Below are 71,298 nucleotides of genomic sequence, written 5' to 3' on the forward strand. Positions count from 1 at the left end.
AAATAAGAGTTTAATATTTTAATTATGGAGTCGCAAGAAAAATCTTTTATTTCTATACATGTTATTCGTTTATTAATAATAAAAGAAAACAAATCCTTTAAATTAGATATTAACTAAAATAAACGCACCATAATTACTTATTAAGTAACAACCAATAAATTTCACCAAAAAATAGGTAATAACCAATAAATTCTAAACGCAGTAATTAAAGAATGAGATATAAAAAAAAAATATCAAATAAGATATAAGAATCTTAAAATAATTGAATATCTAAATAATTTAATTGTTAGTGTCGATTTTATTGCTTTCATTAATGTGGATTTTTTTTTTTACAGAGAAATATTTCCTAAAGATTATCACATTAATGACTCATAAAATTAAGGAAGATATGAATTTATGATTCTCGAAATCGTGTTGGTAATATCTTTAATTAATATTTTTCAAATTTAAATAATTAATGCCAATGGCATTCATCCGTAAATACATTCCAACTCTAGGATTTATTTGCTAAAAGTCATCCAAAAATGTATATATAGATTTAACCTGCGGTACACCGCGGAGCTATATTTTCTTAAAAAAAATCAAAATGTAATTTGTTTGATAGATTATTTTGATTGTTAATTTTAGGATTTCACCCGTGGTATACTATCTTTTATAAATATCAACCCAAACCCGTCCCATCATATTACCCGTCCTGTGAAATTAAACATCATTTAGTTATTTTTCTTTTTAATAATACTTTTATTTAAAAGCTATATAATTCAAGTCAATTTAAAAAATTTCTTTTAAATGGTTCCCATAAGATATATATACATATATATTAAATTTGTATAGAGTTGAAATAATATTAATATTACAAACTTTTTATATAATTTAAATATTATAAATATTTTTAAAAATATGCAATATATATTTTTTGTTATTGAATAAGAGGATATTATGTGTAAGAAATGTAGAAAATAAGAGTTTAATATTTTTATTATGGAGTCGCAAGAAAAATCTTTTATTTCTATACATGTTATTCGTTTATTAATAATAAAAGAAAACAAATCCTTTAAATTAGATATTAACTAAATAAACGCACCATAATTACTTATTAAGTAACAACCAATAAATTTCACCAAAAAATAGGTAATAACCAATAAATTCTAAACGCAGTAATTAAAGAATGAGATATAAAAAAAAATATCAAATAAGATATAAGAATCTTAAAATAATTGAATATCTAAATAATTTAACTGTTAGTGTCGATTTTAATGCTTTCATTAATGTGGATTTTTTTTTTACAGAGAAATATTTCCTAAAGATTATCACATTAATGACTCAGAAAATTAAGGAAGATATGAATTTATGATTCTCGAAATCGTGTTGGTAATATCTTTAATTAATATTTTTCAAATTTAAATAATTAATGCCAATGGCATTCATCCGTAAATACATTCCAACTCCAGGATTTATTTGCTAAAAGTCATCCAAAAATGTATATATAGATATATAGATAAAGGTTTCCAAAGCCCTCTTCATATAATTCACTCATAAAATCAATACTAGCTACTTACTCATTTCTACTAAACACTCTTAACAATGGCAAACCAAATCTACTTATTCTCCTTGATCTTCTTCTCTGTTTTACTTTACCAGTCCACTACCATCTTATCTTTCCAAAAATCATTAGACCTAGCGAAACCATGCAAGCGTTTCGTCTTCCACCTCCATAATGTTGCCTACGATGGTGATAACATGGATAATGCCACGTCAGCAGCAATTGTGAACCCATTAGGACTAGGAGACTTCAATTTTGGGAAGTTTGTGATCATGGACAACCCTGTGACAATGGACCAGAACTATCTATCGAAACCGGTGGCTCGTGTTCAAGGCTTCTTCTTTTACCACGGTAAGGCAAAATACGATACTTGGCTTTCTTGGTCAGTAGCATTCAATTCAACACAACACAAGGGGACATTGAACATAATGGGTGAAAATCCGTTTATGGAGCCGACCAGAGACCTACAGGTCGTTGGTGGGACTGGTGATTTCGTCATGACTCGTGGGATCGCGATGTTCATGACTGATCTCGTTGAAGGCAATAAGTATTTCCGTATCAAAATGGATATTAAACTCTATGAATGTTACTATTAGAGTTAATCTTGGGTTTGATGTTTCTGAGTTGATATATTTGGGTTTATTGTTTCTTTGTTGGCATTTTATTGCTTTTCCCTGTTCGTAGTTGATGTTGTACCAAGTTCCAATAAATGGTATATTGAAAACGATCTCTTAAAACTTTTTTATATGTGTTTTTTTTTTTTTTTTTTTTTTTTTTGACATATTTGGATCGACATTATCCAATCTATACTAGTCAATCCTTACTACGCGGAGTAATGCGATTTAGTAGAATCGAACACCGGTGGAGAAAGCAGAGGAAAATGGACTTAACCACTTGACTGAAGACACATCCCCGTGTGTTTCGTATATATAAGTTTTAAACATACAATGTATATCTACTAAGAACATCTCCAATGTACTTTTCCTAAAATAGAATAAAGTTTATTTCTAATGCATCACTCTATTTCTTTGTCTAAGATAGAGTTAGTATAAATTAGAATTACTTAAGTATAGAGCAATCGTATCATTTACTCTATTTTAGGGTACTAAGAATAGATATAGTCATATAGAGCGGAGGTTTGAGAGAATGTTACTCTATAATAAATTTGAGCTGGAGATGCCCTAACGATTTATAAGTTTCCGACAATTCAACTATCAAAATAAAAAAATGAGAAATCAAAATCATAACTGTGAAGTTTTAAGGGCTTTCCATTCAAAACTAACTGGCAATAAGTGGAGTGCCTCATGTCCTTTATATACTACTCAAGTCCCTTTCCGTCTTTCCAATGTAAATTAAATGGCTTCGAGTAAATAAAAATAAGACGAATGGTAGTTGAACAACCATCAGTAATCATGAGTCCTAAAATCTTAAATTGATTGATTTTGGCAATATGTCAACAATTAAATGTTGTCCCTCAACTCAAACTCATTTTTATACTAAAATTAAAGAAAGATCAATTATATATGTATTATGTATATCTATAAATAAAGGTTTCGAAAGCCCTCTTCATATCAACAAAATCAACACTACTCATTTCTACTGAACTCTCTAACCATGGCAATAGAGATCATCACTTTATGGATCGGAGATCACGTTTTAAGTATACATTGCGTGTAAACCTACAATAATGAAACTTTTCACCTTTGCAGGCTTTAAAAAGAAAAAGATTACTCATTGTTACTTGAATATATCTAAAAGGAAATGAAAAGTGCTGCATACTTAAAAAGAAGTGCAACAGGCTAAAGGCTGTAAGCAATCTTAAGAGCCAAGTAAGAAATCTGATAATTCCACTATAGATCTCTCATGTGTATGATTGTTCGATCCAATTTTCCATCCAAATATTTGCATTAGGATTTTTTGGTTTATAAAATAAACAAAATATATATCAGTTTTCAATATGTTTTGTACATTAGGATTCACTGATTCAGCTATGTATAACACTACAAAAAAAGTGTACATTGATAGCATATTAGGATAGCACGGATTTTGTAAATGCTATTAAAGATGATATCGAGGAATTCGTAACTATATCGTAGCATTTGAAAAATGCTAAGCCCTATAATAGCAAAGGAAAGACGTAGAATCACTTATGACCGCCAAAACTTTGCAAATATTTCACAAAAACCGCTTAACACTTAGCAAAAAAAAAAAATATTTTTCGCGCTAACGATGAACATATTTCTTGTAGTGTAAATTTTATTTGTGGAATGTTTAGCACATATTGTCTTCAATCTTAATGATAGACTTCTTTACACGGGTCCGATCCCTGTGTACAGTATGGCAGACTGATTTTGTAGTATGTAAGTGATGGCATACTTATTTAATATTACATACTAAAATATATAGAAGATGATACACATACGCAGCAAAATAGCTGGAGAAAAAAAATAAATACGATGAAACAAATTTGGCAGAAAATTCCAGCAACTTGATGAACCAGCTTGATTTTTTGAATAAAATCTAATAATGAACTAGCTACTTGGAGAAACTTACATACATTTGATTTTTAGAAGATTAAATTCTATTAAATTTATGTCTTGCACTTAAAAATATAAAATCGAAAATAATATATTATATAAAAAAGGTTTTTCAAAAAAGAATATAATATAATAGGATTTTCATCTAGTTCATATAAGGGTTTGTTTGGATACTAGTACGTTTTTGAAACATAATTATAAAAGTAGTACAGTTACTATTTATATTTAGTAAGATAGTCAGTTTTTACTGTTTGTGAAATAGAAAACTTGTGAGATAGAAGAGAAAGTGAGGTAGAAGTCATATAAACCCTAAAAAAGCTATTTATTTGTGAAAATTCTAGTCTAGTGGTCAGAGATTTAAACCAAATATGGAGTTCGATTTTCTAAAGAATACAAATATTCTTATAGATTAACGATGTAAAGGTAATCACAAGTTTCAGAATGCGCCAGGCAAAGCCATACGTTATAGTCTTGATATTATAGGGGTAAGAATATCCGTACGCGTCGTTGGTATGATGCATATGTAAGAATCGACAGTAGAAGATCGGAGTGTTGCGAAAAGAGATGCACGTTAGTAGAATTGTTCGTCGAGTCGTTCATAATCGCATGTATATATATATATATATATATATATATATAAGTCCGCTCTGTTCTCTCTCTCTGAAACAGGCGACTCTCTACAAAGAAAACAACCTAGTCGTTATCACGTTTTCCGGCCGGCGCCGGCTTCTCTGGCGTCGGTCGGCTTCATTCTCTTCCTTTCTTTTCCTTACTTTTTCAATAAAAATTGGGCAGATGATTCCCAAATCAAAATGTTTGATGATAGATTCCCAATGTTTCATCGTTTATTTCTCTCTTTGGGAGAGTTTGTTTCCGATCAAAATCCGGCAATGGTGTCGGAACAATGACGGCGTCTTTCCGCTAGGGTTTTGTCCAAGCGACTTCTTGTGGTTCAATTCTGAATTTGTTAGTCTCCAACACCATCGAGACCAAGACCATGACTTTAAGTTCTGCAAATCGCGAAAGGGTTACCAAACCCAGATCTGGGATCCAGGAGGTTGTAAGTACAGATTTGAAAACGATGGAATACGATTTTGGTGTGGTCATATCTACGGAAGTCGTTTTTTTTTTTGTTCTCCCTCGATCGAAGATGTCAACAAATTTCTGCAGTGATGATGTTTTCTTCTCCCCTTCGCTGTTTGTTTCTTGTGATTTTAGGGAGGCGTTGTCGGATTTCAAAACTAGAAATATCAGTTTCAGACTTGATAATGAACCGACGTCGGATTTCCCCAATCTTCAGATGGAAATATGAATTTGATGATTCAGAAAGGACTATGGTTTTATATTGGGTACGGTGGATGATCATAATTCATCGATGGCCACACAATACTCAAGATGACGTATTGAAATCAATTCTATTCTGGATTCAAGAATGTAGAATTTATGCCGAATATCTCACACGCCATATTATTGTCTCGGAATCTAACCAAACCGTTTCTGCGCATCATGATCATGTTGCCATGAAGGTCCGTTACAAAAAGGCAACATTTGCAAAAGGTCAGTTCATAGATTCAAACTTTGTAGTTGTTTTTGTTGCAAATGGAGAAGCCGCTGGTTTTAAAAAGAAGAAGATACAAGAAGAAGAGATACTGTTGAACCTATTCATTGATATTGAAGATGGGACGGGCATGTGTTCCCTCTTGAATTTACCTTCAAGCAATTATGGGTTGCAACCGAATCAATCACTTTGGCAACAACTTTGGGGGAGCAAACAACAGATATATCACGATGAATATAGAGAGTCTTTGTGGGAACCATCAAGTGCGTTGATTTCACTGAGAAGACAAGTTTCAGAATCATTTACAACAACATTTTATTTCATTCTTCTAATAAAAGTAATGCTAATGGTATTTTGGAGTTTCAGCAGCAAGCTAATAGCCAATAAAAAGTGTGTGGAGGAGGGACTTAACAGATTATATATGTTGCCTATAAGACTATCAAAAGATAGCAAGGTTATTTTCACTCCTTCATCGAAATTGTATCAATTTCCTGTATTTGCGTTCAACGGTTGTTTGGAATGTTTTCTGTATTTTGTAAACACTATTTAATATCAATATATTTGTTTTGACGAAAAAAAAAAATCGCATGTATATATTAAATTAATTATCATTTGTAATAGGATTATATCACAATATGATGATACTATAGCTCCTACAAAATAACAATACAAATAAAAGCGATAGTATTGAATTTAAATATTAGATCAATGATATGATGAGTATATACAATTTAACATACGATAATTAACATAGGATAGATACCCTAATTCATATAGTGAGAGCAAAAACTTGATATATTTTTGTATCATTTATATTATTCTCCTAGTTATATTTAGGGTCTGACTGGTGAGAGAGAAAAGAAAAAGAAATTAGAGGAATTCTTCTTTCTACTAATACGTAGAAGAAAAGTTTCTACTCATAAAATAAAAATTCATTTGATAACAAAAAAACTTTTCTTCTAATATAGTAGGACCACGTGATATATTTTTCTTCTATGTACCATACCAGTCACAGCCTTAAAGTATGATAGATAATGTTCTCCTAGTTATATCAATTGTTTTATGGCATGAGCCACTAAAGGGATTCTTTATACCCCAACCATTACACGTGGAATGATATGGAACCCCAACTCAATCCATTCCAGTAATCTCTGACTCTCTGCAAAGTTTGATTTATTGACTGTCAAAAACGAAAAAAAAAATAATCGAAAATCAAACCCACTCTCCAGTACCATCTCAAAACTTTTTAGAAGTACTATTCATTTTTTAAAAGTACCTGCACCAAAAAAAAACAACATGACTCATATCAAATATCTAATTTTAATAATAATAAAACATTTAGTTGTTGAGCCATTATTAATAATTGAATCCTCCACATGATCTTAAAATCTTTATATTCTATTATAACCCACTAATTTTGGCAATATGGCAGGGAAAAAGACGTAGATTATCAACAAAAGATTTTAGTTTAATGTGTCATATACGGTAGTAAAATTTACAGAAATTGCCACAAAACATTTGTCTTTCCAAATGTGCCATAATGATGAACAATACTTTGAACTGAAAATTTTTGGTAGATAAGAAATGTTGTCCACCTTTGAAACAACAGATTGAGAAGATATTTGGTGGACAAAAATTCTTGTCCACCTTTGAAACAACAGGCTTTTGGTGGACAAGAATTCGAAACGACATACAAAAATTTGGGTAGACAAGAAATGTTGTCCACTATTATGACATATTTGGAAAGATTTATGTTTTGTGGCATTTTTGCTAAGTTTTTAAAGCCATATTTATATTCACTCTCAAAATCATTACTACTTACTCATTTCTACTTAACACTAAATCGCTAACTATGGTAAATTAAATCTACAAACAAGTATTCTCCTTGATCTTCTTCTTGTCTATTTTACTTAGCCAATCAAATACGGTCTCATCTTTCCGAAAATCACTCAACCTAGCAAAACCATGCAAGCGTTTCATCCTCCACCTCCATGACATTGCCTACGATGGTGATAACGCGGCTAATGCCACGTCGGCAGCAATTGTGAACCCTTTAGGACTAGGAGAATTCAGTTTTGGAAAGTTTGTGATTATGGACGACCCTGTGACAATGGACCAGAACTATCTTTCGAAACTGGTGGCTCGTGTTCAAGGCTTCTTCTTTACCATGGTAAGGCAAAATACGACGCTTGGAATGCTTGGACAGTGGTATTCAATTCAACACAACACAAAGGTTCATTTACCATAATGAGTGAAAATCCGTTTATGGAGCCGACTAGAGACCTACCGATTGTTGGTGGTATGGTGACTTCCTCATGACTCGTGGTTACGCTACGTTAACGACCGATCACTTTGACGGCAGTAAGTATTTTCGTGTCAAACTGGATATTAAACTCTACGAATGTTACTATAACTAGGACGAAACCCGCGCTTCGCTACGGGTATTGTTTTGAATGTAAGTTTGTTAATTGATATCTACCTTAAGCATCAAATATTAATTGAATTTGCATATCAATATGATTTTTATAACTTTTATTCATAAAACCATTGTATAAGATTAATTCTCATCAATAATGATTTAAACGAAAGTTGAGTTTTTATATCTTTGAATATAATTTCTTTAGTTGCATTTATATAAGTAATTGGTGGATCTTGGTTCAAGAACTAATCTCAAGTCCAGTTTTATAATATCAAATCACAGTAAACGTCATCGATTGTCTTGGGACATTCACTAACCCGAGTTTTCATGTTGTTAGCTTTGAAAACCAAATGGGAAACCAATCACCAAAACACAAAACAGAGAGAAGTGAATCTCATTCATTTTAACCAACTTAAAAAAAATACCAAGTGTTCGGCAAAGAGACAAGCAGTAGTATTGGAGTCATCTCCACCAAGTACCACAAGACCATCGAAGTCCATTTAAAAATAACTTAAAGCTTAATTGCAGAGGTATTTTAAAAGAGTTTTGTGGAATTGATGATGGGTGATTTGGCAAATAGGAGAGAATTTTACAACACAATGTTTTGTGGAAAGCTCAAAGAAAATCAAAAGCCATGGTGAGGAAAAAAATGATTTCTATTGAATAAATTCATCATATCCTTTTTTCATCTCTCAAACCAAATTTAGAGGAAGTGTAATCTATGACTTTAAGAAACTCCTCATAGATGGAACAAAAGAAAAAAATTGGAAGCTTTAAAGTAACACAAACGTTAAAACAAATTGATGATTCTACTCCAAAAACAACTTTAGCACCAAATGCTTTCAACTTCTCAACGATCTTCTCACCTTCTTCTTTAGACAATCAAGCTTTCAAAATCGGAGGAGTCTTCTCCACCAATGCTTTAGCTTCTTTCAAACCCAAATCAGTAAAACTCTTCAACTCCTTCATAATCTTAATCTCAACAGAAGCATAAAAAAACTCCAATTTTATCTCAAACACAATCTTCTTCACTTTAGCTTACTCACACACACCACCACCACTTTGTCCTTAAACTGATCTAGCCACGATTCCACCATCACGCTCCGTTGGTGGACTACAGTGCTATGTTGGATCAAACATCGTTGGATCTGTTTGGAGCTTCCTTTGATCGAAATTCTCTTCTTCATCTTCCTCAGAGATTTTGTTTCCTACAGTTTTAACATCTGTATACAATAAACAAAGGAGAGCGAAAATTCTGAGGAGAGAAGAGGAAGAAAGTGAAGTAGAGGGAAATGAAAAATAGACTTCATCGGAGTTCTCACAGTTTTACGAATTCGATCTCCAGAATCATGAGATCAACAATCAAAACAGGATATCGGTTTCTCGATCCAATTCGGGTTTGGTGAGTAAGATTATGCAGCTTTGGTTTTCTCTTCAATGAACGACAGTAATTTTTTCACCGATTTATTTTCTACGATTTGAGATACTTACCTAAATGGACTTTTAATTATGGGTTCAATAAGATTTCTAATTTTCTATGTAAACAGCTAACCAATATGGGCTGTCAAACTATTTAATTAGGCTTCGGCCATTTATATTTTTGCAACAATTTTTTTAAAAAAAAAGTGATGTGGAACGGAGAAGAAATTTTACTGGCAGATAAATGTTGAGTTGTATTAATTGAAATGTTTTCATTGGACGATGATTTTAATGAGGTGTCAACCTGAGAATAGCTTAAAAAACTGAGGTGTCAGGTCTGGAGAGACTCTTAGTGTTTTTATTGTATTGATTAGAGTTACTAATATATGTCTTGGGTTTGACGTTTCTGAGTTAATATTTATGTGTTTTGATGTTTTAGTTGATATTTTGGGGTTGATGCATGTTTCTTGGCGTTTTATTGCTTTTCTTTGTTCGTAGTTGATGTTGTATACCAAGTTTTAAACCTACATACACATCTACTAAGTAACCTTTATATGTCATGTCGAACTATATATATTAGCAACACTAACGATTATTTTATAATTTCCCGACAGTTCTAAAAAAAAAAAAAAATGAGAAACAAGAATCAGAACCGTACTGAAGTATACATGTTTATTGTTAAAGAAAAAATTGAAAGGAGAACAAGGCGACGGGTCTCACCAATTTTTTTTTTTTTTTTTTTTTGCTTTCTTAGTCGTATTAGTTACTAGGAAACATCCAATGCTATGCATGGGCTTGAAACCTATATATTTAAATATGCAGCACTTATCATATAGAAATATTGATCTCCCACTAATCAATATTACCAAATACAATATACTCGACGGCTACACACATGTTGGAGACATTAGTCGGATGGTAAAAATTCGAATCATCCCTGTTTTTATATATAAAAAAGTATATATATATATATATATATATATACCACTCATGTCAACCTTTCCCAAAAATCTTTTCGCTTTTGCGATTGTGCCTTTTTATTATAATCACCGCATATCATATATATATACCATGAGATACATGTGTTTCGTGACACATCACTGCTTTAGTGAAATTAGTTGTCTAAAGTTTTGTTCTTTGTGCGTTCATCTTACACTCTGAAAAGAAAATATGTGATGTTTGTTGAATTTTTTTCTTGTCGTTTAAAATTTTCTACTTGATTTCCTTTTCCTACTTCCTGCTTTTTCATTACTTGTTTCCTCTATTTTTGTTTGTTGTATCTCACTTGTAATCTTCTTTCATTTGTAACTTTTGTTTGCTCCCTTTATAGTTTTTAAATTTGTTTAATCATTTGGAGATATAATCAAGAAGACCTAACAGAACAAGAAGCCCAACACATAGTGATTACCAGATTTTTAAAGGAAGAAAAATTATATTCTTCACTCCTCTTTTATGACATATATATCACTAGTTTTAATGGATTCTCCAACATCAAAATCATAATATATTTTTGTGTCACTAATTCTCATATTATTCCAGTTTATTTACAGATGTCAATGTCGGAAGATTCAACAAATTGAATAAAGATATTCTCAAATTAGAAGGAAAAAAAGGCCCACATGATGGTAGGCAGGTGGCTTGGCGGGCCCAGGATGGTTGGGTGCAATTCCCTCCTCTCCATGGTTCGACTCCTCCTGCTGTTATCAGCATTATTGTGGGAAGTCTGTCAGTTGGGTTTTTGTCCAATTGGTTTACCTGGTAGTCAGAAATGCAAGCGGCCTGACTACCCCTGACACTTAGTCGGAAGGCATTACAAACTCGGGATAGACAGAGTGGTAGCCCGTAAGAGCCTAACCGTTAACACGATGGACCAGTCCACTATGTAGCACCTCGGTGCGTTCCTACCGGAGCCGACCGGATAGCCGATAGGGTTTATAAAAAAAATATATAAGGAAAAAAAAACCATAAATATCAAAGTAGAGAGAAAAATGTGGTACAAAACAAGAGATCGGCAACCAGTGAAGTGTAAAAAGGTTGGTCGTCGATAACACAAAGGGTTTGAATGGGGGATGGATAATAAACGGATATAAAGTGGGTGGCACGCTTCTCTACATGATCTGTTTTTATTGTTCCATTAGCTGTGAGTGGTGAGCAGATAAAAGGTGGTTGCTACGTGGGCGGAGAAGAAACGTAATTATTCAGCCATCCAACAAATAAAATATATTACATGCGGTTCAACATTAAATTTTTTTAAAAAAATAGATTTTACTGTTGCGGCTCAAAACTATGAGTAAAACAGAAAATCCGTATGGTACAGCAGGAACGCTTCCAATTTGATGTGTTTTGTGTGCCACAGATGTGGTTCTTTTATTATTGATATTTTAATATTGAAAAATTATAACAAAATCACAAATGTTAATTTTGGTAACCCATATAAATATTTTCACACTTAACTGAACAAACTACATTTTTAGAATAACCATAACCGATGAACTAAACCAAACTAAACAAAGAAAAGAGAATAGAACATTGCAATATTTAATTTTGAAATTACAGATTAACCAAATCTTAAGTTATTCTAACAAAAAATTGGAGTAATAATTTAAATTACTTGAATTACGTATATTATATATTTTTACTTGTATTATTTAAGATCTCATCCCTTTTTATTATGATACTTGAATTAATTTAAAGATATTTTTAGTACATTTTGTTTAAATACAAGTTTAAGAATATGTAAACCATTATTGATAATTTATTTTAATATAATTTTGAATATGTATAGTTTATGTAAAATATTTTATTTAAAATTGATGTTTTCATAATATAAATATTTCATCCGCACTTTCTGATCCGCTTTCACCATTCAACACATATTTTGAAGCGTTCGAACCGCTTGATCCGCACTTGTAATGCTATATCTGCTTGATCCGCTTTTGATCTGCTTGATACGCTTGAACCGCTTGATCCGCTCCACCCGATACGCTTTCTCTATTCGGAGCCAATATTAAATAATGAACCGTATGATGGTAATTAAAATTGTTGAATGGAAAGATGAAAACGTGTCATCCGCTCTGCTTTTTGATACGCTCTTTTCCCACTCTTCCATTCACAACCATTATTAGGATTCAGATCAAAATGGGCGAAACGTAAATGACATGCTTTTTTTTGTCTTTTAGTTTAATAAGTGGATGAACCACAAAAACTAGAAAAAAGAGGTGAATCATCCATCCGTAACAGATAACACACTATTCAAGATCAATATTATATTTATTTTAAAATATGAATGTTTGCCTATAAAATAGACTGTGAATCAGCCAGATTCAGCTGGATTCCTCGGTTACCATTTAGACCCTCAGAGTCTAAATGGTAACATTAGTTTTGAGGAATTGTTGAGGAATTTTGGTGAAAAAAAAAATGTTACATCATTTGAAGATTTGAGGAATTGGTGGAATTCTTGAGGAATTTTTTTGTTAGGCTTTTTTTTTTAATTAAAAATTAAAGTATACTTGAAACTATAAATATTGAAATTCAATAGTACAAGTTGTTTGTAAAAAAAAATTCTAAATTAGACAAATATTATAATTTCATTTTTTTAAATCAAAAATGAAAATTAATTTTAAGATTTCATGGTTTTAAAAGATAATGTTTGATTAAATAATCAAATATATTAACTTTTGATTTCACCATAATCACCAAAATATATAATAATTATGTTTGATAACACTTTACATATATTAACTTAAAAATTTCAATAATTTTTGTAACCTTAAAAACTTTTAGAAATTTTAGAGAATTTAATTAATTTAAAAACATAAATCAGATTCGTGTTTAGCTAACTTGATTATATTTCTAATATAGTAATTTTAAATTTCTTCAAAATTTAACCTTATTTTTTACAAGTTACTAGTTTTTCATAATATTTTGTTTTTAACTAATTTTATTGGAAATTTTTTTCCTAATTAAAATTTTTAGAAGTTTATTTGATTAATTAATTTTTCAAAAAAATCAGCCAGATTCAGCAGTTACTATTTGAACTTTAAATTATTCAGCCAGATTCCGCAAGAAATCACAAATAAATTTAGCTAGATTCAGCAATTTAGCCAGATTCAGCTGGATTCCTCGGTTATCATTTAGACCCTCATACACACTAAAAATCCTATCTCCCTTATACTTTTTTTTACACAAAATATGATCTGTTACACAAACAAAAACAAAAGTCATTATTCATTTTTGGATTCAAAAATGTATGCTTCCATTTTAATTATAAAATATGTATATATTAAAAATATTTTATTAACATTTTATACAGATAAATTCATCAAAAATAGAATAATTTTATTGATTAATTTATTTATAATTTCAAAATATTGTATAAAATTATTGAAATTCAAACATATTTATTTATAAGTACAATTTGTGAACTATTAGGATTTTGTTTTGTAATGTAAAATTTCTATGAAATAAATAAAATAATTTTATGTATGTTACATAAGATTTAAAATTAGTTTTGGTTAGTTTTATATAAAGTAGAAATATATTAAAATTTTACTTTTATTGATATAACAAAATAATTATTAATGTTTGATATGTTATTAATAGCTAAATAATATCAAAAATATTTATACACAATACTTTTTTTTCAAAGAAAACAAACTGTTATATGGTGTAATTTATATTATAATTATGCATGAAAGTAATTATAATTTCCCCTATTATATAAACACAAAAATACATGTTATTATTTGTATTTAAGTGTAAATCATAATTATAAAAATTTTAAATTATAGATTATTTAAAATCAAAATATAGATATAATTAAAATTTAATATTAACAACACATAATTGCTTTGGTTTCATACATATTTTAACTACTTAATGACATATTTTTAATATTGTAGATATGACTTCTAATCGCCGACAAAACAAAAATAACACCGGAGAAGCTGATACAAATTTTTCTACAGAAACATCAACGCGGGTAAATATTCTTATTTGTTTTCCAAAATTTTAGCGTAGTTAAAGTTTAGTCTGAAATTATATTTGAAATTTTCTTAAATATGTAGAGCGGAGACAATTTCAAATGGAACCCTATCCGAGAAATAATATTTTTTGAGTTATACGATAAAGCAATTGCCATGAATAATTACCGTTTAAAAGATCCTACGCCCTTTGGTAAAGAGTTTTTGGTTGACAATTTTAACGAGAAGTTCAATCTCAATATAAACTATCGGTTCTTTAAAGAAAATCTTGATCAGTTAAAAAAAAGTACAAAAAGTATGTACAGCTCATGGATAACACAGGCATCACGGTTGATCCTGTCACACATCAGATAACAGCAAGTAATTCATGGTGGAAAGATCAAGAAGTAAGTATTTTATGATATTTCTTATTACATAAATATGAGATTTTGCAGAAGTAATGGGAGAGACAGAGATTACAAACACAAATTCTGAGATTGATCTAGAGGATATGGAAGCTGCAGAAATAGTTGATGGCGATCTTATGCCAAATATCAGGGAAAATATTGCAGATATGTTATGGGAAAATCAAAATACTAGATACTAATCTTTTTTGCTGTTGTATTTGAATTAATTTATTTAAAAAGATTTTTATAGTTATCACAATAAATATGCTTACTATATTTATAAATAAAACCATAATTAAATATTATATAATATGAGCCGCAATATTTGATCCGCTTTTAATTACCATTCAAACATCTATTATAAATCATCAGATCCGCTCGATCCGCACTTGTACCGCCAGATCTGCTTGATCCGCTTTTGTTCTGCTTGATACGCTTGATCCGCTTGATCCGCTCCGCTTAATACGCTTTCTCCATTCGGAGCCAAAGCATGCCTAGACGTTTTTAGAGAAAAGAAAAAAAAACGAAATTAGATTTCTGAATTAAAAATATAATATTTTATACATTTACAACTATATGAAAAACAAATCTAAAATAGTTCAAGTCATATTGCTACAAAAAAAAATAGCTTTTATCATGAGATGTAGCTACTTAGGGCATCTCCAATGATGCTCTATATCTTGCTCTAAACTCTATATTTAGAGCAAAATCACTCCAATGGTGCTCTATATCTTGCTCTAAAAATAGAGATATGAATAGTGTTGCTCTATATTTGGAGCAACACTATTCATATCTCTATTTTTATAGCACAACTTTTTTTATTTACAAAGTACTCCCTCAATTTTAATATAGTATCATATTATACCTAAACAAAATTATATAATTAAATTACATATATACATAATATTATATTAAAAATCATAGTTACTAAATTAATTGAAATTTAAAATATAACAATAACATATATTAAATTAAAAAATAATGCCATCACAAATGATAAACTTAAAATATATAAAAACGATTAAACTTGTCGTTAAAACAAGTTAACACACCATAAACTAGTGATTTAATAATACGGTAGATCGATTCCGGATCCACTAATGATGATGCTTAAATAAAAATATATTAATCATTCGATCTTCTATTTATGTGTTGTAATAAAATTTAATTTTTAATAATATGATTATATTAGATATTTGTTTAAAAATAAACTAAGTGGATAGAATTTGCAAACTTTAAAAGTAAAGGACTATGTGAAGAATTAAAACAAAATATTAAAATAGAATATTTATTTTAGAGCAAAAAATAGAGCTAACTATTGGAGCAAACCTCTACTCTATTTTTTGAACACTCCAAATTTAGAGCAAGAAATAGAGCCAACGATTGGAGATGGTCTTATGATAAAATATTGTATTTATGAGAAGTTTAGTTGGATCAAAGAAAAAAACAAAATACGATATGCGACAAAGATGTCAGATCCAAGAAGCTCCAGAGACTTAATAGATCTAGATTTAGACTTTCATAAATTTTGAAACCTACCAAAATACAGAAATCAAAATAATCAATTGATAAACATAAGATAAACCTAAAAACATTGTCCAAAGAGATAACAGCAAAAGAAAAACCACACAAAAAGTCACAAATAAAACCGAACATAAACCGAAAACAGAAAACATAGAAATAACCAAACAAAAGTCACACAAACGTCGTAAACAAAGCTCAAAAAAAAAAAAAAAAAAAAAAACGGCGTCTACATCACACAAACATCGCGAGGATGCTGCTTAAATGCCGACACCGCTAAAACACAAGTCGACGGAGAGATTTGAGGAAGAAACCCCAATTCAATGTTTTTTAATTTTGTTAATTCACAAGAAAAAGTGACATTTAATTTTTCATTAAGAAAAAAACCTGTTAATTTAATTTAATAAGATTTGGACTTGTTTTTTTAAAAAGAATTACGTAAAATTAGGCCTATTTTATTAATTCTCCACTAGATTTTAACATGCGGTACACCGCGGGATGATTTAATTTTAAAGTTAATATAAAAATATTTTGTAAATTGTATCTCCTTATAACATATTTATTTATATTATAGTTTAGAATTGTTATTAAGTAACGGTATACCACGAGTCCACGAGACAATTATTAATAAACTGAAGATTTAACCCATATTAAAGCGGTATATAAATATTGATTCATATTCGTTCTACCATATAAATCCTTTCCGAAATATAACCCGTTCCGTAATATCTTAACCCGTCCCCTGATTTGTTTTTATTTTAAAATTTAATAATTATTTATTATATATAAAAGTTTACAAATCATATCACCCTCTAAGACCACGGGACATTATACCACGGGACAATTTTTGGTTTTATACAATCTTTTCTAAATGAGACTGATTTAATATGTCTAATATTTGTGGTATTAAAAAAAAGGGAATTAATCCGTATTGAAGCGGCGGATTAATGATATTTTAATCTTTTTATTATTGTTGATTCAAAAACCTGTCCCGCCAAACCCGTCTGACCAAAAAACTCATTTATTTTATTAATTTTCTTATTTGTGATATGATTCTGAATCATTGTCTAAATATTTTAATCGATGTTGAACGTTGAACACACATTTTCGTCAATTGGATAATATATGTCCGTTTTTAAAATTTTGAATCACATTATATGCAGAAAAAATTGATTTTTTATTTTATTTTATGTATTATATGACGATTCAAAACAATTAAAAACAAATCAAACAAAGATGATAGGAGAATCATAATTATAAATCTTAATCAAATCTTCTAATTATCTAAATTATTAAATATGGAATATCCGGTGTATGAGTTGGGTTAAATATAACCCGACCCAACAAATTTTTTGTGAAAGAATTTTAAAAACGGGTCGGGTATCCGATATACCCGAAAATATTTTTATCCACCCGTCACTAAAATGTTGCAAAAATACTAGTATAGATGTTGAAACTTGGAAAATTGGAAACATGTTTTCAAAAATAGGATACTGGATGGCCATGGACATGATGTGATTCGGCCCATAGTCTTATTCTTTCTTAAAATTAAAACAAATTTTGGTCCGTATAAATTCAAACAATGTGTATGTCAAAACAAGACTAGGCCAAATCTGTCATTTTTGCTATATTTTCTCTAAAAGTTAACTTACACATGATTACAGGAATATACGTAAATTCTATATAAAAAAAAAAAGACATTTAAATTTAGAATGATGTCCCACGATTGCATGGTTCGGGGTCGGATTAGACAACATTGTTACATCGTAACATCCCTACTCATTGCAAGGTTTCAAACCAGTGGTAGGTTATTCTTAAAATTTAAAGTGGATCATAATATGATAAGGGAAAATTCCCGAAAAAAACTCCAACTATTTAATATTTTCCATCGATTGGTTTATTGACGTGTCCCACTATTTTTGTTTTTTAAGATTTTTTTCTATGAAATTATTAATTATACTTTCTTGAAAATGGAACAAGTGAAAAATGACTAATTTCTTATTTTTGTAAAAGAACTAATAGTGACATTACTTTATGCTTTTTACATGTTCTCTACAAATCATGTGTGACTTAGTGGACATAGCGTAAGGATTTCGTGGAAATATTCAATTTCTTATAAATGAAATTATAGAATAAAATTAATTTAAAAAAAAAAAAAGGAATGGCCAATTGAAACTAGACAAAGAGGCAGAAAAATTAAAGAGATTGGTCGTGGACTTGGGGTCCCTCGTACGCACTCTTGAGTCTTGACCTTTGATTGGTTTTGCACTCTAGATTAATTATTGTACTATATAATCATTCAGTGAATAAAAAGTGTTTTCATATTATTACCCTTCAATGATTGTAACCGGAGCAGTCGAATGTGGAGGATAATTGGTGGCAATCTAATCAGAGGTACAAGATCTCCCACTTAAAACAAAATGTTACAAGAATTCTTAAACCTTTCATTTGTTATTTATGCAAGAATTCTTAAACCAAAAATAGGCACCAAAGAAAGGGTGCTAACTTTAGTTTATGTCTGTTTTTTTCATTTAGTTTGTAAATCTTCTTAAATCATTGCCCTTTTGTTAGTCAAAATCTGTCATTTAAAACAAAAATATATTGCTGCTAAAAATAAAAACATGGTTGGGATTTTCTTATGTTATTTATGCAAATATTACGTATAATATTATCTGGAGATGATCACTATTTAATATCCAATTTCTCCTAATGCGGTAATTCACTTAGTTGTATACCAAGAAATAGGTTATATCATAAGTTTGAAGCTAGATAGCAAGAACTATTTATCCGTTTTGATTCATGATCAATATAATTTGTGATCGTCTGCTTCAAAACTAAGATAAAAAAAAATTAATACTGTGATATCCGTAGTTTAGTTGGTGTACTAGTTATTTATAAAGAAAATAAAAAAATTCAATACTAAGAAACTCTAATATCTGGTTTATTAGAGAATTTTCAATATAATATCTAGTTTAGTTGGTGTACTAATTGCCAATAGGGATGGAACTAATTAACATGCTTTAAATGTTAGTTTGATAATTTTTTTTATTACATTTTTAAATCGACAAGGCCCGATCCATAACCAATTCCTATTACGCGGAGTAACACATAGACTCAACCACTTGATCCTAGTCTCATAATTTTGGATTTAAAAACTTCATATGATTTAGTGTTTTTACCATAGGAAATAGACAATGATATATTAATAAATATATCAACTAAGATCCGTAATTAGAGTCAAAGATTCTCTTAAGAATATATATAATTTCGATGTTTTGGATATGAGCAGTGATAAGAAAATGTTAGTGTGTTAACCCTTAATCAGCTATAATGTTACCTAGGGGAATACCAAAAATGAAGTTAGGGGATTTCCCCTCTCGACCAGACGAAGGAGATAGGAATGGAATTCTGCCTTGACTTGGTTGGCCTTTCACCCCTAGCCACAAGTCAGACCTTTCTCTTCGTCTCAGGTCGATAGATCTTCTCATTTCGCTCATGTATCTTACAAAAGGAAAAAAGATCTCTGAGAGCTGTTCTTGATCCCGAAAATCTTGTACTCAGAGTCACGGATAAGATCTTTGGGTCGGTATTTCTTCCTTAAGATCAAAGACCCTTAAAATAAGATACTTTAGTTATTTAAGTAGATTTCTCATTTCTTTTGGTATTAAATTAATTATTAATACCAAAAGCACTCGATTATCATTACTTTTTTGATTTTCTTGAATCCACGTTAATCCAATGGCATTGCAGTAAATATATTTGGTGTCAGTTTCTTACTTTCTTTATCTTCCAATATTAAAATAATCAAGGAAAAAAACAATGCAATATATAAAGACAAGTAGAAAGACAAAGACTCTCTCTCCCCATTTTTAGCCATGGAAGTTTAATCAAGATCTCCCTAAAGATAAATCAAACTCAAAAGCTCTATAAGGTTGATGATTCCAACATTGGGGAGCTTGAGCTGAGCTTCCATGGAAGCTTCTAGCTAGGTGGGCCAAAGGGTTTCACCAAATAGCTTAGAAATACAAAAATGTTCACTCCCTGCACTTAATTAACCGGTCATGATTGTGATGTTTCTTTAAAACGTGATTCTTTAAACCGTTCCGGCTAAAGTGGTGGGGTTGAACCGGCAAGTCATCGAACGGCGGATGGGCTCGATCCTCTTCGAACCTACCAAGGTCTTATATCGGCTCCTTCTCTACTATCTAGGGTTTTGTTTTTTTTCTTTATTAATTTTCCATTGATGTTAATGTTGTTGTTTTGTCAATTCGGTACGTTGTGTTGATTTATGGAATTTAAGGAGTTACGATTTTTGAATTTGTTTAAACGTATTCATATTTAATTCATGAATGTGATGTCATACATATAAATTTAGAAACAAAAAGCATTTAAAATTATTTAAAATTTTATATAGTAAAAATTGATCTAAAGAGTTTAATTAGTTACTTATTTACTTGATTTGTTACATGAGAAACATAGAACGTTTAAAAAAAGAAAAAAGTTAAGTAAGAAATATAGGCTGCAAATGGTTGACACAAAATACCAAGTTCAACTAATTTTTTACCATTTAAGATGAAAAAGTTGAGAAAAAGATTCAGCCCATTCAACTTAAAAACCTCAAAAATTGAACAAATTCTATAGCAAAAATGTTTCTCATTCAATTACAATTTTGTAGATGAATGGATTGAATGAGTTTCAACCCAATATTTTTCAACTTAATATATTCAACCCATTCAATTTTAAACAACCATTTGTAGTCAGTATAAAAGGAAACAAGAAAAGAGAGAGGATAATTTAGGCTATTCCAATCATATAGCTTATAAAATTAGCTAAAACATTTCTGTTTCACCATTTGGTTGAAAATTCAAATTGATATTTAATTAGTTACCTATGTAGCTGATGTGAAATGAGAAACATAGATCGTGGAAAAAAAAAATTATAAGCTAAAAATCTAAATTGTGTCAGCAGTGGGGTTTGAACCCACGCCCTCGTAAGAGGACCAGAACTTAAGTCTGGCGCCTTAGACCACTCGGCCATACTGACTTTTTGATTATATTACCCATTACAAATATATATCTACTAAAATATACAAAATCCACATATATAGTTCTTTAAAACGAGAAAAAATAAATTCTATATTGTCAGAAGTGGGGTTGAACCCACGCCCTCTTACGAGGACCAGAACTTGAGTCTGGCGCCTTAGACCACTCGGCCATCCTGACTTGTATATTTACATGACATATTATGAATATCTATCATCAACAAAACTAAGTCGATACAAGAAAACATGTCAAATCTTTGATCATCGAACTGTACAAACCCAAGGAAATCATCAATACATTAAAAGTTTAGAGCAAGAGAACGACTTCAATCAGTGTCCTAAAGCCACAAACATCTCCAAAACAAAGAAGCAAAGTTGGTAAGTAAAATTCGAGTTGAGATATAAACACATAACTTTTAGATTACCAATTCACAACACAACACAAAAACCCACGTGTTTAAAAACCAGAGCATTGTGGACATTTTGCACTCCAAAGAAAACCCACAAAAAAAAAAAAAAAACTAATCCTTCTTTTTGTCCTTCAAAGGTCCCCTTGGGATTTTGCTCAATACCTTTGCGTCAAACACAGCGTATTGCTTCTTCAACTCAGCCATTGCTTTCTCACCGTATGCGTCTACTTTGTCTTCGTATTTGTCGTAGAAAAGAGGAACAGTGAAGAGTAGAACCAGAGCTGGACCAAATCAAGAACCATATATCCATTCATCAGCATTTTCAGAATAAGAGAGAATAAAGAAGTAAAACACTATTAGCAACAGTAAGTGTTACCTATGTATGCCAATGTCAAGAAACTACAGCAGCCGCCCAAGATTGATAAAACCCACAATCCGGCAATAGCCTAATTCAATCAAACAGTACAATTATTATCAAACTTATAAGATGAGTCATTGAGTCCTGGACACTGGACAATTTAAACTTACAGAGAGGAATTTCTTGAGATCCCTTCCAGATGCAATCTCACGAAGAGAAGAGAATCCACAGTTGATTTCGATTCTAAGACCCGAAACAAGCTGAAGAAGAGGTTCTTCAGGGATATGTACTTCAGGAATCTTTGGTGGAGACCTGAAAAGAGAATGGAATTAGCTTGACAATCTTGACCTGTTTCATAGGATTAATCAACAACTTACTTGTGAATGAACATAGTGGCATTAGACCATAGAAACAACACAGCAAGCGCAACGATCATAACGTGACATAGCAGAGTAAGAAGATGATACTCCATCAATTCAAATAGCACCCATGCTACTGTAGCACCACCAAATACACCACCTGACATCTTCTTGTTCTTCCACATAAATATATCCGCCGCTGCAATTAACAAGAAGATCACCAAATTAGGGTTTACAAATCAAAACTACAAGTATCTCACAAGATCATGATACACAGTTCCATCAGAGTAAACATCATTAAATCAACCATCATGTTCACCAAATCCCTAAAACAAAGTATCAAACTATAACTATCGACAAAATTCAAATAGATCAAGCCAACGCAAACAAATTCGTACAAGAGAAACTAAGGAAAACGAAAGGAGATCGGAGTAAACATACGTTTTCCGCCGCCGAGAACCTTATGCACAGGTCTCTCTCTACCAAACAAACGATAAACCTTCGATTTCAAAGACTTCGGAGACGGAGAAGATTTCTTCTCGTTCTCATCATCATCTGATGAAGACGACGACGAAGAATCACCTTTGTGATGAATCTTCTCCGATATCTTCTCCATCAACGATTCCCTCTCTATAACTTCCACCGATGGATCCAAATTAGGTGAAGATTCTTCATGCTTATGTTCATCCGCCATTGTTACCAATCTTTAGCTTTTCCGATTCAAGAGAAAGAAGACTGTTCTAGGCTTCTAGCGTTTTCGTTACACCTCTGAAAAGAAAGATCTCGAAGGAACCTAAAATAGGAGAAGGAAATTTATAATTAATCTGAGCCGTTGAATTTATCTGTTTGATCTGAGCCGTTGGTTGCTTCGGATCCAAACCTGCTGCTTCCTTAACTAGAGCGACGCTTAGGGAAAAGATAAATGACATGGGGACATATAAAACGTGTTTTCATAGGACCGAGATTTTAACGCCGTTATAGTTAACGGCTTTTTATGCTACGTGTATTTAACGGCTCTGTTATTAAAATGGCTATTAATTTTTCTGGTTAGTGTTTAGGTTTAGGTGTCACGCGGCTGGACTACGAAATGGTCGAACTGGTAATTATGTGACACGTGGTGAAATAAGAGCGGTTTGTTTTAGTGACTTGCACTTTGGGTTTGTATCAAAAGACAATGATAATTAAATTATTATATCTTGAGATTAAATCAAAATATTATAGTAGGAACCGTCTTAATTTGTTTATTAAAGAAGTTTTTAAAAAAGAATGTTCTAGAAAAAGCATTTAATTTGACAGCGAGGTGTACAATTTGACCGCGTTAGTTCGAGTTGTAATATGGGCCCAATGAGCTATACAATGATGAAGCCCAGTTACTTACTTTCTCATGTACAAGAAAGCAAGAAAAAAAAACATTGGTAGAATTTTTACTAGGCCTGGGAGTTCGGTGAAATCGGGTTATTCGGGTCGGGTTATTCGGTTTTGGAGAAATTCGGTTTTTAAAAAATCTTTCCGAATTGAACCGAAATTAATTTCGGTTCGGATCAATCGGTACTCGGGTTATTCGGGTCGGTTATAGGGTTTAAAATTAATTCCGAAATTAAACCGATAGTTTTCTATTTCGGTTAATTTGAACCGAATTACAAAAAAAAGGGATATTGGGCTGAAAACAAAGCCCAACTCATTACATAATCAAAATGCATTAACAAATTTACAAACCCAATTAATATATTTACAAGGCCCAACCCATTAAAAATTAGGGTTTTCACGAGGCAGCCACATCGACGGCAAGGGCGAGGCAACGACGGCGAGGGCGAGGCAGCGACGGCGAGGCAGCCACGATGACGATGATGTCAGATCTTTACGTCTGATAAAGCTTGTTATTTGCCAACTGCAAGAAAATCTTCTACCAACAAGATCTATTAGATATCATCATCATAACCACATAAAAGTAAAAAAAAATTGAAAATCCAACTAAGAGTGCTCAGATCTAAAGAGTAACCAATGAATCCAGCCGTGAGTTTGGTGATGAAAACGAGTTTAGCGAGTAAACAACAAAGAATCAGAAGAGAAAAAAGAGAAAAAGAGCTTATCGCAAAAAAAATTGTGGTTACGGGTGAAGAAAGAAGAAGAGCTAACAACAATTGATGAAGAAAAAGAAACGTGGTGCTGATAATGGCTTAGGTTGGAGAAGAAGATGAACTCGGCTTTAGTTTTGATAGAGGCAGAGGCGCAGAGGCGCAGAAGAAAATGAAACCAAATTAGGGTAAATGACTCAATATCCTTATATATGGCTGCAGATTCTCGGTTCTAGGTAAACCGATCGGTTCCGATTACCGAACCGACCCGAACCGAAATCCGATTACCCAAATTAATTTCGCCGGTCGGTTAAAAAGAAGCTGTTCGGTTTATGCCGATAACCGAAAATGTCGGTTTGATCGGGTCGGTTTGATCGGTTTGATCCGAACTCCCAGGCCTAATTTTTACCTTCTTCTTTGAAGACAAATTTGTAAGGGTAGAGAAGCAAAAAGAGTTTGACCAAAAAAAAAAAAAAAAAAAAAAGAGAAGCAAAAAGATATTCCATGGAGTGTGAGAAGCTTTTGAGAACGAATTTGCCTTTGTGTAGTAAGTTATAATTATTTAAATTTGTGGAATAAAATAGCTCAAAGATATGCCCAATAAGTGCAAATTATTTAAATTTGACAACAAAAAAAGAGAAATGATTCTCTTTTTTACTCCTTTTCACTGTTTTTTTTTTTCTTTCTTCACAAGCTTATTTACTGTGATTTTTGATATTTAACAGTCCTAGTCTAGATGAAATGGTTAAAAGTTGGTATTATGATACACAAAACGAAAAAGAAAACACAACAAGAAGGATATATATGAACATGAACATTGATTCATTCATTCAAAAACCATAATCGTGGGGGATTACTATTTTTTTACCGTTAGAACTGTTCTTTGTGGAACTCGAACCTGGAAATTCCCGTCTGGTTAAATTCATGGCAGAGTGTAGAAAGTTCCTTCCCCAAACTCGGTACTCCACAATAGAACACTCCTAATCAAAACAAATTCTTTAGACAAGGCAAATACCGACTCGATTATAATTTCTTTGAGTTGATTCTTGTGTAACGTACCAATTCTTGCGTTCCTATGTTTGGTGCTAATCTTTGATAAAACTTTCTTCCATTTTGGCCTCCCAAAATGTGTCCTTACCTAAAATAACCAAAAGTTGTATACAAGATCAGAAATCAATTGTTGTTTGTATAAGATCATAAATGTAATCGTTAAAGATTATTAATTGCCTTGGTTCCAGAAAATATGTCGACGCCATTTTTAGCGTGGTTTAGCGTTTGGATCATGGTGAGAAGATTGGATCGAGTATCTCCTTCTTCGTAGACGCTAGTCAAGTAGTTGTGCATCTCAATAACACCCTTTTATTTGTTCACAAAGACAAATATGTCAGTGACTAACTTCAATCTTTTGAATTTACATGAATAAGTGTATATTACCTTTCTATCTGAATCAGCAATTTCGTTCATGATATCTTTGAACCAATCGAACGAGCCTTGTTCTCGTGTTACCCAATAAAAGTAAGCGTTCTTAGTATTCAACGTCTTCCGTTGAGTTTGGGGAATCCGACTCCGAGCTTCCGAGTTTAAGCAACTGAAACTGTGATCAGATGAGATGTTGCTGTTACTACAACTACCTGAGAGGCATTCCTGAAAATATAACATAACACAAAAAAAAGTTAGTTAAGAGTCTGTTACTCAACAACAGGGATTTTTAAAGTTTATACTCACAGCTTGTTCTTGTTGCTTAACAATGGTGTTGAGTAGATCTCTCAAAATGCTAACGAAAGGTGTTGCGCCGATTCCAAGGCCAACGAGTAGTACCACATCATACTTCCAATGGTCTTGCGCTGGAGCGCCATAAGGTCCATCTATCAACAGCTCTGGAAAACTAAATTACAAGAGATAATATCAAAATTCACATTCTGAGAATGCAAGTTAATAGTATATGGAAATCTATAAAATGTATGTACCTTCTTTGGTTTGGTCCGTCTGCTCTGAGAAGTCCGCTTTTTCCAGCTTCAGGGGCTTGACATACCACTGAGAATGCCTTCTTAATCCCTTCTGTCCAATCACCACGCTGGCGAATGTGAATGCTGAGATAATCATCTCCAGGGGAAGACGTAATAGAAAATGGATGCCTGGAGATGGAGTTTAGGACCAAGAATCTTTAAGTTACTCTTTGTGGTGTCAAAGAACAGAGTTTGTATATATTCTTAGATTGCAAAATAAGCTATTAGGCTTGTGTTGGCTCACTATAAAAACACTCACCACTCAAATTTTGACACTGCAGGACACTGAACAAATACATATTGTCCGCTCTTGTAATCAAATGATGTAGGCTTAGTCATGCGTAGTACAACAACGTTTCCGGGATAAATTACAACCTAAGACCAAATCATTTGAATTGATATATAAAGATAGCGGAAGATGATTGACAATGTGTCTTTCCATGTGATTCAGTTCAAAATGTAATTGTAGTGAGACTTTACCTTGCAGATTTCAACGGTGTAAAGCCTGGAACGAAAAAATCTAAGGATCCTTTCACCAATATAGAGTAAAACTGGTACAGCAAGATACATCCATATCTGAAGGAGGCAGTATATGTTATTGTTTTTACAGAAAATTATGTAAGAATGCAAAAAGTAATGGTAAAAAGTTTATGGAATTTACCGTTTTGCGGTACCATTTATGCTCGAGATAGAGGGAAACACCGTGGATGACTAAAAGGACGTAAACAGTTAGAAGTAAGTGATGTGAATACCAGAAGGCATTATATCCGGTTAGTTTGTCAAATGGCTTTGGCAACTTAGTAAGGTTCCGCCTGCATCTTCGACTGGCTAATATGAATGCAATTACCATAAAAGCAACCATTATAAAACCAGTGATTCCTACAGGACTATTCACCAAGTCAAAGTATGTGGGTCTGGTAATACCAAAGTACTTAACCAAGTATCTTTTGTAATCAGTCTCAGTAGATGTTAGAATCCTCGGGAAGTCACAAGCGAGGTGGCTGGATGCATGAAGAAGCATTGCAATAATGATTGCTACAGAGATCGTCTGCGCTTAAGCAAAAACCGGAAAGTAAGATTCAGCTGAAACATATTGTCTTTCATAAGAAAGGCAAGACAAAATGGTTTTTGATTAACCTTGTGAAAATTAATGCAGTCATCGAAAGGCACTGAGTGGCACAAAGCGGTGGATCTGAGATAGGTGATGGTATTTCTACAGACCGGCAAAAGGATAAGAGCCATATTGAATTTCAGTGTCTCAGCTGCACCTTTCGCCATGACAAGGCAGTAACCCATTACATGGAATGCGTCTTTGCGTTTGTACTGATAGCATTTCCACATAAACAACCAGCCCATGATCACTAACCACAATGTCAAAACCCAAATCCTCTTCCAATTGTCTTGCAAAGAGTAAAGCAAGTTCCTACTTATTCCCCATCTTGTATCCTTTAGGTTTTGGCTTAAGGCTCGGCTCGTCTGACTGAACGGTTGGCTGTAACTATGAGATATGTCCTTCTCTAGTAGTAGCATCTCTAGGTCCTTTAACTGCATCATTCCAAATCCATAACAAAGACAACATATTAGAATGTTGTTTCAGTCTCAAGCAGGAGAAAAATATTCAAACAAGTGGGCACTCTCTCTGACAATATTTGTTACTATAACTGAAACGCCACTATACCACTAGAAATTATTTTGAGAACAATATTTGTTCAAGCTCTATATGTGGACCTCTACTTTTTTTGTCTTCGTCAACCTTTTCTTATATTAATTCCATACAAAAAGAAACTTGCATAGCACATAACTTTAAGCTCATTGGTTTTTGACTCGGTCAAATGTCTCTATCATCAGAGTACTTGGAAGGTAAGAGAGCTCAACGTCATCAATTACTAAGGTCAAACTTAACAAAGAACCCTTCTACTCTCTCTCATAGAAAGAGACTGATCTACAAGATTGTGATATTACTTAAAAAGTGATGGAACCACCTCTATGTACTGAGAATAGAGCCCATCCGGTGCAAGTTCTTCCATGATCAGTGCTGCATATTCCTCTGCTCGTTCTCTTAACCTCAATAGATTATTTGCTGATGCACTTAGTATAATGATCTATATGTTGTCAAAATCATACAAAAAGAAGTTAATGCCCAAAGGAAGCTTCTATTAGAAAGATTCAACGTAAACTTAGTGGTTATATAGAAAAACAATATCTTCTCATTGGTAGTTAGAACACTTCCTTAAATTAAGAAAAGATACTACAAGGTCAATCAAATATTATGCAGAAAAAACAATTGCAACTTATGTTTTCTATTCTTGCATTAATTGGTTTAGAAAGAATACATAAGATGTAATCATATCAAGACCAACATAACCAACTAAAAAATTCAGCAAGAGGGATAATACAATACTAAAAATATAAGATAATGGCACTCATGTAAGATTCATTAGTTATACGTAGTCAATGCTGATTAGAATACTAAATAAGTCACCTCTTTTACTTCATTCTCTGTGATTCGACCATCTCCATTTTTAACCCTGCAATTTTCAAGAAAACAAATCAAGAACTTAACTACATGTTGAAGAAGTGTATCAGTATATTAATTAAATGATCAATACATGTCGAAGAAGATTTGGAGACGAGAATCGAAGCTTTCGTCAGTAATTTGGTACCAAAACTCATATAGTTCTTGAAGATTGATCTTATCAACCATTAATCTTCTTCTCCTACACATTGCGTCGAACAACTCATCTGCGAATTCTTTCGAATTTTCATTCTCCAAACCTTTCAAACACAAAACAACCAAATGTCAAACTAATCAATCAATATACTCATCAGAAATGTGAAATAATGTCGAACCTATGCAATTAGCAAAATCACTTCGACAAAGATAACCATCTTTAGAAAGATTAGCGAAATTGTTTTGAACATCTCTCCAATTAGCGATTCGATTGTCTTTGCTGCTTATGAATTTCAAAGCATTAATCGCTCTCTCTGTACACGATCCATTAGACTTTGTTAATCGTTGTGTTAAAGAGCGACAGAGAACAGCAGGATCCGTAAAATCTACTACATTAGGAACCACCGGCTCCGGTGCAGACCGAGACGAATATCCCAATGAGATCCTTTGAAGCTTTTCTTTCAGATCTCTAGAGAACTTTTTCGCCTTCTCCACCGTATGAAACTCTGAGATCCGACGACTCGACGACGCGCTCCATCCGAAACTATGCGATTTTGATCCTGAATCAGAAGCAGAGCAAGAGGTAATCTCTGGATCGGTGCTGGTAACAGATTCGATGTTTAATAGTACGCCGCTTGGGAATTCGATTGTTACTTCTACGAGCTCTTCGCCGTCGGAAGGTGAGTAAGTTGCTGGAAACGATGGAAAGCTTTGGGTAAATTCTCCGGCGGAAGTCAAATCGGAACCCCAACGATCGTCGTGAGTCCCGCCGGAAAATGACATTGACATTTCGAATTTGTTGGAGAGGCCAAGGAGGGAGAAGACTGAATAAATACAATTTTTGAATTTTGTTTTGTGTTTATAAAATTTGGCTTTTGTACTAATCAAAGGAACGACCAAAGGAAATTACCAAAGCAGAACGAAAATTATAAAAATAAGTTTGGTTTCTAAAAATAGGATTTTAAAATATATTTGCGTGCATGTTTTAGCTACACTTTAATTATACTTAAGAAATTGCCAAATTGGTAAACGTTTAATTTCAACTAAGAAAGAATGAAAATTTAGCTAAATAGGTTTTGAATTTTTTGTTTGTTTTCCTATTGGCTAGTTGCTACATCATGTAAATAATTTTCTATTATTACAAATTAGAGTCTTTCATCCATCTTAGAAGAGAGTTATACGGAAGATTTTATTAACAACGTATATTGTAATTTCATACAAAATCAAAGTTATGATTTATAGGATGTACTTTCCAAATAATAGTATAGGATATAACATTTTCGATCACATTTTCGAATAATATAATAGTATATAACAGTTTTACTAATTGTGTTACATTTTTGAATTGATTAGTATATAACATTTTCGAATTATATTAATTGTGTAATCGTTTGAAGAAATTTTTTTTCCGAATTATATGTATAATATAAACAAAATCTTTTAATATTTTTAAACCCGTTGACCCGTTGACTCGTTTATATATATTAGTGACATGGAATAAATTTTATGATTAGAATTATATAATGACATATATTGTAATTTCTTACAAAATCTAAGTTATGACTCTTAGAATGTACTTCCCAAATATTAGTATAGATTTAGGTTTTAGAAAATATTTTTCGGTAGAAGGAGAATAAAAAAACGTTAAAAACCACTAAACATTTCTATAATGTCTGTTAGTTAGAAAAAATCAACGTTTGTTTTTATATATTTAGATTTGAATGTGGTAATATTTTACTTTGACATATTAAAGTTAATTTTATTATTTTGGAAATAATTTATAGTAGTTTTGTACTAGTTTTCTATTGTAGTTTAGGCTAAAAAGATTTAAACTATATAAAAAGTCATCTCGTCATGGCTAGTGCATATGTTTGATGTGTATGAATTTTATTCAAAAATATTTTAAAAATATATATATAGAAGGAAATCTAGAGGTAGTCAATCAATACAACTTTCTTATGTTTTGCTCAATTTTAAAAAAAAAATTACATGGGTTTTTTAATGATAATTTAGTTTTAAAATATGTAAACTACAAAAAAGAGTCATCTCATCGTAGTTGGGGCATATGAGTTTTAATTTAAAGAAATTATATATATATATAGCAAATACAATCTAGAAGTACCCATTACCATTCTTACTTTTTTTAGCTTTTAATATCTTATCTATTTTCTATTGTAATGTAATTTTAAAAATAATTTAAATTATATAAAGAATTTATGTTTGAGGCATGTGAGTTTTCACAAAAAGATTTAAAAAAAAATTAGGTATGTAGAATGAAATCTAGAAGTACATAATAATAATAATTAGGTATGTAGAATGAAAATTAGGTATGTAGATCTTGGAATTAGAAGTTCATTGACCAGACCCTGATGCGCATATGGTTCCCGCAGAGGTTCCAATCGTCTTCTCATCATTTTTTAGGGGTTACGTTAGACCTTTTGCTCTTGTTATACATATGTTTGATCATCATGATCGAGAAATATCGACAAGATCGACGATCAGAGTCTCCACGAAGATCATATACACATCAAGATTTGATTCATGGTCATTTTAATCCGAGCCAATGGAAACTAATGGTTTTTGAAATCCAAAACGATTCTAATTTACTCGTACCAAAAATTTTGTACATGTTGGCTGAATGATACCATTTGTGGTAGTTGAGAATACGGCGGCGACTGCTAGTGGTTGTGATGATGTTACCGTTGTTCTCCGTTTCCAGATTCATGGTGTTCTCAATTTCTAGAAATTCAAATTTTGGAAGAGAGATTTTCTATGTGGATGGAGTATACGTGATATTTAAAGAAAAAAATAAAACGTAGATGGATTCAATGAGTTACGAAGCAATCCAATATTTTCTCATCTATATGATACAAATACATTTAAGATCGTAACTCCATATTTGGATTTTGGTGAGCAATTTAAACAAAATAAAAAATTCTCATAATACATTCAACACAAAGATTAAAGATGAGCAAATCGAACCGAAATTCATAAAACTGAACCCGAACAAAATTAGTTAAACGGTATGGCAATTTGTATGTGGAATATTTCGAACTAAACAGTTTAACTAAAATTCACAAAAAAATATATTTAATTTAATATTTAGAAATTAATTTAAATATATTAAAACTATAATATTAATTAAAAATTAGTTAGTTATGTTTATAATTATTGTCCAAAACCGAACCCAACCTGAATTGAACCAAAATATGGTTCTGAATAACTCGTATCGTACTCAACTAAACCAAATAACCGAATACCCACGTGCGGATGAGAACTTGTCACGTGACCGCTCCGCTCCTTTGGCTTTGAGATTATTTTGGATGATGAAAAATAATTACCGCGTTTATGAAAAATTTCTAGGGTTTACGAAATTTGGGGTCTCTCTCTACTTAACGCTCTCTGTATCTTCTTCTCCGTCAACGATACGAACCCAGAGACGCCGGCGGTGAAATAAATCGTCGGTTCTCTCTGGATTCGTCAGGCGAGAATTTTCCGGTTTCTAATTTGTGTGTGTGAGAAAAAGATAGAGAAAGGTTAGGGTTTTTGGGGTTGTTGCTTCGATGGACGAGACTTTACTTGACGACATAATACGGCGACTTTTAGCGACGAATAATGGAAGGACGGTGAAGCAAGCACAGATTACTGAGGCGGAGATACGGCAGCTATGTTTAGCTTCCAAGGAAGTTTTTCTCAGTCAGCCTAATCTCCTCGAGCTTGAGGCTCCTATCAAGATTTGTGGTAATGTTCACGAATTCGATGTTTTTCTCTGTTTACTTTATCTTACATTCGTTTTTGTGTTGTGGGTTTTTGATAAATTTCCCTTTTTTTATGTAAGGGTTTAGCTTTGTATGTTTGTTGTTTGGAAGCTTAAAGCTTAGATTTGTGGACTTATGAGTGTACGATTGAAGATGGATATGTTGCGAATTAGTTAATTGCTCTGCCACTTCAAGTAGTGAAGAAGTGACTTGTAACTTTTGTGAGTCTCTGAGGAACATGAAATTGGAATCTCACCTGACATGTTACTTGAAGGAAGATCTTAAAGCTTCATTTGATATCTAATAGTTTTGTTTTTTTACTGAATTTGATGTATGTTACCCTCTCTTCTGCTGTCATCATAACTGTATGATTTATAATATTGTTGATGGTTTTAAGTTTATATGTTGATGAGCAGGAGATGTTCATGGTCAGTTTCCAGATCTCCTGCGGTTGTTTGAGTATGGTGGCTATCCTCCAGCTGCAAATTACTTGTTTCTCGGGGACTATGTTGATCGTGGTAAGCAGAGCATAGAGACTATATGTCTTCTTCTTGCATACAAGGTCAAATACAAGTTCAACTTCTTTCTTCTCAGAGGCAATCACGAGTGTGCTTCAATCAATCGTGTATATGGATTCTATGATGAATGCAAAAGAAGATATAATGTCCGGTTATGGAAAACTTTCACTGAGTGTTTCAACTGTCTGCCTGTTTCTGCTCTCATTGATGATAAGATCCTCTGCATGCATGGTGGACTATCGCCTGATATTAAGAGCTTAGATGACATCAAGAGAATTCCTCGTCCTATTGATGTTCCTGATGAGGGCATTCTTTGTGATTTGTTATGGGCTGATCCTGACAGAGAGATTGAAGGCTGGGGGGAGAATGACAGAGGTGTCTCTTATACATTTGGGGCCGACAAAGTAGCTGAGTTCCTTCAAACTCATGACCTTGATCTTGTATGCCGAGCTCATCAGGTAAAGCTAAAATTTATTTCTTGAGTTCTCTCTTTTGATTCTCTGGATTGGTTTGTTCTTATCTGTGACTGTTCTCTGAATTCATAGAGTTAAGAAATCATAAATCAGTTGTCAAACTATATCACAAGATTGCTGAGATTAGGGCGCCTGTAGATTCAATTGGGAAATCTCGTTAATGCAACAACTCAAATTTTTCTTAACTACTGATTCTGCAGGTTGTAGAAGATGGATATGAATTCTTTGCGAAAAGACAACTGGTGACAATATTCTCTGCACCCAATTACTGTGGCGAGTTTGACAATGCTGGCGCATTGATGAGTGTTGATGATAGCTTAACATGTTCATTCCAAATCCTTAAGGCATCTGAGAAGAAAGGAAGATTTGGATTCAACAACCATGTTCCTAGACCAGGAACCCCACCTCATAAGGTAAAAATACTATCTCCCTCGTATAACCGGTTTTTGCAATATAGATAGATGTTAGATATCATGTTGATATGTTAACTTTTCTGCAGGGTGGAAAAGGTCGTTAAGTCCTTCATACCAATGTGGGAATCAAGAAAAGAGTGAAGCCGATGGGTTCGAATTTTGAATGCATGGTAGGTGATTGAGGCAACAGTTTGTTTTTGTTAGATTTTTTTTGTTTTGTTTGGTTGAGGCAACATTATGTTTTGTAAAAATTGTGGAAGATGTTCACAGCATTTTCAACTGAAGAAAGTTGGGTTGGGTTTATACATCTAACCTTTTTAGACCACGATGCAATTATTATCAAGGAAACGTTTTGAAAAGCCTCTCGATAAAAGAAGAAAGTACAAAAACAACAGACTTGCGAGTTTAGTTTTCTAATACAAAATCAAAGTATCAGAAACGCTCTTTGAGACCACAACGCAAGAATGAGAGACAAAAGCAAGCAAAAAACAAAAGAAACCATAAAAAGTTCAAAAGATTTGTCAGACTTTTTTGACAAAAACCAGAAAAAAGGATTTTAAGAAGATCAGTACTCCCACTTCTTGAGCTCCATGCCATCTGGTGGAGTGCTCTCCACTTTCTTAGTCCCAACTTCTTTCCAGTTTGTCGACAGTACCGTCCCGTTTGACTCAGCCTGTCAAACCCAAAAACCACCCAAGCAGGCATATATCATCAGTCAAAAAAACCAAAGGAGAAAGTTATTAAACTAAAAAAATAAAGACCAAAGAGAGATTTGCTCACAAATGATTTGTTCATGGCTCGCCTCATGTCTTCATCTGCACTTGAGTATATATCACTGAAAAATTTGTTCATAGCTGCATCTCCATCAAGCTTCTCATCCTTCTCCTGTAAAATTAAAAAGTGATAAGCAGAAAGAATAAAAGTAAAGCAAAGCCTCTAGTGTTAAGGATGAGAAGTTTGCGTTTGTCAAACCTGTTTCTTCACTTCAGCTTCCAGCTTGTCCCAGTCTTTTGCTGGCTTAGAAGATGGGTACACTGGTCTCTGCGACAGCGCTGCATATGCACATAAAATTACATGAGAAGAGAACTTTGGGTTCAGTTTGTTTAAGGTCTTCTAATGTGGTTCAAAATAAATATAGTAAATGCTAAGCTGGTATCTTCTGAAACGAACCTGATGAGACATTGGGTTTGGGCAAAACACCTTGCCCTTTGCCATATTCAAGGGATGACCATGTGATTATCTCAGCTTTTGCAAGACGGATCTCAACTTTGGTAGACAGTACTTCATATCTGCACTTCTCTGGTATTATCTGAATAGTACCCATGAAAAAGGATTTAGTAAAAGTGTGCATGAAAACACCGTAATTTCATATGTCGAATAAAATATACCTTCCCGAACAATCTTGGCTGGAGATGATAAGCTTCCTCTCCGGCAACATCAATGACAACACTCAGCTGCACCGAAAAAAGCCAAGATAGATATCTCAAATCAATACAGTGTTATATTACATAGAGAGATCGGTTCTACCATTCAGATAAAAGTAATGAATTCTCTGATTGCAGGATACTCACAATCTGCTCACCAAACTCGACAGTTACATTCTCCTTTGGTATTCTTTTGGCGAAAATTGTCACCACTGCTTCTTCTGCTTTCTGGTAGAATTCATGTCTGTTGAGCCATCAATTTATGAGTATATAGTGATTCTGGAAATTAAATAAGAATTCACATTTTTGAAAACCAGACTACCTGAACATCGGTTTGGCAGGTGCTGCAGGAGTTGGAGCAGGAGGAGCATCAGCTTCCGTTGCTAGTGGTGTTGTCGAGCTTGAAGGCAAACTCGGTAGCACTGGTTGAACCAAATCTTTCTCTTCTTCTGAACAGAGATATAAAGACTATTACATAAATCTAACCCTAGGTGGTGCAGACAAATATCAAAAATCATGAAGTTTATGTAATATACCTGCAATGCGAAGATTGCATTCATCTATCATCTTCTTAAATTTTGATTCATCTGGTGCAACAGAAGCACCCTTTTCCAAAGCTGCTTTAGCAGTACTATATTCTTCTAGCTTCATACAAGCATTGCTGCGAATAAAGTAGTAAAGTATCACAAACAGAATTATGATTCCATTCAAATTTGAATATAACATCAAACTTTAATAGAGAGAGCTGATGAAAATATCATACCCCTTTCTGAGGTAAGCTTTTGCCAACGTTGGTTCCAACTCGATGGCTTTGTTCGCATCTACAACAGCTTCTGCTCATGGAAAATCACAAAAGATAAAGATATCAAATAATCTAACAGTAATTCAATCAAAGTATCGATGAAGAAGATGCATGTAGTTATTTTCTAAAGAACACAACAATTGAAGTCAAATTCACATGGAACAAGCAACGCAATTACAATTACTCAAATCAATTGATTGGAAAAAACCCTCAAGTTTTCTTATCCGAATCAAAGGTAACAACACAACCTCACAAAAGAAACCCTAAAACTAAACTTTGTTCCACTATCAACAGATCGAATTAAGCGACGACAAAAAAACCCAGAACCCCAAAATCGTCAACGATAAGAATCGTCTAATAAAGATTCAACCTTTAACGATGAATTTAAAGAAAGAAGAGCGAGATATACCAGTGAAGTTATCGAGTTTGATGTTGGCCTGAGCACGATCGGCGAAGAAGGCGGCGCAATTGGGATCCAAGTCAATGGCTTTGGAGTATAAGTCAACAGCAACATCGAAGTCATCATCTAAAAAAGCTTCTTTAGCTTTCTCTGCTAATTCCTTCGCCATTGATTCTTATCAGAGGATTTGAGAGAACACGCACAAGTGAGAGAGAGAGAGAGAGAGAGAGAGAGAGAGAGAGAGAGAGAGAGACCGATTCTGTTCCTCTTAAGCTTTTTTTTTGTGTTTGTGATTTTTTCCCTTGAGTAAGAACGTTTTAATACCTCTATTAGGTCATATAACCAAGAAAAAAAAAAAAAGGAAATTAGACTTTTTTATTTTTTTTTAAATTAAAATAGAATCTTGATAAGTCCAGATTTTTTAACAAATATACTAGTTGACAAAAGAATAAGACTAATAAAAAAAGGAAAGGGAAATAGTAATGGTAAAGATCTATAGAGAACTACAATAATTTAACATAATAGTTTTATAACTCATAATTTAACATGATAATTTTATATAAAAAAAATCCAATGCAATTTATGTCAAAAATTATTTAATTTAGACTATGGTATGTTTTAATAAGTTATATACTATACTATACTATATATATATAAAAAATATATTTTTTTTAATTATTTTAGTTTTTTTTTGTTTTTTCCAAGATCAAACTTTTATTTCAAATTACGAATTTTATCTAAGATTAGTTTGTTATATATAATAATTTTTTAGAAGAATATTTTTTTCTTCTATAAGGATCACTGGATTTTCAAAATAAAGGCCAAAGTTTTTAATTTGGAGAAAATATTTTTAAAAAATTACCAACAAATATTTATTTTGTTTCCAAAAAAAAAAAGTCGATGTAAAATTTCTTCCGAAATCTCAGCAATACAAAAGAGCTAATCGTCTTCAATTTTGATAAAATCTCCCAAAATCTTGAAGAGAATCATAGATGCTCCAGGTTTTAGTAACGCATAGACATCATATCTCAGCATGTCCTAGAAGTAGTTGATTCGCAAATTGGGAAAGAAAGAGCCAACTAGATAAAAACCCTCATTATGTGCGGGATAAAATGATTCAAGTAAAACTATTATAGGTAAAATTTACAAATTTACAAATATTTTATATAAGAATTTGTTTTCACCCGTAAAATATTTGAGCGTGGTAAAAAACTTCCATGTGGAGAAAGTGTTGATAAAATATTATCATTTATGGCACATATATCTTTTTGTGTGTTTTAATAATTAAATTCATATACCTTATGTTCCGTGACCGTATTTATAAAACATCAAACTAAAATACTTCATTATATGATTACATGTAGACTTTTGAAAAAGAATGCCTTAGTATAGTTATAGAGTTAATCGATACACAAAATGTTAGGTGCTTCATCTTCTAAAGATTAGTAACTCTAAATTGCAAATGTGAAATATAATTTCGTTTTAATTAATTGATTGAAATAAGAACATGTTATGTGGCTAAGCTTCCCCTTTCATCTCTAAATCATGTTAATCGGGAAAGAAACAGTGCAGCTGATAAAATGGCTCAACAGGCTATTACTATTACTTCTTTGTATCATATGTACTCTGTTCCTCCTTCTTTCTTGATTCCACACTTGTATCAACCTTATACCATCTAATAAAAGTCTCAGTTGTTAAAAAAGATAAAATAATTAACACTATAATTTTTCATGTAAGCCATATATCACTATAAAAACGTCTGTTTTTTAAAGGCAAATTTCTAGAACCCGTTAAGTAAAATAAAATAAAATTGAATCATAAAAATTGAACAGTCAAAATTTTTGGTGACATAAAAATACAATTTTTGCATAAAAATTGAACCGTTAATGTCAATATTAATATTATTTTATTTTTGAGATACCCAATTGTGTTTGTAGCTGATGGAGATGCTTTAACCCTCTCTTCCGTAAACTTAAGCAATCGTGTAGCCATATCTGCTATGTTTACACGAACCGATGAACCCTAAAGTAAATAGTATCAACTAGAGTACAAAAAGAGATGAAATTTCTGTGAATGGAAGATATGGTTAGCTCCTTATCATGTTTTAGACCATATCTGGTGATAGTCACACAAATGTCTTATCTCTTTTTAGAGGTACAGTAGGATTTTTTTGCTTCATCAAGTTGAAACAATGCGATTTAAATGTTGGTCACAAGCTCATAGAGATGGAGTTTTCATTTCGAACATTTGATCTACTGAAACTAACCCTACATGTCAAAGAAAGCTTCTCTTATGATATGGTGTAAGGACGAGTGTTTATTTTTTTAAAAAAGAAAAAAAAGAACGAGTTATAAATAAGGTGTTACTTGTTCTGACTCAAGTAATAACAACTCTCTCCCTTATAAAAAAAGTAAGTTATTGTAAAATTTGTATGACTAGTGGAGCCTAAATTCTAGGCATGTTTGGTTATATGGACTCAAATTGTGTATTTTATATGTATAATTATGATCTTTTTTTTTTTTTTTATCCCTTATATATTAATTGAAAAGCATTTTAAAAAATAACATTACCCTCACGTGTGATTAACGAAAATGTCATGCTGACGTGTCGCGTTTACAGAGCTCCACAACTCATTTAATTATTTTTTCATCCTATACTAGAATATTTACATCAATTTGCCATTGGTATTAATAACACTTATTTTACTCATTCATTAATCCAAAAAAAAAAAAAAAAATGCACGTAACGTAGCAAGGGAGTGTTCAAGAAAGCGTCAGGCGCTAAGCAGGCGGTGACTCAGTGCCTAGCGCCTAGAACGCCTAATCGGGGCCTAGGCAATTTTTTAGGCGGTTTAGACGTTTATAACATTTTTTTTTTTGTCAACAACTTTATTAGATTAGCTTATACAAGCCAATTTTGGGGGATATTGTTTACATAGGTAATTAGATGCGGTTGGGTACGAACATTTCGTGCCAGATTATCCGCTTTTGAATTTGCACGTCGAGAAATCAAAGATAAAGAGAAAAAATCAAACTCATCCTTGTCGCTCTGAATAGCCTCTAGATAGGTAGAAAAAGCTGGCCACTGTGGATGTCGGATTCACACACTCAAGTATTTTAATTAAGTAGGAAAGATTACTCTTGAGGGACAAAAATGAATATGTAAGAACTTATGAATTGTTACGAAAATTGCTATAGTATTTCTTTCTTGAGAGGAAGATCCGGGCTTACATGGCCATTGGCCTTTGTATTTATACATAGGAAAACGACATTAAAATGGCTAATTAAGTATAATTATTCTCTCTTAAATGTGTCCGTTTTGATATTTGGCTTTAATGCTTCAACGTTTGAATTTGAGTTGACTCTGATCTTCATGGGCCCCGCCTTTTGGCCCAAATGTCCTTAAACCGACTCAACCGTGACTTCGATGCCGGACTCATGCCAAAATGCAGTCACTTCGGATTCTCCTTGTGGCGATACCCACTTCGACTGTTCCTTTGGCTCACTAATCCGACGGGCTTTATCCTTTATGGGTCTTCATTTTGTCTACGTGGCAATCTTTGGTTGGTCCCGGACTTCTGGTGCGGGATCCGACACCAACAATTAGCCCCCCAAGTTCTTCGAAGTGTCATTCCAATTCGGAGAACTTTAAATGCTTAAATGACCAAAGATTGCGCTCGAGAATCTTTCTGATTTCCCGCCGAAAATCTCATCACTCCTTTAATTTCGGCACTAGCCATTTCTACCCGAGTGACATCTGTCATCATTATGACCGTATCTTAATTATTTACTATTAAAGCGGAAAACCTTTCCACTTCCCCCACGATTCCCAAGGCGGTTTCACCATTATCACTTAACTTCCGTGAGGTAACTTCTTTCATCATTACTTCTTTTACTCTTACGTTTTTAGCCGAAACTTCTCTCTTCTCTTTCTTCGCCGACTCTTTCTTTGCCAGATTTTAAATTTCTCATCTTCTCCGATGACTTCTAACTCCGAAAGACCCGAGTCTCCATCCTTTGAAGGTGGGTCTAGTAATGACGAATGCACTTGTCCTAACGATATCGCTGGTCCACACTACAGATCCACCTGTACTCTTCAATCGCTAGAGCGATTAAAGGGGCTTTGCCAGATCCCCCCCGGAATCATAGCGGAAGCGCAGATAGCCGACCCTACGGAGTCCCCGGAAAACCACCGTGATGGCTATTTTTGTGTCTATGAAATCTACTTCAAGGGCTGCGGATTGACTTTCCCTCTTCCCGAAGCCTTAGTTCGATACCTAGCGGCTCTTGAGATCGCTCTACCTCAGTTAACCCCCAATCTCCTCCGAACTATCCTCGGAATCATAACCGTTGCGGCGGAAGCAGACTACATTATCGGGGTCCCCGAACTGAACGAACTTCTAAGTGTGAGAAGTTCGTCAAAGAAAACAGGATACTTCTCGGCATACCCAAATGCCAATAGAAACGTCATCTCGCACCTCCCGAACAAGGATGAAAACTGGCACCATCCTTGGTTCCTGATTAAGAAAACTCCTGCTTCGATTGGGAATCTTTCCGATGTACTCCCATCGAAGTGGTCTACGAAGCCTGGTAGAGACTAGGTCGTATACTCCTTTCCTGGTCGTTTTATTTTTTTACTGACCAAATTCGTTGTTTCACTTCGCAGCTCTCATCGCTTCAACTCTCCCGACTGAAGAATTTGTCAAGTTCTTCAAAACAATCCTCGAAGGGGAAACCCTTTGGAACTCTTTCACCCTCGATCGGTTTGTCGAGGCCAACCGAAAACTCAGGATGAGTCCTCCCAATCTACTTCATCGTCTTCCGCCTCCTCCCTCAACTCAGGGAATGTCAGCTCGGGCCCTTACTGCCCAGCGTAAGAAACTCTCCAAGCCGATAGCAGAGGCTTGTGATGAAAACAAGGCGTTCCTTGCGGCCGCCATTGACAAAAAAGATTACAGCAGGACCCTGCTGGTTGATGATAACAGCACCGAGGGAGCCAGATCCGTTGCTGCTTATAGGTTAACACCTCGTCGCGAACGTCATGACGAACGTTCTCCTCGGAGAGAGCGATCTCCTCGTCGTGATTCTCCTCGTCCTCCCCGAGACGATTTCAGCAATGAACCACTTAAGAACTTGGTTCGTAGGAAGAGGGACAAGTCATCCCGTAGTGACTCGTCTCCGCGAAGGGAGAAATCAAGGGCCCGGACTGACCGTTCACCTCGATCATCCCCTCCCACTGAACCAATGGGTCCTCCCCGATCTGTTGACATGTCTTCTTCTTCCCAGCCCGACAGCGAAAAGACTGCTCGGAGTGCATCTCCTAAAAAGGGAGATTCTGAATCTCGAGATGCTTCCTCGAGGTTAAAGCCCGCTCTTGTCCCTCAAGTCAAATCGCTTTCAGGTTTGGTGATTTACACATACTCAAACGTTTTTGTCTCTATTAAGATTCCAATTTTTACAACTCTTCCTTCTTCGCAGCTATGGAGAAAGAAGGCAGCGTCTTCCGATGCTTCAAGACCCGATCTGGTTCGATCTTGCCAGACTTCGACAAGTGGCGCCCTGCGATTCGTGAACGCTATTTGCTTCACGCGCACCACTCATCTGGGGTTAGTTCCGTTTTTGTTTTTTTTTTTTTTTTTTTTTATTGCATTGCCATTCTGCGAACTGACTCGCCATCCAGGGTTTATGTATAATGCCAGGCTCACGGCGAGCTTAACGACATGATTGAACATTACGAAGGGTTGGTCATCGGACGGGAGAAGGAGATTGACATGTGGAAGAAGAAATTCTCTGCTCTTGAGGCTGAACTCAGTTCTTCTACCGGCTCCAAGCACGATCTGGAGGACAAGGTCGACAGTTTAACATCCGAGCTTGCGAAGATAAAGGGGGAGCTGCAAGACCAGTATGACCGGAATTACAAACTCTAGGATGAACTTTCTGGTGTTCAGGGTAGACTTTGTGAATCCGAATCAACCGCCGATACCCTGAACAACCAACTTATCGAGCTTAACGCGAAGTACAAGGCGATAGCCAAGTTGCGTGATTCCGAGTTGGCAAGGTTGGCATCGAAAGCCAGAAAAGATGTTAAGGGACGCGGGATGGAGTTGATCCAGGGGGCCATCCGCTTCATTCAAACCGAGAAGGCTAGGTCAGATCTGGAATCAAACGTCAAGGAGCACGAGAGCAACCTGATTCTGTTGGATCAAATCCATGATGCAGATTTCTCCGTGGTGCAAGAGAGGGCCGAAATGTCGGCTAATCTTTCTGAAAAGCGGAGTCGTTTGGCAGCTCTTCCCGCTTCGACTTTTAACCCGCAGGACTTTGAGGAATTCTTCACAGAATCGCCTCCTATAAGTGAATCGGGTCTAGACTGGGCAGGTAACCTTTGGTTCTTGACACTTACTACCTTTTTCTTGCCTTATATTTTTTTTAATTGATTGGGACCGTATTTCCTAGGTTCAAGTGGGACGGAAGACGTCGTCCCACCCGAAGTTCCTGCGGCACCGGAGGTCACTCCGGAGGATGGTTGTACCGTGGAGGGTGGTCCAGGAGCTTCATCTGATCAAGCACCAGTTAAGGAGGCGAGTGAAACTTTGACAGCTGAGCCGGAGTCCGAGGTGGATGTCGATCCGTAGTGGCTGTGTCCACTTTAAACTGGGGATTGTCCCATTTAGTTTAAACTTAATTTCGAACTTGTTTTTGCCTAAGGAGGCTTTATCATTTCTTTTGAACAAGATATTTGCCTGAGGAGGCTTTTAAACCTTTCTAGGTTATGACCCCAAGGGGGTTTGGTTAAAATTATATGCGGGTTTGCAAAGTCCGCTTTTAACCTTCTGTGGCCTTGTGGTTATGCTTTTGAGATTTTTAGGCTGATCAGACCTTTCTCTTAAGAATGCGAGAACTGAGCTCGGCTTAAAGCGAGTTGCCCACTTCGGGTTTAGTCAACTCGATAAATTTATTGGGCTTGGGCCTTAGAAACTTTTGTAGTTAATGCGACGGTTGCTTTTTCCCTTCTTATTTCTTAAAAGTAGGGGAAACGGCTCGTCTTTAATGCAAAAACTGCCTTTTCTCGATTTTCCAAAAATGGTTTAAACCACTCGGGCACACTACCATTATTGGATTTATGGTTCCAAGACAAACCCTAAATCATTATAAATAAAGGCTTACCTACCTCTAAGCTTTATTTAAATACGTTTTTAGAATCTTACTTGAGAAATATTACGAGAATGGAAAACGAAAAAGTAGCCCCCGTTGATCCCGGCAGCCCACTCTTCTTGTCCGGCGACGGCTTTGAACCGGCCGGCGTTCTCTTCCCTCACGCCGTCTTTCACTTTCCTTCAAAGGAGAAAAAAGAGGCTTGCGACTTTATTGACAAGGTTAATATCTGTCGTCTTTGATTAAAAACTTTTTGTTTCATCTTATTCATTCATCTTTATGCTAGGTTGCCGACAAACACCGTCGCTTGTGTGAAGAGAGGCAGCGGCTAGGCCTCAAAAGGCAAAACACTCGAGGCTCGCATCGCTCGGGTGGAGAGGAAGATACGGGCTTTGGAAAGTGATCCCTTTCAATGGGAATGGCGGAACTTTGATTCTGTCGCTGAGATCCCGAAGATGCTTCGGATGTATCTCCGCGCTAAAGGAGTCCCGGGTCCCGTGAATGCCCCGGTCTATACCGTTCCATCTGACAGCGAAGAAGAAGACGAGGAGGAGGCCAGCACCTGTCGGAAACGCGTTCGGGATCATCCCGAAGTGGATGCCAAGAACAAGGCGTCCACTTCGAAGATTAAACCGGCGATGAAGGAGCCTGTTCCTGAGCCTCTTCCATAAATGTTCTCTAACTTCTTCACTTATTTTGAACTCTTAATGGGCTTCGGCCCCTTTTTATTTATGGAAACATTTGCAATTTTCCTTACTTTTCAAATATTCTCGGAGATGCGTCTTTTAATGCAGGATCTGTTCGAGGGCATAAATCTCTCCGCGAATCACTCCATTCCTAGGATAGAATCCGCAGCTGACTTAGGAATATGACATTCCTATAAATTACAGTCTCAACTTCTCTTTTCTCCTCACCGTTCTTTTTCATTTTAACAGGCATGGAGTTCAACCTTCGATGTTCAGAATCTATGCCCGACTTCTCCAGGATCGGAATGATAAACGAAGATGTTCCAAATGAGCCAAACAGGCAACCTCCTCCACCTCACGGCTTCTTCAGATCTCAGATCCGAGCTCCATGTGCTTTGATCAGGGATCTCCCCATTAGAGACCAAGGAACAGCGATGGCATTCATAGAGGCACTCGCGCTTCAACATCGGAAGCTTACATTGGAAAAGAGGAGACTCCAGAAGAGAATTAACCGGATGCAACGCAGGCTTACTACGGTATCAAGAGATCTCCACATCCTTGAATCTCACCCCGGAGAATGGATAGAACTCGGAATCTCTGACTTCGCTCGAATTCCAGACTGCATGTTGTCAATCCTTGACCTTGCTGGCCAAGGAGTCGAAGTGTTTTGCTCGTCAACAAGATCTCCATAATCCGAAGTGTACGATGAGGGATATTTTGCCTTATTTGCTTGAATAAACGCTCTTTTTCCAATTTCTTGTATGTTCGCATAGCCGAACTTTTATTTGCTTCATTTGTTCGCACAGTCGAACCTTTCCCTTTAATACAGAAATAAAACAAATTTTTATTAATAGCTGAACTCGTTTCCGAGCTGCCTACGTACCCATTTCGGGATCAAGCCACACCGTAGTTCATGTACATATAAAATGCGTGTAGCTTTAAACATAAAATTTCTTTAGGTTGATCACATTCCAAGGTCGCTTGACTGGTATGTCTTCTAAGTCTTTCAGCCTATAAACACCGTTTCGAACCACTTCGGTAACAATGTAAGGTCCTTCCCAATTTATACCAAGTTTACCGGCGCCTTCTTCTTTTTTATTGTCAAAAACGCGCCTTAACACATAATCTCCCACGAAGAACGGCCTACTTTTGACTTTAGAGTTGTAATATCGGGCTGCTGCCTGCTGGTAATTCTGAATCCGAATCAAAGCTTGATCGCGCCTTTCATTTATGGTATCCAGTGAATCATTAAGCATTGCTGAATTTTCTTCCTCATTTAATGGTGCTTCTGTTCGGCGAAGTCTGGGCACGTTGAGTTCAGCTGGTACTACTGCCTCCATGCCATAAACCAAAGAGAATGGAGTTTCTCCGGTAGGTCGCCTAGGGGTTGTACGATAGGCCCATAGGACGGGTTGGAGTTCTTCGTACCATCCTCCCTTTAGATGATTCAATCGTTTCTTGAGATTGCTCAATATCGTCTTGTTCGCGGCTTCAGCTTGACCGTTTCCTTGCGGATATCGTGGTGTAGAGTAACTGACTTTGATTCCCCAGTCCGCACAAAAGGCATCAAACTCTTGTGAAATGAATTGTGGCCCGTTATCGGTGACTATTTCATACGGAACTCCATGTCGACATATAATATTCTTCCAAATGAAAGTCTTTACCGCCGAATCCTTGATGCCAACATATGCCTCAGCTTCAATCCATTTCGAAAAGTAGTCCGTCAAGACCAAAAGGTATTGTACACCTCGAGTTGATCTGTGAAATGGTCCAATGATGTCCATTGACCACCTCATAAACGGGTACGGGGCGGAGATGGAAGAGAATAATTCCGAAGGTTGATGGATCAATGGTGCATGGAGTTGGCAGCGCTTACATTTTTGGGCAAATTTAACACAATCCGTGATCATAGTGGACCAATAGTATCCCATTCTTTTAACTTTAAAAGTCATAGCTCTTCCTGATGAATGACTCCCACATAATCCTTTATGCACTTCGCTCATGACGATTTCGACTTCGGGCCCAAAAATACATAATAGGTAAGGGTCACTGACACCTCGTCTATATAACGCATCCTTCGATAGACAAAATTTCGCGCTAACGATTTTCATTTTCCTGGCCTGCCACTTATTCTTTGGGAGCTCACCTGTCATGATGTAGTGTTTTATTGGCTCCCTCCAGTCAGCCCCCCAGTCTTTAGCCGGAATTTGGTCAACCTTGTGAAATACTCGTGGCTCTGGCTCGGGATGTTCGTTTGGTTCAAGAACGTTTTCCTCGATTAACGGCTCGGTTTCTAATATCGCTTCTGGAATCACATCTTCTGCTAAGACGACGGATTCCTTGTTAGATGTGTTTGATCCCCTTGACTTCCTCCGTTTGTTGGGCGGAGGTTCGATCTCTGATTCGCCACGATCACGTGCCGCTGCTCGAGACCTTGTAACGACGAGGGTTTCTTTGTTGTCTTGAATGCTTCGCTCCGAAATGCATTCCACTGGAATAACTCTCTTTATCTCAGGATCTGATGTTGACGCCAACGCGGCAAGGGCATCCGCAGTTGTATTCTCCCCCCGAGGTATGCGAATTAATTCGAATTTCAAGAAGTTTTTAGATAGATCCTTCACCACTTCGAGGTATGCTTCCATTCTTGAGTCCTTAGCCTCATAGTCTCCATTAAACTGGTTAACTACTAATTGCGAATCGCAATAAGCGACTATTTCCTTAGCTCCAACTCCTTGTGCCAATCGAAGTCCGGCAATCAGGGCTTCATATTCTGCTTCGTTGTTGGAGGCATTGAATAACAATCGGAATGACTGTTCTAGAATTTCTGATGTTGGAGACTCCAACTTGATCCCCACTCCGGATCCTTGTTTTGTCGAAGACCCGTCAACATGTAATTTCCAAGTTTGGTTCTCCGGTTGTTCTATCGTTCCAGGTATTGGTAGTTCGGTCAGGAAGTCTGCTATGACCTGAGCCTTCATACTGATCCGGCTTTTGAACTCTATATCGTACTCGCTCAATTCCACCGCCCATTTCGCCAAACGTCCGGACTGACTTGGACTATGAAGTATTGTTCGGAGTGGCTGGTTGGTTAATACTTCAATTGGATGGGATTAAAAATACGGGCGCAGCTTCCGAGCCGAGATCACCACCGCGAGTGCTAGTTTTTCCATCATTGTATATCTGGTTTCTGGATCCGTCATTGACTTACTTACGTAGTAAATCGGCTTCTGTTCCCCGCGGTCTTCCCGAACCAAGACTCCACTAACCGCATGGTTTGAAACTGATATGTACAAATAAAGCTTTTCATCCACTTCTGGCTTGGACAATATAGGTGGAGTGGTTAAGTATGCCTTAAGCTGCCCAAAAGCTTCTTCACACTTCTCATCCCAAAGGAATCCTTTGTTTCCTCTTAGAATTTGGTAGAAAGGTAACGACTTATCTGTTGACCTCGAGATAAAACGATTCAAAGCCGCGATCCGCCCAGTCAACCGTTGTACTTCTTTGAAGTTTCTTGGAGATGGCATGTTTAGAAAGGCATTAATTTGATTTGGATTGGCCTCAATTCCTCTTTCTGTCACAATGTAGCCAAGAAATTCTCCGGATGGGACTCCGAATGTGCACTTTGCCGGGTTCAGCTTCATTTGATATTTATTGAGAATATCAAAACATTCCTCTAAATGTTTGACGTGATCCTCTTTCTTCAACGATTTAACCAACATATCATCTATGTAGACTTCCATTGTCTTCCCGAGGTGATTGTGGAACATTTTGTTAACCAACCGTTGGTAAGTTGCTCCAGCATTTTTCAAACCAAAAGGCATTACCTTGTAACAATAGATACCTCTATCTGTGATAAATGACGTCTTTTCTTGATCTTCGGGGTTCATCATTATTTGATTATAACCCGAGAAGGCGTCCATGAATGTTAACAGCTCGTTCCCAACGGTGGACTCTACAAGTCGATCTATATACGGGAGCGGGAAACTGTCTTTGGGACATGCTTTATTGAGGTCTGTGAAGTCGATGCAAACCCTATCTTTTCCATTCTTCTTTTTGACAACGACAGTGTTTGCTACCCATTCCGGGTATTGCACTTCTCTTATGGACCCTATCTTCAAAAGTTTATCCACTTCGTTATTTACTATTTTTGCTCGCTCCACTCCGAGCTTTCTTCTTTTTTGTTTCACCGGCTTGAAGCTCGGATCCACGTTTAGCTCATGACAAATTATACTTGGATCTATGCCAGGCATGTCCGCCGCGGACCACGTAAACGATGTTTTGTTTTTCCTCAAAAGTTCGATCAAAGCTTCTTTTATTTGGCCAGTTAAAGTTGCTCCAATTCGGACTTTTCGATCTGGTTTGTCTTCTTCCAATACCACTTCGACTACTACATCCTCTTTTTTCTGCCCACTAGGAAATTTTTGCCTTAGTCCTTCTTTTGCGGGCTTTGTTAATTGCTATTGGATCTTCAAACGGTGGCTAGCTAGGTAACACGTCCGTGAAGCTTCTTGATCTCCCCGAATTGTTTCCACCCCATTTGATGTTGGAAATTTGATACATTGATGGTATGTAGAGGGGACTGCTTTCATTCGATAAATCCAGGGAGTCCCGAGGATGATGTTGTAAGCTGCGGGCTTATCGAAGACAACGAAGTCCACGATCTTCGATACATTTTTGGCAAGGACCGGTATCTTGATTGTTCCGAGAGACATGGCTGACTCGCTTGTGACCGCAACTAATGGAGATGGAGGTCCTACTATGTCCGCTCGGCTGATTCCCATTCTTTCTAAAGTACTTAAAAAGATCAAGTCGACCGAACTGCTTGTATCGATAAGGATCCTTGACACTTCGAAGTTGGCAACATCAAGGGTAATGACTAGAGCATCATCATGAGGTCTTTCGAGGTGCCGCGTTTCTTCTTCGTTAAATGATATTGAGGCACCTTGAAAATCAACTTCTTCGCTCAAGCTTGCTTTGAAAATCAACTTCTTCGCTCCTAGAATCACATTGATCTTACCCTTCGAACTCCTTGGTTCTTCCTCGCTGGATAACCTTGGTGTTTTGGAATCTTGATCTTTAGAGTTTTCCCTTGCTTCGTGGTATTCCTTCACAAAATTTTTTATATCAAATTTGGAAAGATCTCCACTGGCCCAAAGCTCCACGAGGTGCCTTTTAAGGACACTACAATCCTTGGTTAAATGTCCGGTTACTTTATGAATATCGCAATATAAACTTTCATCGCGGACCCAAGTGTTTGACCTTCCTTTTCCTTGGAATTGCTTTCCGACAGTACTGTTGAAGGGTTGCGACCCAAATTTTCTTGGTCCTTTGCTCTCCCTAGGCTCGAACTTCTTGGTAGGGACGGTGATTGCCGGCTTTTCTTGTTTATTTCTTTTGGCAAAATTTTCTTTCTCGTCCTCTAATTCCATCCAATTGTTTGCGCGGAAGAGTGCATCCTGAATTGTGTCTGGTTTATGAAGTATTAAGTCTTCTTTAAACCTTGAATCATGTCGCAATCCTTTTCGTAGGGCAGATAAAGCTGATTGCTGTGAGATTCTTGGGAGCTTTGACAGCACTCCTTTAAACTTGGTGATGAAAACTCGAAGTGACTCATTTGATCCTTGCGATAAGTTCCAAAGATCGGCATCTGAAACGCTTTTATCCATAAGGATGGAATATTGCTTTAAGAATACGGCTGATAGTTCGTCGAAATTGCTGATCGAACCCGGCTCTAATTGGGTGAACCACATTAGAGCTTGGCCACATAGATTTTCCGAAAAAAGCTTGCAGTAACCTGCGTCCTCATCAGCTTCATCCAATTCGACTCTTCCAGCAGCGATCAAAAAAGTTGCGAGATAGCTCTTTGGATCCTCCAATCCGCTATAAGGGTCCAACTTGAGCTTCCGGGAATCTTTGATCCTCAAACTTGCAATTCGCGGGATGAAAGGTGTTCGCCTAGCTTCTTCAATGACTCGATTGATGTCTGGCTCCGAACTTGTAGCTTGATGAAATTTTGATTTCATTTCTTTTAATTCCTGGCTAACCTTCTTCATGGTCTCGAACTGGTCGAGGTTCTCCTGCTCGTATTGAGCTGCAAGTTGTTCTTCATCTCCGAGCTGTGTCTCTTCTTCCAACGTCTGAACTATATTATTAGTAGCACCAGGAGTTGTTTGTCCGCTGGTTTCATTTCGCGCAGCGAAACTTGGCGATTTGAATATCCCTCTTCGGATTCCCACAGGGTTTCCTGCACTTAAAGAGCGAACACGAGTTTGTATAGTACTGACGTTTTGACTAAGAGATACCTGGGATGTTTGCAACGTATCGACGGCCTTTTCCACATCCGAGAACTTTTGTGATATGTCCGACATGGTTTGCTGCATAGCTTTGAGGGTTTCGGCCAATGATGCCTCAACGGCGTCTCCTCCGGACATTGCTGCTTATCTCGGAAGTGTAGTAAAGAAAATCTGACCACTCAAGAATCCTCTTTCCCCACAGACGGCGTCAAAATGTGGATGTCGGATTCACACACTCAAGTATTTTAATTAAGTAGGAAAGATTACTCTTGAGGGACAAAAATGAATATGTAAAAACTTATGAATTGTTACGAAAATTGCTATAGTATTCTTTCTTGAGAGGAAGATCCGGGCTTACATGGCCATTGGCCTTTGCATTTATACATAGGAAAACGACATTAAAATGGCTAATTAAGTATAATTATTCTCTCTTAAATGTGTCCGTTTTGATCTTTGGCTTTAATGCTTCAACGTTTGAATTTGAGTTGACTCTGATCTTCATGGGCCCCGCCTTTTGGCCCAAATGTCCTTAAACCGACTCAACCGTGACTTCGATGCCGGACTCATGCCAAAATGCAGTCACTTCGGATTCTCCTTGTGGCGATACCCACTTCGACTGTTCCTTTGGCTCACTAATCCGACGGGCTTTATCCTTTATGGGTCTTCATCTTGTCTACGTGGCAATCTTTGGTTGGTCCCGGACTTCTGGTGCGGGATCCGACACCAACAGCCACTTCGTCGGGGAAGACACCATCTTCACCAGATCTGAGTAGTCTGTATAGAAACTTACTTCGCGTTTGTCTTGGCCAATCATACATCTCATGGCCCAAACTAATGCTTCCACTTCTATGTGTAGACATGTGAGACTTCGTCGGAGGTTGGCAGCGCCCATGGTTGGTTCATCCTCACCTTGTAGTGTACAGAACCATCCTAAACCTGAGTAGTTGTCACTGTCTTTCCAAGAGCCGTCAATGAAACATCGATACCCTGTAGTGTTTATAACCTCTGACTCAGCTGACTCACGAGGCGGTACGTCCTTTACCATCTCCAGTTGAGCTAAAGTCCAAGCATTTGCTTCATTATCCGCTAATTTCAGAGTATCTCTGGGATCTCTGTCAATGTTTTCATGTATCTTGTCATTCCGTGCTTTCCAGATGTACCACATAATCCAAGGGAAATTAGAACTATGGGAATCCGTTCTTGTCCTCCAAAATAAATGATCCATATTCACATATAGTGATGATGATGGGAAAATTCTAGGGGCCGTTGGTATTTGCGATAGTGCCCAAGTTTGTAGGGCTGGGGGGCATTCAAAAATTGTATGGTTAATTGTTTCTTCGGGTGCCCCACATCTACCACAACCCGTTTCGCAATTGATACCCCTTTTCCTTAAATTTGAATTTACCGGCACACATCCAGTAAGCACTTGCCAAATGAAGTGTCTCAACTTCGGTGGACATTGAAGTTTCCATGAATTAGTCTGTAACGGCCGTATATCCGGTCCAAAATAACGAGTTTGATTTTCACCTTGTTTCATCTTTTGTTCTGTGTAATATCCAGACTTAACCGTATATTTTCCGGTTTTTGTAAAGTGCCACCCCATGACATCCGGACTGTTTTGTAAGCCCAAAGGTAGGGCACATACCATAGGAATGTCCTTAGGATCAATAAGAGTCCTAATTAATTCCATATCCCATGAATTTGTTTGACTATTAATCAAACACTTCACAAGAAGAGATGGGTCATGATTATGACCGTTGCTTAAAGCTGGCCTCGGGAATTGAGCAGGTATCCAGGGATCATTCCATACTGAAATTGACTCTCCTGAACCTACTCTTTTAATAAGCCATTTGTTAACCAGAGGTCGAGCAGATACTATACTTCGCCATCCATAAGACGGTGAGTATGATCTAATTGGGTCCATGGGATTTGAGTTCCGATAATATCTTCCTTTGAATACCTTTGCGAATAAGGATTCAGGGACTGTAATCAACCGCCATAGTTGCTTTGCTAACAAAGCTGTGTTAAAGTCATCTACATTCCGGAAACCAATTCCACCATCCGATTTGCTACGACAAAGCTTATCCCAGGCCTTCCAATGTAGACCCCTCGTTTGTCCATTTGAACTCCACCAAAATTTTGCTACTGCACTAGTGAGTTTTGATGTCACCGACTTAGGTAATCTAAAACAAGACATTACATAAGTCGGCAGTGCAGCAGCAACCGATTTAATCATCACCTCTTTACCTCCCTTTGATAAAAATTTTGCAGACCAACCGTTTATTCTATCATTCAAGCGTTCTCTAACAAATGAGAATATTTTTGTCTTTGATCCTCCTAAGCTTTCTGGTAAGCCCAAATATTTTCCCATCCCCCCTATACTAGTAATACCGTAAATTGCCATTAGTTCATCTCTGATAGAATTGTCTACCTTATGACCGAATTGAATTGATGATTTCGAGAAATTTATTCGTTGGCCAGACGCCTCCTCATACCTCTTTAATATATCTAAAACAACGTGACATTGTTCTTTGGTTGCTTTACAAAAAAATAAACTATCATCCGCGAACAGTAAAGGAGATATCGAGGGGCTTGTTTGCGCAACTTTCATCCCCGTTAGAATCTTATCATTTTCTGCTTTCCGAATATTTGCAATTAACACCTCTGTACATAAAATAAATAAATATGGTGATAGCGGATCCCCCTGCCTTAAACCTCTTTCAAGAACTATCAATCCCCGAGGCTGACCATTAATTAAAACTCTGTACCGAACTGATGTAATACTCCACATTATCCAAGATACCCATTTATCACAGAAGCCCATCTTCTGAAGTAAACTTTCTATGAAAGACCATTCTACTCGGTCATAAGCTTTACTCATGTCTGTTTTAATAGCCATGTATTTTCCTTTGCAAGAAGGGTTAGTCCTTAGTGCATGAAACATTTCTTGTGCAATAAGAATATTATCCGAAATTAATCTTCCTTGGACGAAAGCCGATTGTGTTTCCGAGATAAGAGTCGGTAGTACTTTTTTAAGTCTTTGACATAAAACCTTAGATATGATTTTGTACCCAACATTACAGAGACTTATTGGTCTCAGTTCCATCATTTTTGTTGGTCTCCCTATTTTTGGTATCAAACAAATATGAGTCAAATTTAACCGTTTATCGAAAGAACCACTTTGTAAAAAAGAATTGACCAAGTGAAGAAGGTCCGCTTTGATAGTATGCCAAGCCTTTTGAAAAAATAAAGCCGTCATACCATCTGGGCCAGGGGCCTTCTCTGGGTGCATCATAAATAATGCCGATCGAACCTCTTGCTCCGTAACCGGTGCCGTTAAGTCCTGATGGACTTGATCAGAGATACACGTTTCCACTTCCTTTAATGTATCCTCCACGTTATTTGGGTTAGAGGTGGTGAATAATTCTCCAAAATAGTTGACCGCTACTTGTTGAATATCTTTCTCCTCCGATACCCAAATACCATTGTCATCATAAAGACCAGAAATACGGTTTCTAGCGCGCCGCTGCTTAGTTAGGGCGTGAAAATATTTTGAATTATGATCTCCCACATTCATCCATAAATTCCGGCTCTTCTGATACCAATAAAGTTCTTCATCCCGATATGCTTCCTTTAATTTAAGAGTTAATTCTGTAATCTCCTCCGAAGATTTCGAATCATCATTTTGTGCTAATACAAGATCTTTTTTCAGATCATCTATTAGCTCTCGACCATACGGTGTCAAATTTTTCCGCCATTTAGAAATAGCTTGCCGACAATTTGTTATTTTTTCCACAAAAAAACCGTCTTCCCTTGTGTTATTATATTGCCACCCTTCCGCTATGGTTTCGAGTAACCCTTCCTTTCCAATCCATCTTTTATCGAATCTAAAGTTTTTTTTTCCCCGGGGAATTTTGTCCTCAATTATCGCCACTATTCGTTTATGGTCCGAGGCTACCATATCTAGATATTCTACATACGATTTGCAAAACATTTCGTGCCAATCCTCATTGGCAATTGCTCTATCCAGTCTACACCGTATAGGTTTTTTATCTCTCCACCCTCTCCAAGACAACCAGTCACCGAGATGTGGAAAATCTAAAAGCCCGCAATCGTTAATCATAGTGTTAAAAGGAATGAAAGACGATGCATGCCGCAAGGTTCCACCTCTTTTTTCATGATTTCCGGTTAATTCATTAAAATCCCCAATTAAAAACCAAGGCGAAGACCGAGTTATACCGATTCGGGTTATTCTTTCCCAGACCTGATCTCTGCTCTTGGGCACTGGATCCCCATACACAAATGTTAAATTTATTATTTTACCCTTAACGATGGCTTCGATATCAATTAACCGATTATTCTCAAATAATATTGTAACATTATATTCATTATTATAAAATAAAGCTAGACCACCACTACATCCCACAGGTTCAACCGTTTTTAAATTATCGTAACCAAAATGAGGAGGGAATTTCTCCATAAACGATAAATATTGTTTTGTTTCCGATAAAAATAAAAAGTCCGGTCTATGTTGTTTCCACAAATCTCTTAGATATCCAATTGTCGCCTTATTCCCTAGTCCTTGACAATTCCAACTTAAAATCTTCATAAAAACTTTGAATTTTATGAGAGATTTGTCCCTCTCTATACACCCTGGTCCGATCTTGGGTTTTCGTTTCTCTAACTATAACCGTTGTATAATTCCAATAAAATTCTTTTTTCCACAAAACTATATTTGTACCACTTTTTAAACCCATCGGTTTTGAAAAAAATTCCTTGTTTAACAAGGACCATAACCACCGAATACAATTAATCCACATGGGCCAAATAATGTGATCAATTATATGGATCCAGTTCCAATAATCCAAAATGAGAAGACACCGTAATCTTGTAGCCCTAGACGCCGAAACAGAAAATAATATTGAACAAGTAAGATAACCAATCCTTCCTTTTATTAATATGGTATTAACCCAACTGAGTTTAAAACCATATAAGAACTGATAATTATTGAAACCAACAACAATAGAGTAAACAAAGGCCTGACAATAGGCTTTCGGGTAAACCGAATTAACATACTTGAAACTAAAAAGATTATTGAAATCATGTTCTTGAAAAGAACTTATTTGAACAAAAAAACAGTCCCCTCTCTCACTTTTTCCACCTAAAAAACACATTAACCGATTAATGTTTTGGAGGAGCTTTCTCTCCTTGATGAGGGCCCTTGACTACCGGCAGGCCAGCGGGCTTATTACCCGTCCGTTTGCGTGGTGAGACCACATTATGAAGATTAATTAATCTTTCTCGAACTAACCCCTGTTAAAAAAGCTTTATTCCTCACCACCTTCTTCCTTACAGGTTGCTCCGTATCCACCCCTTCTCCTTCTTGTGGGAACTCTTTATTCCCTTCTTCCGCAACATGATCTTCGGTAATCTCCTCTGTTACCTCAGCCTGATCTGTACCCATAATATCTGATTCCTCCTCTCCTTCCTCCTCAAGAGACCTATCAGCCGCAACTTGGACCTCTCCCTCTTCAAAAGCCACCGCAGGGACAATCTCTTGATCCTCCATTATCGTGTCCGAGAGAGGAAACTCCTGAGCGATCAGCTGGCTTAGATCATCCGAAAATAAATCATGTTGTTGCATCAAACCCAAAGAGATCCCCTCCTTACCATTACCCATAGATTCCTCAGCATTAGGAAACAGATTCTTCCGGGACGTCTTTGTAGAAGCCAAAACCTCTTGATTGAAGCTATCACCTTCTCCAATAAGACCCGAGTCACCAGGTTCTACCGCATTGTTTCCCGAGTTAGCGCCAAGGAAAGCATCTAACATTTTTTGTTCATGATCGCTGAAGCCGTGACCAACCATGTTTGTCTTTAGTTGATTAATACATGTTGTCGATATAGCCAACTGAGATGTTGAACCGTGACTGGGAGCCTGAAATGGATTCTTCCTCCCTTTCTTTGGTTTATAACCTGAACCATTTTTAGAGTGATGATTAGTCACCTGGGGACCTACAGACCTTCTATTACCCGCAACCTGTCCACCAGCTGCCTCTCCTAAGCCAGCTTCCCCAGAATTACTGGCCCCCCGAGTTACTTCCACTTGTCAGCCCTTGCGAGACAGCACCTTTATAGCTTTGCATTTTATCTTCCGGTTTTGGATCCTCTGGCAATGGATCTGCCCTATGCTTCCCTTTGTCTCCAAAGGTAGGACACCTCGCTTGATCATGGCACAGACTATGACATCTCCGACAGAAACCAAACAACCTCTCATACCGCAAAGAAACTAATGTCTCTTCTCCACTATGAAACTCAACTGCAGCTTCAAAACGCAAAGGCTTAAAGCCATCAATCACAACCTTAACCCTCCCATTGTTTAAATCCACCTCTTGAATCTCTCCCAAATCAGACCCAATGCTCCGGAATGTTTCATCTGCCCAAAAATGTAGTGGAACCCCCATGATACGAACCCAGAATTTGATGTGAAATGGATATCTCCGATCCACCACAGGTTCCCATCTAACCAGCGACAACATCCAATGATCGAAGTGAAACGGCTCCATCTTCATGATCTCTCCGATATCTTCCTCGTGATCGAAGTCGAATTGAAAACGACCCAAACCGAGATCCGCCCCGACAACTCTGTCCTCAAGTTTCCAGATTCGTGGTAACATGAAGAGTAGAGACTTCATGTCCTGCATCGCCGGATTCATACATCTACCGATCAAGGTCTTTGAGTACCCCTCAATGAGAGCTGAGTTATCAAAGTGTGGGACTCTGATTTTGAGCTTCAAATCTTTTTTTATGTTGTTACCGCCTGACCCCTGGTTAATCAAACCGCTTTGAGACATTTCTTCTTCGCAAACAAACAATAGCCTAAGCAGAAGGTAACCCAAGAACGAAAGCACCCCGATAAGACCCGCAAGAATTGAATTAGAATCAAAGAAACAAACTTTTTTGCTTTGAAACGCTGAAGGTGGAAAGTGATGAAGAGAAACACCAATCCAAGCTCTCAATTTATACCGAAACGAATTGGAGCTTGTCACTTCCTGAAAAAGAAACACAGATCCGCAAAAATAAAGCGCCCCGAGCCCAATCGCTACCAATCCGCCAATCTCAAATCTTCTTGCCTTCTCCATGAACAGGGAAGCTCTGTTTAAGGAAAGAACAATCATTGACCGCTCTCTAAATAAATTGATTGGATAATTCCACGGGAGAAAATCAGCAATTGATTCCAATCGTGATGACAATCGTTGATCCGTATATTCGTGAATCAAATCACTCCGACTTGGATCTAATCGTGATAACGGAAAACAGAGGAACGAAATAGAATACTTCGATTAATGAAAATGACAGATTGATACAACGTTCATAAAACGCGATATCAACTTCTCATCTACAAGAGTTCAACATGAAACTCCGGCGAATGATGAGGAACGATTCTCAGAGAGAATCCAAAAGGAAACGATAAACAACAAATCCAAATCTTCTTATTCTTCTGCAAATGATCCTCATTAGCTATATATCTCTGCGTCTCGATTCTTCCTCTAAAACTCCCATCAACCAATCTTCTCTTGCCACGTCTCACAGCTACTGTCTCCACTCATGTATTGCCACGTATCTAACGATATATCAATGCCTAGTTTCCTGTATCAAATCGCAATCGTTGATTGCTCTGTTTGATTGACCCCATAATAACCACCGCTGTTGCTCGAATCCTTTGAAATCGGAACCGGATACGAATCTTCAAACAGAGAGAGACTCCTCCGAAATAATATTTGTCCCATACCTTCACCGAAATTATATAACAATAAGATCCCAAAAACCATATCCGAAATCTCCAACTGATATTGAAAACCGAATCCAAGTGATGAATCATTGAAGATTCAATTCCCCCTTGTGACCATCGCCGCCGTGCGTTTTTTTTTTTTTTTAGGTTTAGAGATCTCTAGTTTAAACTTGGGTCGAATATTTCACTTCAGAGATGTTGAGAAAAAAAAATTCGACGTTTATAACATAATACATTATTAATATGATATTATATATAAAAGTTATATAAAATATTAATTTAAAACTAAAAATTATAAAATTATGAACAAAAACTAGATAAACTATTTATTTATATTTATATTAAACAATATATGAATATTTATAACTATATATATAAATAAAACTCTAATTGAAATTGAAAAAATATATTAAACAAGATTTATGTAATTTTAGGCGGTCAAGACGGTTACATATCGTAGAGCACATGAATGTTAATTAGTTTATGTGGACAATGCATACACACATGAATGTTAACGCAAATTTTGTTTGAAATTTTGCCATTTTTTCTACAACATTAATATTCTCGGCAAGAAAGAAGAAGATAACAAAGAAAATTAATAGTTTTTTTCCAGAAATTACAAAACCAAACAAAAAATATTTTTTTTTTTGAGAAAAACAAAGAAAGAAATTAAGATTTGTTAAATTGCTGTTAATTTGTTAAACATCTCTGATCTTATCCCCATGGATTATATATATAAAAAAATGATAAATAATCTCGGCAAGAAAGCAGAAGATTTTTTTTTGGTAGGCAGAAAGCAGAAGATAACAAAGAAAATTAATAACTTTTTTCCAGAAATTACAATAACAAACAAAGGAAGAATTTTTTTTTTTTTTTTGAGCAAAACATAGAAAGAAATTAAGATTTGTTAAATTGCTGTTAATTTATTAAACGTCTCTGATCTTATCCCCATGGATTATAAGAAAAAATTTAGAATAAAATAATTAAAAAAAAAAAAAACTTTAACGAGCCGGTGTTAAATAATCTCACGACCCGATCGAATATCAACGTCGACCCTATAGACAATTGTTGATCCCTCACCGTTGGATATCTTGGAACTGATAAAATCAACGGCACACAGTCTCTCCCTTTCTTTAATGAATCTACTACTCCAGTCAAATACATAGGTTTGACTACTGCTGTTCCAATACGAGTAACGGAATTTCCACACCTTTCCGTTAATATTCAACACCATCCCTTTAACGGAGACGTTTGTTATTATTTGCTAACGGTAATGGCAAGTGATTCTATACTAGATAAATTCCTCCTTAATCTACATATACATTTTTACAGGGGATTTTTGCAAAAAGTCTTTTGGATCCGGGTTTTACCCGGGTTTAACTCTATTCGGATCTAGAATAAGAAATTTAAGGAAGTTTGTAATAAAAACGACATTAATTCTTAATTAACACCTAAATTAGAAATATATATAATATATCTAAACTAACCATATTTGTTATTTACCTTAACAACTTCTAACCATAATTATTTAACTATTTATTTCTATATAGAAAGAATATGTGATTAAAATAAATATTTTGTAAAAGATTGATTTGGGGAAAAATTGTTATTACGAAAATAATTTGTTTTGTTATAAAAATTAATATTTGTTATTTGTAATTAAATTACATAAATAGTAATTTGTCTACACCATCAAATGAAAATAGTTAGTTATTTATTTTTTTATTTAATATTACGTCATTTTTAAAAAATAAATTCAACAATATAATGTCAATGAGTTTAATTCTAAAGATTTGAAAATATTAAAAAGATACTAACCAAACATTATCTATCCTAATTTGTTTCTAACAATTTCGACACAAATCTTTCGAAAATTTAATGTGATCACAGTTTGTTACTAAAATCTCAATTATATGCCTAAAATCTCGAGAAGATTTTCCTTTAAATCCGCAAATTATAATTTTTGAATTAAATAAACTAACAATACGAATATTCCTAATATATTCGAGTACTAATAATCCTTATTATAGTATATTCCTTATCTAAATACTAAATCTTTTATTTTTAATTATAATCAAAATTTATGAAATCGGAAATCAATCATGATTTCTTAAACATCCTTAAATTTCGAAATAATCAACAATTCGAATATGCTGAAAAATCATAACGAAATATCTTTATTTACTTAAATGTTTTAGTAATCGTTATAGCAAAAAAATCAATTCCAGCGCTATTGGTTCTTTAAACTTTTTGATTTACATAGATATTTTGTATTCCATAATTAACTCATTAAATTCTTTGATTTAAATAACTACAATGTGAAAATTAGTATATGTAATAAATATAACATATAATATTTACGAGATTTTTATATACTTGATCCCCAACCCAAATTGGCGAATATATTATTTCTCATAAAATATCTTTAAAAGATTTTTTTTGTTTCGTTTAGATATTATTCAACAAACTTCCTAAAACAAATGGAAATATCTTTAATTAGCTTTCCTCATTCATAAATCCCACCATGCATATAGACGTTATTCAGTTGATAATACAAAATCGAATATATTAGGAATCAAATATTTAATTTTCCAATATTTGCAAAATTGTTTTAATTTTTAGATCAAACCTAAACTTCTCGAGTACTTTTCATTCATCTATATAAAAAAGATCTTTTCAACCATTGATCCACAATACTAAACGTTTTCGTAATAGAGATTTATATGGCTTCTTTTAAACAATGTTCTTAGTACATTTTATATTTCACGTTTGTTTTCTTTTAAAAAATTAATTGTCACCTACTTTTCTTATGTTGCAGCTTTCGATTTTAATATCTTTGGAAATTATGGACATCATCAACTCCGTCTCCAAAGAAACTATCAAATAAGGTATGCATTAAAAGGTTAGTTAGTCCTTCTTCTTATCTTCAGATACAAATTTTTTTTAATGTCCAGTATTTTTTTACATTTTCATAATTTCATGTTTCCTCATAATGTTTGTAAATAATTTTCTTTTATAGGCTAACATAACAAGTCCATTCTATTAAAATCTTTTTCTTTAACGTAAAAAGGAAATGAATTTGTTAATAAAATAAAGTTCTTATTCTTAATTTTCATTATTCTAATGTTATGTATTTTAATTGTTTTTATGATATATACTTTTACTAAAACCTGTGGATCCGAGTTTTGGTTGGTAAGTGTAATTTTTCTAATCTTTTAAAACCTTTTACAACAATTACATGTTTTATATGGTTAACACTCACATCATGTTTATTTTATTTTCTTATCCAATGTATTTCATGTTTAATGTTTTCTAATATTTTTTATTGAAACTTTTAAATAGTTTCAAATTATTATAAACATTTAAACTTTATTAAAAGTAAAATATTATAATTATTTAAACATTTAAAAAAGTTTATTTTTATAAAACGTTTTAAATATTTATAATATTAGGAATTTTATAAAGTTTCAAATATTAAATAGTTGAATTTTATAATAATCTATAAGAAATTTAAACATTATAAATATTTACAAAAGATATTAATCGGGACGGTATATTACGGGTGAAATCCTAGATATAACAATCAAAATACTATTATGAATTTTGGGTCGATATTAAATGAAGTTTCGAATATTAGAAATATTTGAATTTTATTGGAAAATGACAAAATGATGTAGATTTCACGGGACAGAGTTATATGGTCGGACGGATTTGGGGTCGATATTAATACAGTATGATATACTACAGGTGAAATCCTATAATTAACAATCAAAATATAACTATACAATCTTAAACACTAAACAAAACTAAACAAATAATATTAACAAAACAAATAAAACTTCAAATTTTAAATATTTAGTTATAAAATATCGTGTGTACCATACATTTAAATCAAACAAAACAATAGCATATATCTATAGATCATCTTAAAAAAAAATTAATTTTATTATTATTTAATAAAATTATAGACCCGCGGTGTACCGCGGGTTAATATCTAGTTATATTTTTAATAAATTATCATACGATATATTAATTACTATTTAAGATTTTTATCTTTTGGGGTTTTTTCAAAGATCAAGCTTTTTTTTTTTTTTTTCTCAAGCTTTTGTTTCAGATTACAAATATATAAGAATTCTTGAAATGAGTACTTTTATGAGGACATTTGAATTTTGGAAAAGAAACGTCAAAGTTGAGTGGAGAAAGTATTAAAAACAAAAATTACCAACAAAATCTCAATTTCTCAATTTTTGTTTCCAAAAATGAAAGGGAAAAATACAAAAAAAATTGATACCAATTCATATATTTGTTTTTACTTTTTACAAAGAATTTTTTTACAAAATCAAAATAGCTGTAAAAGGGCTCGAACGATTTTTTTACCAATAGTAGGCCCATGAACAGAACTAAGCAAACGCAATAGGCCCATTTAGACTCTTCTTCGACGGCGTGGATGGTTTCCACGGTTTCAACCCTCTCCGGTGGTGCAAAGAGAACGACGGCGGAAGCTGAACGTTGGGCGGCACAAGGTTGAACGACGATTTGTGAGACGGTGGTGAATGGGGCGGTCGGGGCGTCGAAGGAGGCGGAGATGGGGATTCCGACGGTTCCTGATTTGAGATTCTTGACGAGAATCAAACCGGAAAAGATCAAGTGAATCATCCAATTGGGTATATAGATCTGAGAAATCAAAACCCCATACATGGATTTTATTATCCCATCACAGAAACCAAAATCGTCTTGAATCTGCAAGTGTAAATCGATTGCCAGAAAGTAGAAATACAATGCAATCACAGCGACAAACAAAACCCAGTTCTCTTGGAGTTTCAAGAAAGCCCCAAAGATCTTGAAGAAATTGAAGAAAGCCAGCGATGCTAAAGTCTTGACAATGGCATAGAGATCCTCACGCAACATATCTTTCAGATTGATCCTCAGAGTCAATCTCGGAAGATAATAAAAGAAAGCCACGATCGAAAGTGAAGCGATCAAATCGATGAAACTCCATTGATGAGACCAGAAATTTCTTGATGAGACAACACAAATCACGGCGAAACTTAGCCAGAACCAAGCTTGGACATGGGGCTTCACCAATTTCGCTGCAGCTATGGTGTTAAGAATGTTTGATATACCTATGATGAAGTTGATGATGGAGTTCAAGATAGTCATGGTCCTCGTTCTGCTGAAGAGAATCCCAAAAAAAAGTGGCAAGATGAGAAAGCAGAGAATCCCGAAGGCCACGAGCAGAGACATGGAAAGCTTAAAATTGAAGAAGAAGAAATAGTAGTGATGAAGAAGACGAAGTAGAAGCGAATGTTTTAGATTTCTACATTCATTAAAAAATTTCTATTTAGAGCAACATTATTGGCTGGTTCTTAACTTTGGCTCTTAGCATTATTTAAAATTAAAATATTGCTTTTTGAAAACTAAGAAAAGTTAGAGAGTACCTTAACAAAAATGTCCTACAATGGTTAAGAACCAATGGGTTCTTAAGAAAAAAAATTCAAATTTTGGCAAAACAATATCTTCCAATACAAGCATTTATACAACCAAACTCATACAAGCATTCATACAATGACCTATTGCTAAGCATCCATACACACACTCATACAATGACCAAACCAAAGCAGAGATGATCCGGATGAAACTCATGTCATTCTATCCAAACCAAACCATTCACTTTGAACAATAATAATTATCATTCCGTAATGAAAGCAGTTTTGTGATATCCATATAACATGTCCATTACAAATATACAAGAAGACTCATGAAGCTTAACGCAAACTTACTTGATTGTCTAACAGAATTTGGAAAGGTACGCTTGTGCTAAGGAGAGACCAAGCTGAACTTGAGACTCAGTGGTTAAGTGAAGATTATCGGACTTTAGCGACCAAGCTGAACCACATTCGAAAGTTTCAGACCCAACTGTGCTTCTCTCACCTTATCTCTGTATCCTCCTCCCGATGTGCAATTGCTACCTGCTTCAATCAAACCACAAAGAAGATTAAGCAATGGAAATCAGACCAACCGATTTTGAAAATACAACATCACTTGCAGCAATTGTTATTCACATTGTAAAAGGACACACATTTTGCATTATCTTAGCTTCAACTTTAATTTTGTAACAATTCATAATCTGCAACTTAACTCTTTCACCAATAACACTACCTATGTAGATGTGAAATTGGAAGCTAAAAGCGCACAACAAAGAGAGACCTGAATAATGGGAAGAGAAGGAAGGTTGAGATCATGACGGAGGTTCTTAATCAAACGGTCATCACAAATCACCACATTCTTGTTCTTAGGATCCTAAAAAACAAAACCAATTAGTCAATGATACAAACATTAAAAACGTCTTATTTAGCTTAATAACTTAATGATCCCATGTCTTTAACAAAAAACGTTCATTATCACCGAGATTCTCTTTGGGGAATTTCATCGAGCATGTGGCGGGTAAATAAAAAGCAAATGCACCAACAAACAGCTCAAAAAGGCCTAAACGTCTTCTTCGCACTCCCGTCATCTTCCTTAGCAACACTGCTCTCTGGTTTTACCGGGAGCTTATGAACCGGAGGATCGAATTGAAAATTACGCGGAGGGAAGACGAAATCAGCACAAAAACGAGGAACGGAGAAGCCACCACCATTGTTAGCGTCATTTCTCCTCCGATTTCTTCCCCCGATTTCACACAAATCTCTTCGATTGCGAGAAAGAGAGAGAGAGAGAGAGAGAGTCACCAAAGAAAAAGAAAGAGACACCAGGAAAAAAAAGAAAGAGAGAGAGAGTCAGCGTTTCTTAGGGACTCAAAACTTGACACGTGGAAGGTTCTTAGCTTTAATTTTGAGGCTTAACTAAGCCCCGTTTCTTAACATTAAGCATGATTTTTCATTAAATTTTGAGCTAAGATTTTCTTAAAAACACTATAAGCCACCCCCGTTAATGGTGGTCTTATATTGCAGATTTGAGGCAAGAAACAAGATTAATTTTTGCTTCATATTATGGTGAGAAATATAAGAAAATGCCACGTATACCTACCTGTTCAAGGTTACAGTGAAATGCCACGTATACATCTACTCCCAAAAAAAGGAAAAAAAAGAACGACTTAATGATAAAATGCCACGTATACATGGGGCCCAACAAATTAGTCAGTTTCTGCTTTAACGTACTAAAAACTACTCGTCGTCGGATCAAAAATTCAAAAAGCCTTTCCCTTTGGTCTTACGAGTGTTAACAATTTCATCTTTTTAGCTTCTCTGTGTCTTATATGATTTTTGGTGATTGTAATCATTCTATGTTAATATGTTATATGTTATATGGAACATGTCATTTGGTGAATTATGTTTTTTTTTTTATGTGGGAATAGATGAAATTATCAAGATAGAAAAGAGTAATAATACCAATGTGAATAAGGGGCAAGAAACAGAGAGCATCGGTAAGTAATGTAGTTTCTTAAAGCTTACATGTGTTATATTCCTCGATGGTGGATGGTCATCAAATATATTGATGACTGTATAAATCATGTAGTTGAATTTAAGGGCATGCTTTGCAGTTTGCTCAAAACTTTCTCTGTTTTTTTCTTGAAGTCAATGTTTAAATGTCATATATAGCAAGTTGGTGCAATATGATACCGTACACACACTTCATGAGACTCAGTTGCATTCATATCAGCCTCCTAGTCATAGATATTGAGTTCTGTCTTCTTGCTGCATCGGGAAGGGTATAGCAATAAGATTTAAAATTAATCATATCAATAATCATACTATCAATTATCAATATATACTCTTATAAGATGTTGAGTTCTGTCTTCTTGATTCTTCTTTAGTCATATAATCTCGGTTAGTCATCTTAGCCGTTTGATCTTGTTTGATCTCCCGTTCGTCCAATGTATTTGTTCAATGCATCTATTGTATATATTTACTAGTATTATCACCCGTTTGTACGGTTGCTTTTACCAAAGTTAATTTTTTTTTACTTAAAAGTTACATTTCTTTTGTTCAACAAAATTTACTGAATCAAAGTCTTTTGTTTAAACGTTAAATTTCTTTTTTTTACTTAAGCTAAATTTCTTTTGTTAAACAAAATATGCAAATTCGTAAACTCGAATCCCTTGGTTTTGCTAATACCTTTTAATTTTAAATAGAACATTTTTTGCCAACTAATAATAATTAAACAACAATTAGTTTAAGCATACTAACTACTAAGCATGAAACTATATACTAAATAAACACAAAATACATGATATTATATTTACAATCCATAAAAGTTTGGCAATAAAACCATAGCTTATCAGCTTTGGTAAAAATCATCAAGATAGATGGGACATCTTTGAGATGGAGATACCTATATAGAAAAGTAAATAATAATATAGTGTTTAAGTATATTTGTGTAGGAAGATAAAAAGACATTTGGTCTACGTCTTTTGTTAAGCATTATCAGTCTTACCTCCCATAGAATTGAAAAGCAAACATGGAGTTATAAGTTCTAATATCGTCTTTGAAATCGATAATTCTTCTGTCACCTGTTAACATAAGTTCAACCAAGACTGGAGGCAGATTTTGAGTCGAGGACAAAAAGAGACTGCAAGACCAAATTACACATAAAACCATATATAAGCACAATCAAGTACTGCAATCTTGCTTATTGATGAGACACAACTTGAGGAAGAAGATGACGTGGCCAAGAGTTTAGTTAATTTAGTAGTTTAGTTAATTTAGTTAATTAGTGGGAATGTGTTTCTTTGCCCACGTTTCACGTTCTTAGTAGGTAGTTTATTTCTTGTGTATTTAAGCATCAAGCATCGTCTATTGTCGGGCATGAATGAAAAATTGTTTAAGAACCTTGTGTTTTTTTGTGTTGTTCTTATGAGCAATTCTCTTTTGCTTTGAAGAGTGACCAAAATTAACATTGATTGTTAACACTTAATTATGACTTAAATTGATCTTAGCATCTGTTAGATGGAACTAACATAACATAAAAAAGTATTTCGAGTACACTTGTAGCATAGACACATACCAATTTATTATAGAGGTTTTTAGCACACACCACCTGAAATCAAGTTTCAACCACAATACTACCTGCAATTGGTAAAACGACTTTGAAATTACAAAGGTGATGATTAGAAGAAGGTGAGTGGAACATAACATGAATCACTTTCGGGTGGCTTGTCGAAGATAAAGTAAGGCCTGGGAAATCGAACCGAACCGATTTGTCCGAACCGAACCGAACCGAGGTTTGGGCAAATCGGTTCGGTTTCTGTTAACTAGGCTTAACCGATCGGAATGGTTTTAAATTTGATTTGGTTAACCGAGATTTTTGGTTCGGTTCGCTCGAACCGAACGGTTAACCGAAAACATAAAAAACCCTAACCTAATATACTCTTAGCCGCCTACCGCCCTTCTTCGATGCTTCTTTTTCTTCATCTTTCTCTTAGATCTCCTCTCTTCTTCTGCGATTCATCATCACCATCAACATTTAAGTTTCTCAAATTCTTTTTCAAACACACGACACACTTTGTTGTAAAAAAGTTTATTTAAAAAAAATATATAATTTAACATTACATTCGAAAAAAAAAAAAAATTTATTCCATTATGTAATCTTTTTTGTTTTGCCTTTTAGAACCATTTCCTTTTTTTTTCTTTCTTTAACGAAAACTACTTTCCTTTTTAAATAAACTGTTTTTGCTGACATGTTTACATTTAATTGGTGTTGTGACTTATAGACGAATACAAGAGATATAAGATAACACTAAATCCTGCCTACCAAAAAAAAAAAGATAACACTAAATCCTCAAATACTAATTAAAAAAAAAAGGTAAAGAATTAATTGGTTATAAAACCCTACGTTCAAGCCATAAAATATTAAAAAGTATTTGCCCCCTCGCTCGTTCTTCACAGAAAAGAGAAAACAAAACACATAATATAGAGATCATGAGTGGATTTTGTTGGAAGGTAATAGCCACAGTGTCGATAGTGGGCATCTCCATATCACTCCATACGCTGTGTTCTTCAATGTGTTGGATGCAGTACACAACCATCGTCGGTTACACAATCTTGTACGTGGCGATGTTACTTATGTTACAGTTCTCCACTATTCGTATCTACAAGGAACATGAGCCTCCTTTACCTTACGCACGAACCATCTACTCCCTCGTTCTTATGACGGCTGTTTATTATTTCTCCTTCAATTACCCAACTGTGGATGTCTTGGTCTACACCTACTCCATGTTCGCGTTCGGATTTGCCAGTTTCAACGTTAATTCTCCTATGCAGTTTCAACATGCACGCTGCACCTTAATCTTCGGAATGTTCATCGGTTTTTCGGGACTCAAGTTTGGTGAATTTTGTAGCACACATTCATGTCCGTTGGTGCCTTCTTTTCTTTGGATTTATTTACACGGCAAGGCTCTCGGTATGGTTAATGGCTTCTATATTTAGGCTTTCTTAAAGTTTTTTTTTTGTGGTTTATGATAATATATATACTTTTTCTTCGGTAATTAAGGGTCAAATTTATTAGGGCCATATGGGCCTCGGCCTCTTTATGATAATGACGGTTTGTCTTAGAATTAGGTCGAGACTTCTTCTTGTTCTCATGGCCACTATATAAGGCACAGCCATTGTAACTTCTAATCTAAGAAATCATATTTACACTACTAAGGGTTTCTTGACATGGTATCAGAGCCATAACCTAACTACAACAAGGTTGTTGCTCGATTCTGTGATCTAAAAACTCCGCTAAAAGATCTGGTTTTTTTTCTCTTTCGATTACTTGACCTAATTCTCAACGTTCTTTTCTTCGTTGGGAACTCTCTAAAACGATGGCTACGGCATCATCTACTTCGTCATCTACTTCGTCGGCGTCGGCAGAAGTAGTTGCACAACCTCTTGTTAAAACACGGCGAACGATATCGCCGTATGATTTAACTTCCAGTGACAATCCGGGAACCCTAATCTCAAAACCATTATTGCGTGGCCCTAACTACGACGAGTGGGCAAATAATCTTCGTCTAGCCCTGAAAGCACGAAAGAAATTTGGATTTGTCGATGGCACTATACCACTTCCGACGGAAGATGATCCTGATTTCGAAGATTGGACAGCTAATAATGCACTTGTGGTGTCTTGGATCCGTCTCACCGTTGATGAAGGTCTCTCTTCTTCGTTGTCTCATATCAACAACTCCAACGAGCTTTGGATACATGTTCAGAAGCAATTTGGTGTGAAAAACGGACAGCGAGTTCAACGTCTTAAGACAGAGCTTGCAAATTACCGACAGAGAGCCTTAGCTATTGAAGCGTATTATGGAAAATTAACACAGTTATGGGGAAGCTTGGCTGACTACCAACGAGCCAAGACAATGGAAGAGGTAAGAAAGGAACGTGAGGAGGATAAACTTCACCAATTTCTCATGGGCCTTGATGAAAATCTATACGGAGCTGTTAAATCAAATCTTCTCTCTCGAGTTCCTTTGCCAACTCTGGAAGAAGCATATAATTCTTTAACTTTGGATGAAGAAGCCAAACATCTCAGCCGTGACAATGATGTGAGAGGAGACGGTGTGAGCTTTGCTGTACAAGCAAATTCTCCTCGGGTTACTTGCACTATATGTGGTCGTACGGGTCACATAGCTGACAATTGCTTCCGCAAGATTGGATATCCTGAATGGTGGGGAGAGAATCCGAAATCCAACTCTAACTTTCGAGGAAAACCAGGGAACAATTCGAACAAAGGAAACTCAAATCACGGTGGTGTTGGACGTGGTACGACGACAACGTCAGTCGGGTCTATGATGGGAAAGACTACAAATTCTGCTCAAGTAAACAATGTCTTCACAAACTCAGCTCCAGTCAACACGGTTCTTTCACCCAATCCTCCGTTGACGTCAGCTGATCGCGTGGGCATAAGTGGACTGAACAATGATCAATGGAATCTCTTGGTCAAGTTGCTTGAAGAACGAAAAACAAATCCTGCTATTCATCAATATGGTATGTATTTTATTGAATCATGGATTATTGATACAGGCGCATTTAATCACATGACGGGTTCTCTTGATTTTCTAACGGATATACAGGATATGGCACCAATTCTTATAAAATTGCCTGATGGTCGCTTCACTACAGCTACCAAACAAGGCCGTGTATTGCTTGGTTCTAATTTGTCTCTTCAAGAAGTATTTTTTGTGGATGGATTGAAGTGTCACCTTATATCAGTTTCGCAGTTGACTAGAGATCGCGGTTGTGTGTTTCAAATTACTGACAGACTTTGTATTGTTCAGGATCGCATCACACGCATCCTGATTGGCGCGGGTGAGCAACA

The 71,298-nt window shown here is 35.2% G+C and overlaps 7 protein-coding genes, 1 long non-coding RNA gene and 2 other non-coding genes across 11 annotated transcripts; 4 read left to right on the top strand and 6 right to left on the bottom strand.

The window, feature by feature from the left end:
- The first annotated feature begins 1,493 nt into the window (after positions 1-1,493).
- On the top strand, positions 1,494-2,270 carry LOC9308628 (dirigent protein 13). Its single transcript, XM_002872513.2, has one exon. The coding sequence runs from the start codon at positions 1,585-1,587 to the stop codon at positions 2,137-2,139; it is 555 nt and encodes a 184-aa protein (XP_002872559.1). The 5' UTR covers positions 1,494-1,584; the 3' UTR covers positions 2,140-2,270.
- A 5,220-nt stretch (positions 2,271-7,490) lies between these two features.
- Positions 7,491-8,150, top strand: LOC9308629 (dirigent protein 14). The gene is given in 3 exon segments (XM_021023441.1): positions 7,491-7,797; positions 7,800-7,937; positions 7,940-8,150. Coding segments are annotated over 3 exon segments (561 nt in total). The 3' UTR covers positions 8,056-8,150.
- A 13,174-nt stretch (positions 8,151-21,324) lies between these two features.
- Positions 21,325-21,408, bottom strand: TRNAL-UAA. The gene has a single exon. It is a non-coding gene; the product is annotated as a tRNA-Leu (tRNA).
- Positions 21,409-21,504: 96 nt separating this feature from the next.
- On the bottom strand, positions 21,505-21,587 carry TRNAL-CAA. Its single transcript has one exon. It is a non-coding gene; the product is annotated as a tRNA-Leu (tRNA).
- A 54-nt stretch (positions 21,588-21,641) lies between these two features.
- Positions 21,642-23,692, bottom strand: LOC9308630 (reticulon-like protein B2). Its single transcript, XM_002874632.2, has 5 exons — positions 22,975-23,692; positions 22,552-22,732; positions 22,345-22,486; positions 22,193-22,262; positions 21,642-22,097 (listed from the first exon to the last, which is right to left on the bottom strand). Exons 1-5 carry the CDS (start codon positions 23,225-23,227, stop codon positions 21,928-21,930), a joined length of 816 nt encoding a protein of 271 aa, XP_002874678.1. The 5' UTR covers positions 23,228-23,692; the 3' UTR covers positions 21,642-21,927.
- A 416-nt stretch (positions 23,693-24,108) lies between these two features.
- Positions 24,109-24,905, bottom strand: LOC110227753. Its single transcript, XR_002331434.1, has 2 exons — positions 24,533-24,905; positions 24,109-24,433 (listed from the first exon to the last, which is right to left on the bottom strand). It is a non-coding gene; the product is annotated as an uncharacterized LOC110227753 (long non-coding RNA).
- Positions 24,906-25,209: 304 nt separating this feature from the next.
- Positions 25,210-30,264, bottom strand: LOC9310746 (probable respiratory burst oxidase homolog protein I). Of its 2 annotated transcripts, XM_021020413.1 has the most exons (15): positions 29,465-30,264; positions 29,224-29,389; positions 29,097-29,142; positions 28,597-28,716; positions 27,752-28,159; positions 27,539-27,662; positions 27,276-27,442; positions 27,095-27,190; positions 26,874-26,989; positions 26,576-26,743; positions 26,334-26,493; positions 26,043-26,252; positions 25,836-25,964; positions 25,668-25,746; positions 25,210-25,588 (listed from the first exon to the last, which is right to left on the bottom strand). In XM_021020413.1, exons 1-15 carry the CDS (start codon positions 30,072-30,074, stop codon positions 25,479-25,481), a joined length of 2,709 nt encoding a protein of 902 aa, XP_020876072.1. In that variant the 5' UTR covers positions 30,075-30,264; the 3' UTR covers positions 25,210-25,478. The 2 variants fall into 2 exon arrangements, with proteins under 2 accessions (XP_020876072.1, XP_020876071.1); XM_021020412.1 differs by having other exon boundaries at positions 27,276-27,662; positions 29,465-30,263.
- A 2,358-nt stretch (positions 30,265-32,622) lies between these two features.
- On the top strand, positions 32,623-34,752 carry LOC9310748 (serine/threonine-protein phosphatase PP1 isozyme 6). Its single transcript, XM_021022283.1, has 4 exons — positions 32,623-33,026; positions 33,460-34,019; positions 34,235-34,447; positions 34,534-34,752. Exons 1-4 carry the CDS (start codon positions 32,849-32,851, stop codon positions 34,549-34,551), a joined length of 969 nt encoding a protein of 322 aa, XP_020877942.1. The 5' UTR covers positions 32,623-32,848; the 3' UTR covers positions 34,552-34,752.
- Positions 34,753-34,761: 9 nt separating this feature from the next.
- On the bottom strand, positions 34,762-37,452 carry LOC110227601 (protein SGT1 homolog B). Its single transcript, XM_021022282.1, has 10 exons — positions 37,083-37,452; positions 36,635-36,704; positions 36,408-36,532; positions 36,194-36,320; positions 36,019-36,115; positions 35,836-35,901; positions 35,618-35,756; positions 35,420-35,499; positions 35,228-35,332; positions 34,762-35,120 (listed from the first exon to the last, which is right to left on the bottom strand). Exons 1-10 carry the CDS (start codon positions 37,240-37,242, stop codon positions 35,013-35,015), a joined length of 1,077 nt encoding a protein of 358 aa, XP_020877941.1. The 5' UTR covers positions 37,243-37,452; the 3' UTR covers positions 34,762-35,012.
- A 7,559-nt stretch (positions 37,453-45,011) lies between these two features.
- On the top strand, positions 45,012-45,687 carry LOC110227121. Its single transcript, XM_021020426.1, has one exon. It carries the CDS (start codon positions 45,165-45,167, stop codon positions 45,603-45,605), a length of 441 nt encoding a protein of 146 aa, XP_020876085.1. The 5' UTR covers positions 45,012-45,164; the 3' UTR covers positions 45,606-45,687.
- Positions 45,688-71,298: the final 25,611 nt, after the last annotated feature.

This window comes from Arabidopsis lyrata (assembly GCF_000004255.2).
Source record: "Arabidopsis lyrata subsp. lyrata unplaced genomic scaffold ARALYscaffold_6, whole genome shotgun sequence".
In the NCBI taxonomy this organism is placed as follows: domain Eukaryota; kingdom Viridiplantae; phylum Streptophyta; class Magnoliopsida; order Brassicales; family Brassicaceae; genus Arabidopsis; species Arabidopsis lyrata.

What these genes read in the sequence shown, in the direction of transcription:
- LOC110227121 (XM_021020426.1), top strand. Translation starts at nt 45,165, where the DNA reads ATGGAGTTCAACCTTCGATGTTCAGAATCTATGCCCGACTTCTCCAGG.
- LOC9310748 (XM_021022283.1), top strand. Translation starts at nt 32,849, where the DNA reads ATGGACGAGACTTTACTTGACGACATAATACGGCGACTTTTAGCGACG. An exon ending in GGCTCCTATCAAGATTTGTG is followed by an intron (nt 33,027 to 33,459) that starts GTAATGTTCACG and finishes GTTGATGAGCAG; the next exon opens with GAGATGTTCATGGTCAGTTT. An exon ending in TTGTATGCCGAGCTCATCAG is followed by an intron (nt 34,020 to 34,234) that starts GTAAAGCTAAAA and finishes CTGATTCTGCAG; the next exon opens with GTTGTAGAAGATGGATATGA.
- LOC110227601 (XM_021022282.1), bottom strand. Translation starts at nt 37,242, where the DNA reads ATGGCGAAGGAATTAGCAGAGAAAGCTAAAGAAGCTTTTTTAGATGAT. An exon ending in TCGAGTTTGGTGAGCAGATT is followed by an intron (nt 35,902 to 36,018) that starts GTGAGTATCCTG and finishes TTTTCGGTGCAG; the next exon opens with CTGAGTGTTGTCATTGATGT. An exon ending in AGCCAAGATTGTTCGGGAAG is followed by an intron (nt 35,757 to 35,835) that starts GTATATTTTATT and finishes GGTACTATTCAG; the next exon opens with ATAATACCAGAGAAGTGCAG.
- LOC9308628 (XM_002872513.2), top strand. Translation starts at nt 1,585, where the DNA reads ATGGCAAACCAAATCTACTTATTCTCCTTGATCTTCTTCTCTGTTTTA.
- LOC9310746 (XM_021020412.1), bottom strand. Translation starts at nt 30,074, where the DNA reads ATGTCAATGTCATTTTCCGGCGGGACTCACGACGATCGTTGGGGTTCC. An exon ending in TGATTTTGCTAATTGCATAG is followed by an intron (nt 29,390 to 29,464) that starts GTTCGACATTAT and finishes TGTGTTTGAAAG; the next exon opens with GTTTGGAGAATGAAAATTCG. An exon ending in ACATATTTTCTGGAACCAAG is followed by an intron (nt 25,747 to 25,835) that starts GCAATTAATAAT and finishes TGGTTATTTTAG; the next exon opens with GTAAGGACACATTTTGGGAG.
- LOC9308630 (XM_002874632.2), bottom strand. Translation starts at nt 23,227, where the DNA reads ATGGCGGATGAACATAAGCATGAAGAATCTTCACCTAATTTGGATCCA. An exon ending in GGTTCTCGGCGGCGGAAAAC is followed by an intron (nt 22,733 to 22,974) that starts GTATGTTTACTC and finishes TGTTAATTGCAG; the next exon opens with CGGCGGATATATTTATGTGG. An exon ending in GCCACTATGTTCATTCACAA is followed by an intron (nt 22,487 to 22,551) that starts GTAAGTTGTTGA and finishes TTCTCTTTTCAG; the next exon opens with GTCTCCACCAAAGATTCCTG.